Below are 62,274 nucleotides of genomic sequence, written 5' to 3' on the forward strand. Positions count from 1 at the left end.
TACTAAGATCACTTGGCTTTTTTTGTGTGTGCTTTTGTGGCGCGTCACAAAAAAAAAAAAAAAAAGAAGGAGAAGGCGAAGTGGTAGCAACTTGTCGTCTTCGACTGCTGTTTAAACGGCAAATAATGAAGACGAGGCGGTGGCTACTGACGGCTTCAGGCGACGACAGCTTTGTCATTGTGCAATTAACGCCGGGAAAAATTCAAATTAATTGCCACCAAAATGGCGCCAATACCGGTAAGGCTGGCGAAATAAAAAGCCATCGCTGATTGTTGATGGCTCACAGACACGCCCAAGAGTTGTGGCCATCAAACGAGTGGTAAATAAATGAGTGGGGCGTGTGTGTGTGTTAACCAAAGTGTTGCCAGGTGACATTATGGGTAAGGGGGTTTTCTCAATTAATTTCGATGGTTACAAATATGCAGAGAATTTACAACTGAGCTAGCAGAAAGGAGAAAACTTTAAAAATATATATAAATACATTTAATCGGATATTCTTGTATATAATTAGCATTCAAAATAATGGTAGATGTCATTGATTAAATAGGAAATATATTAATAATAGATAACAGATCTCTTGACAAAATATAAATGGGAATATAGGAATTATAATAATTAAAATAGGATTATTAAACTACCTCATTTTAGTCATAGTTTGTTTTTTTGTTATTTTATTCATTTTTATACAAGATCTTCCATTTTTTAGTCAACTTTAAAAACTCAAATCGTGGATTATTGATTTTGTATATGCCAAGATCAATTGAAAATGATTGTAAATATTTTATAAAAAATTATTTAAGGACCTGACTTTATGGTTTCCTATTCTACAATCCTTTTTCTTCATTTATTTCCTCAGCAAAATTAATTAATAAACCCTATTTACTGGCATTAACAATTACCATTTTATTACAAATTTCCAGTTGCCCCACTACCGATCTTGTTACCAAAATGTCAGCACTAAAATGGCTTCTTCCACCACCGAAAAAAACAGCTATATCAGAAAGAAACCACCATAACTGGGCATGTTTTGCACATGCCACCACCATACGCTCCAGCAGTTCCCCTTTCCTCCGCCATATTTCCTCGATGGCTGCTCGTCGGATCGCACTTCCGGACTCCGGACACCCGGCTGCGACGATCTTGGACCGCCGGCGTGGACGGAGATGATAATGCATTATGCATTCCACCGGCTGGGTTTTTAATTGTTATTAACTCGCGATAAGCAGAACTTTAACACCTATGGTTAGACTGGGCCAAAAAAAAAAGGTACCCGACCATGCTAACGTATAATTTCAAAACATTTTTATAAGCACTTAAGAGCCAAAAAATAAAAACGGCTTGGTAATACACTGAAACAAGAGAATAAAGTAAACTGGGAATAAGGTAAAATTTTGTATATTAAAAATAGAAAAAATTAAAAAATTATATTAAATATTAATAAATAAATATAAATAATATTTAAATATAATTTTAAAAGCTAAAAAGACTTAATTGCTCTTAATTAATATTTAAAAAAAAAATTTCAAAAAGTTATTCTATGTTTATTTAAAGTTCATTTATTGTTGTTTTCAAAGAGATTTATTTTTATCGTATATTAAAAATTTATAGCATTTTTTTTACAACTTTAAACAAGCTCATTCTTTGTTTTCCCTCTCCAAAATCCTAAATCACACCTAACTTAGTTCAAGTTTAGTTTTTAATTTTTTTCTCGGTGCCCAAAAATTTTTTGTTGGTAATCCAAACTCACACTCAAAACCGCTGCCTTTTTCCTTTCTCGCTGGCAAAGGGGAAACGGGAAATATAAATTGTCGGAGCCCGAAATTCTACACTGTCATCAAAGCGTAACTAAACGCCCATTTTTCTCAACTTTTTCGAGTTTCTTTCGTGGCCCGACGACCATTTTCGGTAGTTATTAGTGGCATATTTTGGCCTAAAGTGCGTGAACCATGTCGAACAGCCAACACACAGGCAACAAAATTTATTGTTTAGTAGTGGAGTGAAGTTAACAACAAAATGGACCTCCCAGCGAAAGAGAAAGACACGCAACGAGCCGATGGAATGGAGGTGCCCATGGAGTGGGAACTTAAAGCGGACCCAGCCTGGCCAGAAAAAAAAAGTATATATATATATATATTAACGCCTCGAGCGGTAAGAGAACCAACAGTTGGTTAGTGGTAACTGTTGTTTTTGTTGCCAGGTGAGAGGAACTGAACCTCTTACCTTATTGGCTGACGTCCACAGACCGACCACCATCATCGATGGCTGGCTGCCCCCTCTCCTACTGCCAATGATGATGATGATGATGATGATGGCGTTGATTATGGCTTATTTTCAAATCTCACCCATACCCAAGATCTCTGGCCTTTACTTGCCACTTCTTGGAAGTGAAAAAAGTGGGCAAGAGCAAATTATGTGGAGTCATCAATGGCAGGCCAAGGCATCAGAATCGTAGCATCAGTAGAGTGGGAGTGGAAGGCACGCAAACTCTAGATCTGGAGCTGGCCATTGCTGGTTGTTGGGCAATTTCCAGACTGCAGCTGAGAAGCCTGAATTATCTGTGGTTTAGATGGAAGATCGTGTGATCTGGGGGCTGATCTTGAATTAGTTCAGAGGTTTTTCGCCATAATTTACATGTTGGAGAGAAAGAAGATTGAAATAGTGTAAACTACTTATTTTTTTAAAAAATAAACTCTTTAAAATATAGAGCAATCAAAATCTTCAACAATTTTAAACCTTAATTCCTGAAAAGAACACAATCCATCCCCTAATGGTGTTGATCCTCCCTCTCTTCTAATAATAGATTATTTTGATCCTTGCTAAATATAAAAAAGAGATCACTCCTCCTGAAATTGACCAAAGATCTTTGTGTTGATCCTCTATGAAAACACTTGCAACCTTTTGCGCCGGGTTAATCTTCTCGCGTCATGCTCATTATGTCTCGATCAGTATCGATCTCTGGCCGATCATCTGGCCTGATCTATGCAGAGGATTTAAGCGTAAAATCGAGTGCAATAAAACATGCAGAAGACACACACACACACACACACACACACAGCAAGTGCCCCGACTGTTTTCGATCAACAAAGACACGACACGCTCAGCTGAGGATCAGGAGAGGATGCGATCGCGAGCTGCCCATGATCGCTGCGATGATCACGGGACCTAGAGCCTGGTGCATGGAACCCCTCCTGTATTCCGTATCCCAAATTCCAAATCTAGAGTCCCTCGTCCCCGTTCGAAGCGTAGCATTTTTGCACGGCACATTAGCTGTTTGAAAAACAGGAGGCCCATAAACGGACAGTGTTGCAAATTTTTATTTGGAAGCAATTTTCACACCCTGCGAGGGACAAAAACGGTCACGGAAAAGTCATGCGGCGATCGCCGCTGACCTATGACCCCTGGCCAGTGGTCGTAGCTGCTGCTGCTGCTGATTCTACCAATTCTGCTGACAGGACACAGCGTGGCTAATTCGGAAACGCTTGACAACTACATAGCCAGAGAGAGAGAGGGCCTAGAGGAGTCCCGGCCCAGACGCAAAGTTGCAAATGATGCCAAATGATTGCCGACCATATAAATTCCGATTGTGAGCGATTAGCAGGGAAGTCGGGATCACGTCAGGATCCTGCCAGGTACTGGAACACGCCCTCCGCCTGCAGCGATTTAGACGCGCTTCATCGCCTGGCGATTATTTGCAATTATGAGCCGAGATTTTACACTTTTAGTGGCACAACTCCCCCTCCGACGCAAAAAAAAAAAAGGGTGCAAAGAACCCAGGAACCAGTGCCTCCTCCTTCTCCTCCTCCTCCCAACAAAAGTTTGACTTTTCGACTTGTTTTCTAATCACCTGAGTCTGGGAAACTCCTTGAAAACCCCGGCTCCTTGTTGGTTGACCAAGCCGTTGGCCTTGGTAGCTATTCCAAGGACACGCACAGTTTGGCTAGAAAATATGTTGGTATTTCTTCAAGGCCGAGTCTCTCGGGGGTTTTGGTGGACTTCGGTTCGGTTTTGGTTTGTTTAGAATTGTTGTGGCGTTGTTTTACGCATAGATACGAGTATTATTTTGATGGATTAGCCATATCGCATCGAAGGTCGGCCCTCGGTTAGCCTCGAATTTGTTACGACCTGTTTTGTGGTGGCTAACCCAAAATACGAACCTGGCACTAACAGCGAGAGCAACAATTGGTATGAAAAATAGAGAAAATGGTTAAATTTGAAATAATTAGATGCAGAAAAGGGTAATAAGGATGATTTATTTTAACTGAAGTGCTAACTATTTTAGAAAGACTACATAAGAACCATAAATTCTGCCTGCAAGTAGGTTATAATGAACTTTGTTTTAAGAATATTTATAAAAATTATGAAACAAACGTAGAATGGAATAAAAATTTAAACATACATCACAATTATCTTAATAAAGAGTTTTATAAAATTGTAATTGAACATAAATACATATATTTTATATATATTTATATACATTTTATATACATTTTCTATACATTTTACAAACAACAATGACTACATTTCGTTTAGGATTTCCTTCAATTAAACCCTGATCTACATTGATCTTCATAATGACGAACGATGATTACTAATCATAAAGAAATTACCACCACTCTCGCTATCAGCCATTAGTTAATGAATAGACCCATCAGACTTTAGTAGGTCTGCCGATATTTTGGGTTATTTTTACAGCCTCGGGACCGGAGGAGATGAGCGTTCTACCTACAGCAACGAGAGAGAGGTTTCGATTTTATGATTTATTTACACTCCCAGCCTTCTGTTCTTACTCACTCGCCATGAATGTCTGGGAGTGCGTGTGTGTGTCTCATCATTTGGATTTTCCGCGGCAATAAAATTAATAAGAACGCGCTAATTTTTCAGGCCCCGGGGCCTAAGCAAACAAACACACAGGCAGAGTAGTTTCCTGCAACTCCTCCTTCGCCACCACCCATCCTTCCTTAGCCCAACTCTTTTCCAGGGCCCAGACTGTGCTAATATTTGCCAAGGGATTTTTGGAACGGAAAGAGTTCCGCCGTTCGCCATTTTGTTGGCTTGCAAAGCGATCTTCCTGTTTTTTGTTTATTTAGACTTGGACAACTATACTATATATATTTTTAAATCCAAATTAAACAGGATCTTAAGTTTCCTGTTTTTATTTATAAAAATAAAACAAACACAAATCCAGAAATAATGAATTAATATAATTTAATATTACTAATATTTAAATAAAATAAAACTTTAGGTTTTTTTAATTTAAACAGCTTATAAATGTCTAATGTCATTGAAAATGGCTGAAAGTTGGGTCGGAAAAGAGGTGTCTTCTCCAAGCTGCGGATCCAGGAAGGCCGGAAAGGTGGGGGATAAATACCTGCTCTTTTCGAGGCGCACACACGATGTCCAATTAGTGGCAGAAAAGGTAAGACATAAAGTCAGCTCCCAGTGCCACAGTGTGTGTGCGCACATTCAAGGGAGTGTGAGTGAGCTGACTGCATTCGAGCCAAGTATATAGGCAGCAGACTACTCCGAAAAATCTACTCCGAAAAGGCAGCAGAAAACTTGTTCTCAATAGAGGCATATAGTGCAGCAATATAGGAATTCCAAAGGAATGAAATAGAAGGGAATCAAGAAATATATTCTTATTTTATTTAAAAAATTTAATAAAAACGAAATTGTTAAGTTGTAAAATTAGTATACCAATTAATTTAATGCATTTTATTATAAATTTAAGATTATAAACTAAACAAAATAAAATATATAAATATTATATATTCCTTTTTTATTATGAAATCATTGTATAAAATATCTAAAATTTCTGTAGAATCCCAAATTAATAATTTATAAAAATAGTAATATAAAACTTAAAATAAATTACTATATTTTGACTACTAAAGAAGCTTAAAAACTTGTGCTTTTTAAACCTATACAACAATCCCTTTTAAAATATATACTTACAAGCTATTAACCATTCCCAACAACCAAAATTAAAGCTTGTAAACCTTTGTAAAGCGCCAACAGTAAGCGTGTCAAAACCTCCATGAAAACCAAGCCCATAAGTACCCTCAAAAATAGCATAAAAATTACCACAAATAAATATAATTAAGTGAAGTCAACAGACCAGCTATTACGAAATTTCGACCGATTGCGCAAATAATCCGGCAATACAATCATCGATTATTGCACCGAAAATGCCGAGCAGAGTTTTTCCATTTCCGCCATTTCTTATTGGGCGACGCTGGCTATATACCACACTCACACACACATATAAAAATAGAAGTGGAATACATATACGAGCGAAAGAGAGCACAAAGTCTGAGAAGAGACACGATCGATCGCGGCGAGAGAAGCGAGGCCAGATAGCGGCACTCTTCTGGCACATGGCGGGGAAGACTAGCTCCGGCATAGCTCCGCCCCACTCTAGCACACACATGCACGCAGCAGCGGCGATCGTGTGTCAACCGAAGGCTGACGAGGCGATCGGATCGGGGAATCGGGGATCTCGGGTCGCTGCTGACAAACGCAGAGTCGGACGAAAGAACGCACCGTGTGTTTCAGTTAAGCGTTGGCTCTGAACCCGGCAACAATCTTTTACTCCGTCGCGATCTGCCAATCTATACCGATCTCCATCTATCCGCAACTAGAGCGAGCTGTTCGGTTCAGTAAAATTATATTGCAAAGCGGAAAACTCACAAGTTCTTGTGTCCCATGATTGCCGTGTGATCCGATCGAGCCATCGAAATAAATCGCACAAATATGAGCAGCTATATCGGCAAACGCATGCTAATGATGATTATGCCTCATTTATAGTGCGCTAATTGAACGCGAAATTGCTCGATCAAAATCAATAATTCCCTAACCATTTGCAAACAAACACAACTCAAAGAAAATCAAATACGAAAAAGCAGAAGCAATACCCCAGAGTGCCAGTGTGAGAGTGTGTGTCGAATTTTATAATGGATATCAGCTATATCTTCGTGATCTGCCTGATGGCCCTGTGCAGCGGCGGCAGCGGCTTCAGCCCCGTCGAGGGCAAACAGAAATCCGGCAGAGGCCGGGGCTCCATGTGGTGGTAAGTCTCCCCCAGCCAAATATTTTCCATTAAACGCTCAATTGCAGTGGCCAATTAGCGGGTGGGCGACAATAAAAACAGTAAACAGTAACAAGAAAAAAAATATATATTAAAGCCAGACAACATTTGGCCAGAAGCCAAAGAACAACAACAAGGCACGCGCCGAAAAGTTTTGGGGAAACATTTCCCACAGCCGCAAACACATCATAAAAGCAAACACAAAATAAGTTAAAGGTCTTGTGCGTCACGCACCAAATGCGGAAGCCACACAAAATGCACACACTAAAAAATAAAAAAGTCTGAAAATAAAATAAAGCCCGGTCTGCTCTCAAACTTCTTCGCATCTTCTTTCGCTTCGCCTGATGAAAGCAATTAAAAATTCTAAGCGCGCATTCAACTTTTACTTGGGATAAAAACTTTGTCGGTATGCGTGACACACTTTGAGATATGAATGGAGTTTTTGGGTGAATGGATATGAGGGGGGGTAATAAAGTCACTAGGAGAGGGGTTTGCCGGTGATAGGAAAGTCCAGTTTTTGGGATCTACCGCAGATTTGGGGGAGAAACACTTCTAGTAGCAGCTGCAGGCAATTCGAGTTCGTTGCCTAAGTCTTTTGTTTGAGCAAATGAAAGATTTTTTTTTTTTTTAATTATGGAAAAATATATAAAATCTTATTAAGGAATATGTATATTATATAAAACTATGAAATTGTCAGAAATACAACACTGAAATAAAGCGGAATAAGTAATTATAAAAAAATTAAAGGGAGTGTTTAAGTTGACTTTCCTGTTTGATCTTAATTCCAAGTTTATAAAAAAATTTCAAAATAATTTAAAAATTTAAAGTAGACCAGTTCAAACAAACTATTTTGTTAAAATAAAACCCTTACTGATGCTGAATTTAATTTCTCAAATTCCTATGCTATGAACTTTAATCAAATTTCAAACATAAACATAAAATTTTAAGGCCAAATATTTGACAACTAACTGGTATTTTTTGTTATTACTATTATTAACCCAGAGCTCCCAGTGGGATTCTGTGGCTTTGATGAGTTGTTTGTTTGACTTTTATCATGTGCAAAACTTCAGCCTAAGCCTTAATAACTTTTTATAACGGCATAAATTTCAGTCGCAACAATAAAAAATCAACACAAATACATAAAAACACAAAGGCAGGCACACACACGAACATACCTACCGATCGACACAAATTGCTGCCGCGACTCCGGATTGCCGTCGCATAAATCTCAGTTGGGGCATCGATTTAATCCGCCTGGGAATTAAAATCGATTGCCAATCGCCGCCCCGCGTAAACCCCCGGTTCTCTTGATTTTGGCAGATGTTACACATTCAATCAAGTTTTTGTTACTTATTTTTTATTAAAAATTTTTGTTGCATTGCGCAATTGTCTCGGGGGGAATGTGTTCTGTTCCCACCGCAATCAGCATTCAATTGAATTGGCAATTAATTTGCATTCTCCCAGAGGCCTGTCAATAAACATTTGTTTGTGTTTATTTATGGTTTTTGTTATATATATGCTTAAATAAATATATAGGCTAATGAAGCGTGGAAAAATTATTATAAATATCAACAGTTGAAACAAGAAAATAAATTATGACAGGTCAGAGCCGGGCAAAGCGTTAGCCGACAGGTGTCTGCAAATATTTGTCTATCTCCATGTGAGTGTACTTAATAAGTGTATGTGGTTTATGCCTGAGTAACGCCGGCAATTGACGTGTACCGCCCAACAACAACAACCACAGTAAATGTTGGAAAATATTATGGACAACACAGAAAAACCGCAAAATGGAAAACCTACAAAAAATAATACACACACACACACACCGAAAGCCGAAAGAAAAACAACTCGGTCTCAAGTCAAGTGGAAAGACACACAAAACCCTAGAAAATATCACAAAAAAAAAAAAACTAAGAAAACAAAGTATTGTAGATGTAATGAAAATGTTTCAGCTGGTGTCTCATAATTAGGCGCAAAAACCCAGTCAGGCATTAAATAGCTATGACATCCCATCCCGTCAAAGATTGCCCTATTAACTTTCGGTTTTTCTGGTTCGTTTTCTTTCAGGGGCATTGCCAAGGTCGGCGAACCCAACAATATAACGCCCATCATGTACATGGATCCGGCCATCCACTCCACGCTGAGGAGAAAACAGCGTCGCTTGGTCCGGGATAATCCTGGTGTATTGGGAGCCTTGGTCAAGGGCGCCAATCTGGCCATAAGCGAGTGCCAGCATCAGTTCCGGAATCGTCGCTGGAACTGCTCCACGAGAAACTTTTCGCGAGGCAAAAATCTATTTGGAAAAATTGTGGATCGAGGTGAGTTGAAGAAGCCCAAGAAAATATTTAGAAAAGGTTTTTAGTAGCTAAATAAATTAAATCCCAATAATTAGTTCTGGGAGCAATCCACTTAAAACTCCACTCTTTACGGTGGGAAATATGATCTGCCCATCAATGGTTGTCAACGCCTTCGTTTTTCCCATTTACTAACTACTAGAAACTACACAAATTGCTTGCATAACCAACCAACATGAATCCAGTTTCTTTTCCCTTCGGTTTCCACTTTATTTATGTTATGAAATGTCACTCCCCTGGACCTCTTTCGTACTGCACAATATGTGTGTGGCGCTTGTTTGTTATTGTAATACGATCTGAGCACTTGGTAATATGTATATATATTTTATACATGTAGGCTGGCTGGCCTACCCTTTCGAAGGGGCCACTTTCCCCGCTCCGGCGAACAAAGAGCTGGCTCTGTCCTCGGCTGCACTTGCTCCACTTGCGTTTCAGCGTGTTTATGCTAATGAGCACAAGTTGGCAGCACCAGGAGTGACTCTGTACAGGACAGGACCGACTGTTGTCACTCACTCACTCAGCCATTCAAATCAATCAAGCCCAGTTGTCTGTCTTCTGGGACCATTCGGTCGTTCGTTCGTTCGTTCGCCTGCTGAGCCAGCGAAAATCCCTGGAGAATGGGAATAGGAACCAGCAGTTTCTCTCTTATATAAATGTAAACAAAAGTCGCGCATGCGCAGTTTTTGTCCTGGCGCGTTTTTAGCTGGAAATCTATTCGGTGCATTCGACTCCCGCCCTCGCCTGCCGTTTTATTAGCTACCGTTTTTGTCCTGCATCCTGAGATCCTGCCAGGTAGTAGCTATATCTATACTCGTATATATATTTGAGGAGGCGTGGCTGGCGTCGCGTGGCTTCGAGGCCTTTGCCTCTCCTGCAACCGTCTGTCAACGGCAGCTGACTTTTATAGCCAGGCTCTTGACCTTATCAAGTTATTTTGACTCTGCTCCGCCAACATCCTTTTTATGAGCTCTTGACATTTTATGGATTACTTAAAAAGAAAAGGGAAATTATTGCCCCGGTGACAGCTTTTTATCGCAGCACTTTCATCGCTTTCCACAATCAAATTTTTTTAATGCTTTTTTTTCTCCCTTTTTCGCCCTTGGCCCTAATTAACACCTAGAGAGCGCACCATTAACACTTGGGGTTCGGGGTTCCAAGTGACTCTAAAACTGCCCAAGAACCCTGCCAGCGGGGCATAATTCATCGCCTGTCTGGGCTGCCTTTCATTTGTATTTCCTTGGGCCCGGGTTAGGCTTCCCTAACTTGTTTTCTAATTGGTGACACCTTGTCAATTTGCCACGCCACACGCTTTAACAGGCTGTCTCTATTAGTGAATTCTCGTTGGGTTTCTGGCAGGGATCTTCTTCTCCTTTACTTTTTTTTTGGCAATCATCGGTTCGTGACGAAGCCGCTCCGGGTGGCTGTCGTCCCTGTGGGTTTTATATCAAGAGGTCTAAACTATTCCGGGAACTGCTGCTTCTGCTGTGCTGTCACTAAGCAGCTTAGTCCCTTTTTCAGGATCCTGATCCTGCGCTGATCCTGCTTCTGATTCTCCTCCCCTGATCTCAATTTCAATCAGTTCGAGCCACGCCCACACACAACGGAAATCCGTTTTTGGGCAATTATAGCAAGCCATATAAAAAAAGGGAAGGTATCGCATTACATGCGGAAATTTTTATTTTACTTTCCTCGTTGCTCCATTTTGGCCACACCCCGCTCATTTGGCATTTCTTTGCTTAATTGCTCAGGGTGCACCAGCCCCGCTCGGTCTTGTTTATTGCCTTTGTTCGCTATTTACTTGAAGAAACCACAAGAGCAGAGTACGGTACGAAATGCAAACACCAAATTGCCCCCAAAAAGGTAACGCGAATTCTTGCTAAGCTAATCACCAGAAGAAAAAAATAACAGAGTCACCAATATATGATGACTGTGTCACGCCTCTGACGAAAAGTGGGAGAGAAAAAAAGTAAATTCCCAAAGCGTTTGCGCATGCGCCGCCGCCTTATCGCGGCCCAAACATCTTGCACATATTTACACACAATTTACCTGTGTGTGCGCCTTAAATTTCGTTACATACGTGAAATTATTTAAGGAAAAACGAAACCACCAACAGCAAACAAACAAACATTAACCGGGAATTGAAAAAAATAGAAAAGAGAAAAAAAATACGAAAGAAACAAATCATTTCTTGGTCGAATTCCAGGAAATCGAAATCAAAAGCGGCAAAATTTTTTAACACCAAGCGGAAGTTGTTGATTCGTTGATATTAGAGCAAGCGAGAATGTGTCAATCGTCAAGTGGGAGACTAGTCAATCATAGATACATCAATCAGCAGTTGTACAAAAATAAAAATAAGAGACAGATACAGAAGGCAGTTTTCTAACAATAGTTTTGGTTTTTTTAAGATTCTATAAATGAAATAATAATATTATAAGAATCCTTTTATTTATTAAGATATAATAAAGACACTGTTAAATCTTTATAAAAAATATAACTTCATCTCAAGTACTTTACACTTTACTTTGAAACTCAACCCAAAAATACCAAACAAGGTTGACAGTCCATCCCATTCCCAGTGAGTCGCTTACTCATACCAAATACCCCAGAATTTCTAGCTACCTGACCGGAGACATGACCATCCCTATATATATATATCATATCTTGTGAGCTATGAACTGAGGCGAAACCACTTGAAAAATTATCTGCAACATGTAAATTCAATTTTCATTGTTCTTTATCTGCGATGGTCTTGCTCTCCGAACAGAAACCGAAACAGAAACGGAGGCAGTTACTAAAAATATACAGAAAATAAAAATAATAATAAAAGGAGGAAACTGTCCACTCGAATGGACTCTCCGCCAAGATGGGCCCCCAAAGTGTTAAGTTGGAATTTATAGTTGAGCGTTTAATCTGTGTCAGGTTTTTGGTGCGCTCATCTCTTTTCCTTGGTGGCCCTGTGGCATTGATAACTTGAAGTGTCATAATTGACCAGACTTTGGAAGACAAGTGCCATTACTCATAACGAAAAAAAAAATAAATAATTTCAACTCTTGCCCACGTCTCTGGTCATCACTTGACTTGGCCGAGATTGAGATCTTGTCTTGGTAAGGCCGGCGGTGCCAAGTGGAACACCCAGAAGGCGAAAAAATAATGACTCCACAGTGAATAAAGTTTGTAATGATAAGGGATAAACCATTAAAAATGTATACATTTCTGATTTAAATGCTTAAATATTTTAAAAATATTTTTAAAGTTTAAGTTTTTATATTTTTAAAATTTAACTAAACCAAATTTATTGTTCTTTCCTTTCAGGCTGCCGCGAGACCAGCTTCATCTATGCCATCACCAGTGCAGCGGTGACCCACTCGATTGCCAGGGCCTGCAGCGAGGGTACCATTGAGTCCTGCACCTGCGACTATAGCCACCAGTCACGATCCCCGCAAGCCAACCATCAGGCGGGCAGTGTGGCTGGCGTACGGGACTGGGAATGGGGCGGCTGCTCCGACAACATTGGATTTGGATTCAAGTTCTCCCGGGAATTCGTTGATACTGGCGAGCGGGGTCGCAATCTGCGCGAAAAGATGAATCTGCACAACAATGAAGCGGGAAGAGCGGTAAGTTGAGCTTTAGAAAATAGAAAATAAATGGGATATATAGATTTTGTGAAAATTATTGTAAAAAAGATCATATTAACCCTTTTTTTTTGCTGTGTTTTTCGTAATAAGTAGTCCTAATGTTCGGTTTAAGCCTGGCTGGGCGATTTACGGCTGGAGCGCTAATAAAAACCAGCGACGACAATTTCCGTCCCAACAATTAATTGCCAACGAACGCCAATTGGCCCAGCTAGTTGGGAGATAAGCTCTCCTCCCCCCTGGTTGTCTCTTTCTCTTGAGAATGTGGGGGGGGGGACTTTTCTGCACTCGTTTGCGCTTGTGTCGCTCGTATATTAACCCGTTGACAGCTTCCAGTTCCCCTCCACATGCAAGAAAATAGTAGGATTTTAGTTTAGTTTTTGGGGGCAGCAAAACAGTGGTTGAAATATCGAAAAAAAAATCGAAGGGAAATCGATAAGTGAAAAAAATGATATTTAATTGGTTAGAAATTATAGATAATAAGTTTTTCAATTTTAACATGTTGTACATCAGTACAACCTCTTCTCCCTGTTTTTTTTCTATTCTATAAGAGAGTTAACTTTATCGATTTTATTATCGATTTCTCAAGCTAATTTATTTAAAGCTTAAAATTTTAATACCACTGTGCAGCTCCACTCCTGCTGTCCGTTTTAGTGGGGCGTAGAAAGTAGCACACTGCGCCAGCATCCACCTAGAGCCGATCCCACCGATCCGATCGATCGATCCCACCGGATCCGGGGGCCTAGTCCTCGCGGCCTCCTTCCACCACCTTCAGAGTGCAGGGCCCACCATCTGTGTTATTATTTTATTACTTGTTATGGGCCGCAGCTCCATAATCGTTGCGATCATTGCGGCCCGATGATGATGATCATCGGCTGCTGTGGCTGAAGGCCCCCCAACTGCGTTGATTTCTTACTTTTGGTCCGGCGCACAACAATTACAAGCGGCAAGCTCAAGGGTGAGGGGTGATGGGGGGACCTGCAACAAGCGCACAGCAAGTTGCAACAACATTTATTGATTTTTAATAACTGCAACAACGTGGCAGGCGGGCCGCCAATCTCCCAGCCAGCAAAAAAAACAACCGGGGAAAAAACAGCAAAATAATTAAGTGAAAAACATATTGCGAGGCGAGTCGATTCGCAAGGAGCCTAATAAAGTCATACTAATGAACAATCTCTTCTTTTTCTTCTTGCAGCACGTCCAGGCTGAGATGCGTCAGGAGTGCAAATGCCACGGCATGTCCGGCTCTTGTACGGTGAAAACCTGCTGGATGCGACTGGCCAACTTCCGGGTGATCGGTGACAATCTCAAGGCCCGCTTCGATGGGGCCACCCGCGTCCAAGTTAGCAACAGCCTGCGAGCCAGCAATGTCCTGCCTGGCCTCAGTCCGAATGCCGCCGGTTCCAGTTCCGTGGGCTCCAATGGCCTGATCTTACCCCAGTCGGTGGTCTATGGCGAGGAGGAGGAGCGCATGCTCAACGATCACATGCCGGACATGCTGCTGGAGAACAGTCATCCGAACAACAAGATTCATCATCCAAACATGCCATCGCCAAACAGTCTGCCGCAGGGCGGTCAGAGGGCCAGAAATGGACGACGACAGGGTCGCAAGCATAATAGGTAAGGATTCAAAAGATTTTAGATATTGGAAAGATATTATTGAACTTACAACGAACTAAAATATATATTTTTAAGAGCATTTAAATCATTTTACTTATAAATTTCCCTTTATTTCCTTTCTTCACCAGATATCACTTCCAACTGAATCCCCACAATCCCGAACACAAGCCACCTGGCTCCAAGGACCTGGTCTACCTGGAGCCCTCGCCCAGCTTCTGCGAGAAGAATCTGCGACACGGCATCCTGGGCACCCATGGCCGGCAGTGCAACGAGACCTCCTTGGGCGTCGATGGCTGCGGCCTCATGTGCTGCGGGCGTGGCTATCGGCGGGACGAGGTGGTGGTGGTGGAGCGTTGCGCCTGCACCTTCCACTGGTGCTGCGAGGTCAAGTGCAAGCTGTGTCGAACCAAGAAGGTCATCTACACGTGTCTATAAGGAGACCCTCCCTCAGCCTATGTATTGCCTTTCCCCGCCCCCCACACTTCCCTGTATGTGTTATGTATTTTGTCTACGCTTAGCCTTTGTTATTAGCACCTTAAGAGCCTAGACTATAGCCTAGTTAAAGAATACGACTACCAACCCGAGAACCCTTCTAAATCCTTTCTTAAGCTCCCTCACTTTTTTTTAGCAGTATTACAGAAGGAATATTAATGAATAGATTTCATGAAGAAGAATACAACTTGTGTTTGCCCAGTTTTTAGTCATGTAAGCCACGCGCCCTCCAACGATACAAAATATTTTGTAAATTACAAAGCCCCCGCCTCCGTTTTTTGTATCCCTAGACTAAGGTTTAGTTGTAGTTTAGCTTAGAGATTTCTTAGCGCGTCCCCTGCCTTCTGTCGTTCTAAAATATCCTCTTTTTTAATCATCGAAAAACAAGACTGAAAAAATTCAAATAGCGCGCAGCTTCTTCTCTGTCCTTTCCTTGAGCTGCTTCCATAAAGCTTTGGTCAGGACCAAAGCGTATGTGAAGGAGTATCCTTTGAGAATAGAAACTCCCAGGAAAACAATTGGAATGTGGTTGAGAAAATTCCATCAAATGTTTTCCAAGCTTAATAACTAAAACCCTACGCCTTTGTGTACATAAATAAGTTAAAATTTACTATTAGTTTTAGGCTAAAATCATTTTACTAACGCGAAACATAATTGTTGCTTGGAATTTATGAAATTTTTGCAGAAAAATCGTATGAAATATTATTTTTTTGAAAACGCATTTAATTTAAAACCCCACGGTTGTGCGTTCTCCCCCCGCCCCCTTGTAGGTATTACTAATTAATTAAATAAACTTAGCTGGCTAGTTAAACGATACGTCTAGGCCTAAGTTTATACATATAGTAAAGCTCGATATGAATATAATATTTAATTAATTTATACTAGCTCATAGACATTCAATTTTGTAAAGTATTAATGCGAAGGAGAACAACAAACGAAAAAAGCGGAGCAGAAAAATGCTAATGCTATCGAAAACAAATCAATAAAAAACAGAAAACGAGTAAAAAAATTACAAAAAAACAAATAAAAGCAAATGGAATTTATTTCGTGTGTATGGCGGAGGGGCAATTATTTGCTGCAATTAGCCGGGGGGGGAGGAGAAGGGTACCTGCAGGTCAGGGTCGATCCGACGACAATCTGCTCTGAGGCATTTCAATATTTGATTTAAGGCAGCGCTCAGTGGCAGTTTCCCAAGCGCATTTTTTGCTCTTACAGCCAACTGTCAACCTGGGAGAGAGAGAGCCAGCGAGCCAGCGAGCAGAAACAACTGCTGGAACAAGCGGCGACAGTTGCATCTTTTGTATATCGTCGGCACAAAAGTCAGTGGATAAACCCCACAAGATCCCTCTCGCCCCCCTGGAGCCCGTTCCAGCTGACAATGCGAACGACAATTCCGCGCTGTCAGCGGCAAGCCATCGAATGTGGCTTTCAAGTTTTAGCGACTCAGGATTGAGGATGTGGCCATGGCTGTGGCTGTGGCTGAGGCTGGACGATCGCGACATGCAATTGCCGGACCAACTATGCAACCTGACATCCGACAGATCTAGACGAGTGCCGGAGGGCAAGATAAACCAAAGCCAAAGCCTGGATGAGGCTTACATTGATCCTGATTTCAGCTACTGATCGCAGCAGATGAAGATGGAGAGCCGGAGACTAGGCTAAGCACAACAAAAAGTGATCGTGCTACATGTGTCCACAGTGCTTGACAGTTTTGTTTCGCCTTTTTTTAAGGTGCTGCTTTTTTTTTAATTACGGGTGGGAAAACAATTTTTCCGTTCAGGAAACAAAGTTTCAGAATTCCAGAGAGATGTTTGATTAACTGGTGAGTGTTCCCAGGACCTTGGACTGAGAGGAAGAGTCAAGGATATCTACAAGATACTAATTGAATATAGATAATAATAAAAAATATTATTAAGCCTTTATAGGAGTTCTAAATTCTCTTAAACTAAATTTATTCAGAATTAATTCATAACTATTATCACTTTAAACAAATTCTTAGAAACACTTTAACTTAGAAACTGGCCAAGTCATCTTATAAATTATTCAACTTAACACAGTTCAAAGCTATCTACAATTAAATATCACCTCAGAGAATTCTCTGTACATCCTCCTCTTTGGGTTTCATACCCCAACTCATCCTGATTTCCCCTATTATGTCACTTGTAATTAGAGAAAAGCTTCCAAATGCTTAGCAAATGATTCACAATCTATTGGCCTCAATGCCTCATAGGAGACTCATAACATAAATGACAGTAAGGTGGCACTGGAAAAAATAATAACTAATTATAAATATATATTATTTGAATTAAATGAACACCAAATATGTAAAGAATACCAGTGAATACACTTTATACATTAAATATAAATTCATTCTTTTTTTAAAAAATACGTTTGTATATTTACCATTTTTCCCCTCAGTGTCTGTGGACTTTGGCCAACCTATTGGGTCTATTGGCATTATTGGGCATCGCATCTCATAACCCCGAGGGGCACATAGTACGCCTAGTTGGAGTGTGACGTGCCATTGTTGTTATTTAGTTGGCACGCCGAGGCGACAATTGTCGTCTCCAATGAGTCGTTGTCTCTTGGTCTGATGTCGCTGTCTGGCCCAAAGAGACACTGCCTCCTAATCAATAAAACTAACGAGCGGATTAAGATTATGTTGGCATGGTAGTCTTGCCTCTTGCCTCTTGGCTTTTGCAGTTCGAGTTGCCTTTTTGCCGCTTCCACTGAGGCGAGAGACCAAAAGCGGCGCACGCTCATCCCAAAAATGGTCAGGCGGCCTAATGAATTGCAAGTCGCCAGCGTTGTCCACTATAAACAGCCTGTCCAGCATACGAAATCAAAAAAAAAAAAAGAAGAGGGAAGAAAGTTGAGGATTTAAAACCGATTATTAAAATACCCTGGAATATTAAAAATATTTAATATGTGCAAATATATGTGAAATTTCATGGGAAGGATGTGCGTTTTTTGAAAATGTATTACATATTTCAATGCTTGGTAAAATTTTAATGTAATATTACGTTTTAATTTTATATTCCATTAAAGTGGGAGTACTTTTAGACGCTTCTCCAATTGATTTTAAATCCTAAAAAAACTATATAAACTAATTAGAAATTTAGAAGAGCATTTCCTACCTTTAAAGCAAAAAGGTTATACCCCTCTGAAAGTTCACAGCAATAAGAAATAAAGAAAGAAAAAAAGAAAAATAATATATAAAAAAAAAACAGGGCACAAAAAGCGGATCGGGATCCCCATGTTGGTCGTCTTCCTCCGCTCGGTCGTCAATCGGTCGCTGGTTCGATCAGCGGATCGATGGGTTTGCTGCTCGCTGGCTCTCTGGTTCTCCGGTTCGATGGATCGATGGATGTGACAATGACAGTTGTTGTTCGTCATGTTTGGAGCATGTATTGCCTGCCTCCCTTACCCGCATCCTCCCATTCGCTGGCCGTGCTCCTCTTTTGTGTTGTAATTGCAGACGCCACACGTTTCGCGCGCTGTTTGATTTGGAAATTGCAACAGATCGGCTCGGAATGGGCAATATATCGCGCTGGGGGCACATCTCATTGACTTGGCATTCCCGGCACGCGTACTTCTTGGCATGACAAGACTTTCAAGCCTCCCCTTCGTTGCCCCTTTCCCAGCTTATACCCACGTTTTGGCCCTTTTGGCTCACAATGAAAATTTTCGACACAAGTCAGCGGCACAAGTGAGTGTAAGCGTTAATTAAGTGGCAATTGTTGGTGAGGCGTGAGAATTTGGCGGATTAGGTAAAGAAATGTAAGGTGACCCAAGGCAGACTCCAGGGGGGTTCCCACCTTTCTTGGGGTAAAGGTTTTTCAAAAAGGAGTTACAATGTTGCGGTTATTAAGACAAGAAAATAAGCCTTAAAGGACTTCTAATTTGAGAACGTAATGCGAGCTGTAAGTATTTTGTTGAAGCATAAATTAAGACTCTCGGGGAGAATAGAATAACACTTTTTGAAAATGTAAAGATATAATTGGTGTTTTGTTTATAAATTTAATCATTAAAGAAAGCGTTTACCGAGAGTATTGGCATCCAGAATTTACTATTAATCCCTCCCTTATCCAAACACTATTCCCTGATAATATTTTTGGCAACCCAAAGCCCTCACCTTATCATTACCTTTACCTTATAATTTCAATGCCCTAACCAGGACAAATGCATTGGCCTAGTGCCTATGGCTATCAATCATCGGGCCGTAGCCTGTTAACATGGGCGACTAGTTCTGCGATTGCCTCTACCAGGAAGCAATGACCAAGCATCGAGTGTCGAGATCAGACCACCAGAGGAGCAAACTGCTGGCAACTGGAAATGCCCTCAGAGACCGACTAGACCGGAGACGCTTTGGACCCGGACTCCCGACTCTCGACTCCCGACCATGTAATTAACAGCACGCAAAAAGTGTTTGCGAAGCGTTTATGGAATGGGTTCGCGTTGGGATGCAGCGCTGAATGCAGGCAGAGCTATTGGATATGGGATATGGGTGTCCCATTCGCTGGAGGCGACACGCATGTAAACATTGCCATTTTTGGCTAAAGACGCGACAGCTGCTCTGGACATTGGGACTGGGACTGGGACTTAAACTCTCAGCCATTCTGCGATGTTGTACACCGGGGGAAATATTTAGTTTTATGTTGAAGGATATAAACTCTTTCAAAATAAACTTTTCTAAGAAAAATATATATTTTATGCTTTGAAAGTTATTTAATATTCAAATAATATTGCAATATTTTCAATGTTTTAATTTCCTTTTTATAAAAGTATTTTTTATGATTATTATAAGTCTACAGTTTTTTATTTGTAAGAATTTCGCGTATAAATGTTATATACTTAATCTAAATCTTATATAGTATTTATTTTTTTCTGTGCACTCGCTTCCATTCCAAGTTGGGTGGCCAACTTTGCAAAGACGATCGAACGATCGTAATTGAGTTACAAAAAGGTCAATCGAACCACCAGAGCGATGTGGAGTGTCAGTGTTCGACTTTAATTTATTTTATAATTACACGCACTTTATGCCTAATTAGTTTGGTTTTTTTTGTTTTTGTTTTTTACTGCGTCTTTCCCCGTCTCCCCAAGAGGGATGCCTGTCTGCCGGATCGGGGCCACAAAAAAGTTTCCCATCATTTGGCTTCCATTATGCAGCGTTCGCGGCCACCGAATTCCAAAGGTGCGCGCGAATGGGCGTCAGGTTTGCACAAACACACACTCACATGCACACAAACACACACACACACACACATGTGTCCATAAGAAAATAAAGCCCGAACAAAGGGGGACGGCCAGGTTGGGGGGAGGTGAGTGGCGGGGTGCGCCTGGGTGCCCACTACAATTCCCAGTCAACGGATGCGAGCTTTCCGCCGACCTCGTCCCGGGCCGAGGCTCATTCAGTCTAAAGGTCTACACTGGGGAAAATAATTAGAAATAATTCAGGGGAAAAATATAAAATCTAGGGATTTTTTATACATTTTAAGCTCTGGATTTGAAAATACAATAGCATCATTTTTATTTAATATTTAGTTTAAATATTGTATTTTACCTTCATTTTTTGAAGGACATCCTCTGAAATTAAATGTGAATTTTATTACAATAATTTAATAATTTCTTACAGTGCACTCTTGGAGTAAGAAACGTGGCGAGAGGCAGCCTGAGGAAGAGAATCACCGACTGAAGCGGTGATCATCGCATCGGGGCGCTTTTGTGGCCGTCTTCATCGACATCAACGCACTCCTTTGTTTGCCCGGACCCTTTAGCCAAGACCCTTGTGCCCACCCGATCCCATCCGATCCGATCCGAGATCCGAAAAGAGAGTGAGTTGGTGCGCCAACTTTGTTTAACTTTGCCCCGGCTTATTGTTTGCTGTTCTTTTTCCTCATTGCCAGCCCTCAGTGGTTCCTGTTGGTTTTTGTGTGTGGATGCCCTTGCCGAAAATTAAAGAGGAAGCCCTCGGGCATGTGGATTTTGTAGAGGCTTTGGTGACGCCAGGACTTGGGTTTTCTCAAGATGGATGCGAAATAATACTTGAATTCAGATATAAGTTAGATTTTTTGCATACATTTTAGAGCTGTCGGATATATCTAAGTTAAGGCTTCACAAATATATTTCAATTAAAGTTCCTACCATAAATATTTAAGAGAATTATGCTAGATATTTTATTCGAAATTTATAAACTATGATTCCACTTTAAATTATATTTAAAACATTCATGAATACGTATGATATTCTTAAGCTTTAAAAAAATCTTGTAAAAAAGAGTATCCTATTATAGTTATTCCCCCTCAGAACGGAGCCCCATTTTCGGTGGGTGCGATTTGATAATACTTATAAAGCGCAAGGCTGGACATCCTTACCACCAATTATCCCAAGATGAAAGGAACTCTTTTACGCCGGAGACACACCCTCTCAACTCAACTCAACTCAACTGAACTCAACTCAACGTATCTCTCACAACAACTTGACTACAGGAAGTTTCACATATCTGCTGCCACAAAAGATCTTTGGCTTGACCAAAAACCCAGCCTTATCGAAATGTGTGCAGTATATATAAATACGATCCATCTCGCGACTTCCTTTTGGGCCCTGAGCACTTGAGACACTTTTTTTTTGTTTTTGCACTTGCTGTTTTCACGAAGACATTGAAACTTGGCGGCATCTTCTCAGTGCACCTTGATTGTGAGAAAGATAGCAGTGGGTATGGACAAAAAACCGAACACTGGAAGAAATATATATTAAAATAAAAGGAACTATATTTCAAAAAGTATATATAAGATTTTGATATATGTAAATAATATATACCAAAGAAAGTACCAAAAACAAGACAGCAAATTAGAATTTTATGACTTAAAATATTTTAAACAAATTCTCTTAAATAGACATCCACTTAATAATTTTATTCTTAAGTATTTATTTTATTGTTTTCGGTTTTTTTATATTTTAATAATATAATAAATTAATAATAATAATAAATTTTTTAATGTTTAAATATGAAAATAAGCAACGTCCTCAAAGTTAATTACAACCTCTTTGCTTTACTAAAAAGTTTTCCTATATCTTGAATTTTTTTGTATTTTAATTTTATTCTATCCTTTTTTCCCCCCAGTGTACAACACAAACAATGAGAAGGCCGCAGAAATTCCTCAGCAGAGATTAAGCTGAGGCTGAGCAGCGGCAGGGGAGTCCTCGAACAGGTGCTGAGCAAATGGCAAACTATGCCACAAGGTATTGGGGCAATTAGTGCTCAACTAATTGATTTAAGGCATTTCCTCTCTCTCTGTCTCCGTGGAAAACAGGGGGATATACAGGGGGAGATACATCCCAGCCAGCAAAGTTGGCGATTTCCGCATGAGACAAAAGTCGTCTCCTTGTCTCCGATGGAACGTCTTTGGCAGGAATCTTTGGCATTTGGACATCGCTTTATCGCTATCCTCGAGCTGCCCCCCTTTCCTTCCCCCCCCCTCCCCGGGGGAGGCAATTAAAAGCTGCTCCGCACTGATTGCAACAATTTCTGGTTAAATAAATGGAACGAACAGCGTTCGACAACAGCCATGTCTCTAAGCTAGAGGAGCTCCTGAAGAGCACCTGAAGCCAGGCTACGGGCCCTGGATCCGAATCTGGATCTCATCCTGCGGCCCCGATCTCCATTTCCATGGCCTCCTCGTACCGAAAGTATTTAGTTTCAATTTGTTGCTTTGTTAGTGCGTGTTCTGAGATTTTTCATCTCAATGGTAGAGTCGGGGATAAAGATGAGAGCGTGATGGATGATGATTTGAAGTCCTACTGGAAATTGAGAAAATATTTAAACATTTTAAAAAGCTTGAGATATCTTAAAGTTCTTCTTTAAAATAAAGTCTTAATGTTTGAATTTTATTAAATTTAATAAATTTTCATTTCGTGTCACGCTTTCTTCCTTGGATCCTCTGGAGAACCTGCTGCTATTCTTCATATCTCCCCACTTCTTGGGCAACCCCCAATGCTGATTAATTTTTTCGCTATTTACACGCTCGTTGGCCCGTTGTGCTCGAGTGCAGCAGTTGCTTTTTAGCTGCAGCTTTAATTTTGCAAAATTAGTCACGCGATTTTTATGTACTCGCCAAACTGGAGGAGCAGCAGAGTCATTGCAGGAGGAGGAGGAGGGGAGCAGCCACAGGAGGATATGCAGCTGAGGCAGGCTGGTTAACTAGTCGAGCTCCAGTCAGATGACAAATGATTTTATTAGCTTAGTTGAGTTAATCAATGTTGATGGTATTTATTAATTATGTTGTGGGCCTGTGTGTTTGCTGGCTCGGTTATTCGATCTCACATGTCGATCGTTGACGATGGGAGGAAGGAAGTGGCCCGGCGACATGCAGCAATGTTGCTCGATCTGGTTTTTTCTAGGGAAGCACACGAGGAGCAGGAAGGGCTGAGCCTGATCCCCGGGCCTCTGCAAATATTGGAGGCGCAGCGAATCCGTATGCCAAATTCAAGGCAAAGTCAAATTACACGCGCCGGCCAAATTGAGTTCAATAATAAGCATGAAGCCAGAGGTACAAGACTGGACCTCAGTCATCGTCACGAAACGTCTTCATTCGCCTTGGTCGGGGGAAAGGGATGGCAAGGAGTGCACTAAAGGAAAAATTAATAAAAGAAAATATTTTTAAAAATTAAATTTAGAAAAGAAAAATATTTTTGCCAAGATTAGGTTTAAAATCGTAAAACGTTCTTACACAATTCCTATTTATGGATGAATTTTCTTTTATAACAATTAATACCCAAAAAATAATCTTTCCTATTTCTTTCAGTATCCTGCTAGCATGGAGTTAAGACCTCCGGATGCGCCTGGCACTTTTCTTATAGCCTAAGCGACTGCACCCGATAGTAGTCATCAAAAATACACAGACAGACAGTCGAAGCAACAGATATCCAAAGTGCCCTGCGGCCAAAGGGATGGGATGGGTTTGGGAGATGGCTGTGGATCTGGATCTGAATCTTGAACTCGGACTTGGACTTGGACTTGGACTGGGACTGGACGGATTTAACTCCCAGGTAGTCACGGCCAGTCACGGGTGGGCGCATATGCAAAAGCTCAGCGCCTCGGCCTTTCAGATCCTCCGATCGAGGCTCCCTCGCCATGGCAATTTAACACACTTTGGCGCGTGAATTAAGGCCAATTTGGGAATTAAGTAATCTGGCTTTCGGTTGCGTGATGAGCTGGCCTCCTAAAGTTTATTAGTGACACTTTGCAGATTGCGGGTATATATAGTGCACTGAGAGAGGGATTTAATATACAAATTCAGTGACAAGAAAACACATACTAAATTAGGGTATTTTAAAAAGTTATTAAAAGGGTGTAGTTACCCAAGGTTGGTTATTTTTAGTATTGGTTATTTGTAGTAATTTATAAAGATTATATGGTCATTGAGATTAACCTTCTTGACATAATCTGAAGCCTTGAAGAGTCTATTAAAGCTGCATGTTCTTAATTATAAAAACTATTTGACAAAAGTGTATATAAAAATAGTAAATATATATAATACTACATTGTATTTGGTACAATAAATATTTAAATAAGATTTAAAATATCACCAATCTTTAAAGACTCACACGACAAAGACTCCTCTCGAAATGCCCGTAATTAAAAATGACAAGACAAATCACTTTAAACCAACATGGACACATTATCGCCCCGTCAACAACTTCCTGTTGCAAAAGCCATATCTCAGCGCGACTCTCATGTCAAGGTCGGTGCTCAGAATGACTTCATTCGAACCACCGATTGACAAAATGCAACAAGACCGCAGAGTCGATAGCCAAAAAAATAAAGAAGAGTTAAGATTCTGTTAATGAGAAATGTCGGTTGTCGGTTTTGGTTGGCTTTCGGCCTCCTCCTCCCTCTCCTCAGGCTCCAAATGGAGGCTCTGATGGCTGTCAGGCTAAAGCTCATTTCGCTAATCGCATCAATAAAGCTTATCAAGCTCACCAGAAGGAGAGCAGGAGCAGGAGGAGCCCTCGAAAATCTCAAGACGACGGCCCAGTCAAGAAATGCGAAATGCGCTTAAGCGTGTTGATCGATAAATTGGCACAGATTGGAGCCACGATCGCTGCGATCCTCGTCGAGACCAGACAAAACGCACACAAAACGCGAATGAAGTCATCTCGCCAAAGTCGCTTTGTCAACCGATTTCGCGTGTAGTTCGAGGCCTAAGCTGACAGTGGATCGCCCTAGCCGCAAAAGCCCAGTTTTAGGGTCTCTCGATTCAGATCTACCGATCTACCGATCCAGGTTCCAGGTCCAGGTCGAGGACCAGATCCAGACCCTTAATTTTCTGTCGCTCACACTGCCGCGGACAGCTGAGCGACATTAATACATCCTGGCAGTCGCCCTGAACAAATTAGCAAAAATGTCGAACTGCCGGTTTGGATTGAACTTTAGCTTTATACCCTTAAAAAAAGGTATTATTTGGGGGAGAAAGAGTTAGGTATCGCCTCTCAAAACATCACTCTAAACTTAACAAGGGAGATCTAGTCTTTGTTTCAATTTTGAATCTCTAAAGGATTCCCGAAGCAGTGATAGTTTTTATTCGAAATTAAATGAGTTAAATGTAACATATAAATTATATTTTTAAAAATATATACTCCCCTCTTTTGAAAAGAAAATAGAGTAGCAATCTTAACAACCCTGTCTTCTAGGGTATTTCCCACTTCGACTTGCAATTTATATACATTTCCTGCCTTCTTCTTTTTTCTCTGTTTATATTTTTTGGGAACTTTGATGGGCTATCTCTTGTGCGATCGCTTATGATCGCGCTTATGTTTCTATGATTCAGCAGCCAGATTGGTAGCCATCCGTCCATCCATCCAGGCAGCCATTCAAGCATTCAAATTGTGCTTTATTTTCGGCCATCCCCTTTTATCGCTGCGATTTCAGCTTTTTGTCTGGCATTTTATTTTTGTTTTGTTTGCGGTTTTGGTTTTGGTTTGGTTTGGCCGCATCATAATATTTTTGCGCATGGCAGATCTAATCTTTGTCCAAAAATTATATAAAAAAAATACAAACCGGAGGGTTCCGGCGCGCGCAACAGCTTTCGACATTTTTATGGGGAAATTATTGTAACCCAATCTGATCTGGACGCACCACAAAAACCTCGCATTGCATTTTGTCCTAACGTTGACATCTTGCGGTCGCTTCCATCAGACCAAATTGGCACTGACAAATGCATTGGGCATAGCGATTGGAGAGGAAGGTATTCGGACAGGACAGGAGTTTTTTGGGAGGGATGACGACGGCTTTCGATTGATACAAATGGGTTTAGTAGGGGAAAATGCTTTTTATTTTTAAAAATTTAAAGGAAATGGGTTTTATTTTGTTGAACAAAAAGAAAAGATCTGAAAGGAAATATAAGTTCATGACAATCTACTGCTAAAAATAAAGATTTCATAGCCCAAAAAGTAGTTTTTTTTTTTGTCATAAGAAATGTTACTAATTTCGATTCAAATTCAACAAGAATCTTATCTAGTTTCATGTCAACGACCTAGAGATGCTATCAGTACTGATGTTCTTTAATTGTTATCGAATTCACAGATAGCTCCATCTCTTCTCCAATGATTTTTCATCTGTTGAGTCACACTATCAGAGTGCCAGCTGAGTCATCTCGATTCCCTTGCAAGAATTCATGAAATTCGAATTTATAGTTTCTCCCTATAGGCTACCTCCCTCCAGGTGCCCTTGAATATCTCAGAGTCTGACTAATACTTCCTTCCGCCAGGGAGCTGAGCTCCAGCTGTAACTAATTGGTGACCTGAAGACGGAGGGTATCACCCAAATTGGGAATATTTCTCTCAGGTAATATAGAGCGGGGCAGCGCGCACGCTTCCAAAGCGGCATTCAAAAAGGCCGCAAACACATGTAAAACTCAAATGGCAACATGCCACACGCACCAAGCGATGAAGTTGGACTTGGAATGAGGATCTGGGGAACTCGACGACTCTGCCAAAAAAGGCAAAAGACCGACAAACGATGAACCGAACTCAGACCGCAAAGCCGCAACAGAAGCTCGAACAAATATATATATATATATTGTGTTTATATATATTTTTTTTTTGGTAATAGTTGCTTGGGGTTTCTGCTATTGTTGCCGGGTCCCTCTTGCTGGCTGACGTTTAGTCATAAAATATTCCATTTTATTTTGTATCTTGTATCTTGTTTTGTTGTTTTGCTTCTCCTTGTATGTGGAACAATTTTTCACACAACCTTCAATTTGCGGAGCGCTTGAGCATGGATATTTTGTTTCCGGAGCACACCTTGCGTGTGGTCTCTTAATTTGCCGCGATGCCCCGGCGATTGAGTCCCGAGAGCCGCCGAATCGGTGAATCAAATGAAACTCAATTAAGCCGCCTCCGTTAGACAAAACGCCGCGTGTCAAAACAAACGTTGTTTTCTTCTTTTTTTCTGAGAGCCAACCTTTTGCCTGAGATAACCCGGGAGATCGGTGCACTTTAAGAAATATTTTGAGGTAATAGAAATAGAGGAATGACCCGTGAAGAGCCAAGAAAAAAGTCATACTTTTTAGAGCATTTGATAATTATATTTCCATTATATTTTCAACTTGAAATAAATAATATCAAATGATAGTTTTATTTTTAGGGAATATGAATTTTGTATTTATAAGATATAAACCTTCACTTTCAAACACTTTTTATTCATTTAAAACCATTCCCAATGATAAACTCACTTAGTTATTCCTCTTAGTGTACGAGATCTTTGCCTATGAGGCGGCGTCCATTTTCATTTCCATTTCATTTTCGATTTCAGTCCCAAGAGACTGGCTAGAGAGCAACTTGGCCTGGCTGTGGGGCCTTTGATGTCATAATTCATGTATATTAACTCATAAATAAGCGAATGCAACTTCATGCCACAGTTCAAACCCGAACTGGGGGCCCAACCTCAAGCTCAGTCCAGTCCAGTCCAGTCCAGGCTGTCTGCAGCTTCGTCTGGTCTTTGCGTCTGGCGATCGGCGGGAGTCAAATCGTTTCTGGCTCTTCTAGCCCGGGTTTTGTGGTATTTAGTGCACTTAATCTACGCCAAAAGTACCAACTAAGCGAGATAAATAGCTGCAAAATAAACTAAGTCAGGGCGATGGAGCGCCATAGTGCAGAGCGTTTTGGGATGGGTTACGGGTTGGCTTCGGGTCTTGGGATTGCAATTGGGATTGGGATGGGATGGGATTGGGATTGGTATATATTCCTGTGTCCAGTGTACAGTGAAAATGGCTATAAAATCGGCACGACTTTTCAATAAATGTTGACAACACAGCGAGCCACAACGCAATGCGCCAAGTTTTATGATATCCTGAAGGAAGTGAAATATGATATTATGAATCGCCCGCTCAGACAGTTGGGACAGTTTTTTTTTTTTAGATTTTTTTTCTCCTTCTCTCTAGACGCGGCCAGTCGTCGTCCAGTTGAGGTTGAAGGAGTGGGAGATATACTTGGCATGGAGTCGGAGGTACTTGAACCCCCTTTTATCTTGTGGTTGTTGTGGAAACCTGTTGTCGCCGATGTTGTGTATTATGAGTTTGCGGTTTGTCATGTTAAAGTTAAATGCATGCAGCACATGCCCTGCATTCAGCACTGAGTGCCATTGACAGCCCACAAAAAACAACAACAACAACAACAATATAAGAGAAAATAAATAAATAAAAATAAAAACAAGAACGGCGACAAGTTAATGTCGCTGCCCCAAGACAGCCAGTTGTTTTTGCTTTCGTCCAGGTGAGGCATTTTCTGCTGCTTCTGCTTAATCAGGTTAAAAATTGTTGAGTAATTACCGATGTAACAAAATCTCTAAAACATAGTAAACGAAGGGTTGACATGTGGAAACGCGATCCTTGAAAACAATTTTTTTTAATAGGCAAGTAAGCTGAGATTAGGCCTTAAAGTTAAAGGAGGCTTCGAGAAGATTGCTGGGTTATCTATTTAAAAATAAATATATAGTATGTACAGGCCAATATAATTTATAAATCAATAAAAATATATTTTTTGGAATTAAATTTCTCCAATTATACCATAAAAGCCCCCGTCTTTACATTCCCAATTAGTCAGAAATAACAAAAAGTACAAATTTCACAAGCTCAATTAGTAAGAAGTAATCAAAAGAACTGTCAGTTGAAGTTTATCCAGAAAGAACAGAGATACAATATAACCCAAACAAAAAATTCCGTTAAATCATAAAAAAAAAGAAACCTTGTGTTAACCCTGACTTTCTCCTGGAATAAGCATATTTCTGGTGAATTCTCAATTAGTGTATGCCTGAATCACTTCAGGCCTTCATTTCATGCGTTCAACGCGGCGTATGAGCAATATTTGCGTATGTATTTCACTTGGCAAAACGAAACACACGCGTCCGCCATAAACTCACATGGCGCATACGCAATATCATTGGAAAATTTGAAAAATATACATACAAAGGCACTCAATTATATGCAGATACAGTAGATTTGTTAACAATTGCCAAGCGCCAAAGTTGCTATAAATTTCTACAAGTTTTTTCCGCTTGCTTGTGTTTGTGTGTATTTCAATTGAAATCCAATTGGCCAATTGGCCAAGAAGGCTGAGACCACGAGGGCAAATAAATTTGCATTTTAATGAACTACAATGCATAATTATTAAAATAAATTTCGGCATTGGCCTAACCAAAAACTAACTAAACAGCCAAACTAATGCTGCCTAAACAAACCGTTAACAATAATTATAATTGCCCATTTTGTCGATCATAATTTGTGGGCGCGTCGGGGGCAGGAAGAGCTCTGGTCGAGACCAAAGAAAATTAATGGGCTGGCAAAACACAAACCGAACTGCAACAACAATTGGCGCCGAAAAAAAAAACAATCAGGAAACAGATTTGATCGGAAAACCCTGTAGAAGAAATTATATCGTTTATTGTGGGATTAATTAAATTTAAAATAATTTAAAGGGGCCTAGAATATTTGAAAAGAATTTATAAATTAAGAAAGACTATAAGGATTCAATGGAAGTTTATATTTTATGTCAAAAATGATATAGTAATTAATCTATTAACTTCCCAAGTTTCTTTTTCAGTATTTTTAAGCAAAATATAAAATGTTATTATAGTATAATGTCTTTCCCATTTAAGTAACACCCTGTAAGTGCCTCCTATAAAAATACCCCTTAAAACTTCCACACGATCTGAGACATTTTTAAAGCCTGCCGCTTTCCGTGACAGGTAAATTTTTATTAATTTTATGCTCATCGTCGCTGTGGTGGGTGCAAAAACGTAATTTGTTTTAATTTGTTTAATCGCTTAATCCGCATCGGAGTCCGGCGCGCAAGAGGAGCCGGAAACCTGTTTTTCGGCAAATTATGCAGGGCCCAGATCCCAGAGATCTCCCTGAGATCTCCGGTGGTCCTTTGGCAAGGCTGCTCTTTGTTTTTGATCGGACCGCTCGGCATCAGCCCGGCCACACTAAGACCAATTTATGATGAACCCGAACCGCGAACCGCGAACCCCTTCGTGTTGGAACCTCGGGGATGGTGGCTTAATTAAGCCCTGGCACTTATTTTTCGGTAGGTGACCAGGAATGGCCGCGAATGGAAATGGCCAAAAAATACATAGGGGGGGCTTATTTATGTTGGCCAGTAAAAGATCATGTTGAAATCCATTTTCATAGAGTTTGAACTTGGGAGCGGAATGTCTACAGTGAGTGAGCAGCTGACAAAATGGGCATAAATCTCTTTTAGTACTCGGCCGCTTCTGATGCTGACTGTCCATTTCAACACGCCCGTCTCGCACAGATACTCAAGTATCTCACAGATACTCGGATGCGTGGATCCGTGGATACTTGGATACTTCTTCGGGGGCTGGCTAGTAAATCAACTGAATCGCTCGTAAAAAAGCCAAGCAGTTGACTCGAAATATATATTATTTTTTTGTGGCTCTTTTCGGGCTTTTTGTGTGTGTATTTTTTAATTGTTTAAGCAACAATGGGTGGTAAAAGTGGTAAATAAATAATAATAAAAGCTTGAAATAATTTATAAACTAAATTTGTTTTTTGTTGCGGTTTTTGATTGTTTTTTTTTTTTTAATTTTAAAATTTTTTTTGGAAGAGGAAAGAAACATTTCCTGTGGCCGCTCGCTCTCAGCACTTTCTACGTTAATTACGACCAAGGTAGAAGCAAAAAAAAAATCCAATTAAATTAATAAAATTTTATGGCCGCCGTGTGTGTGTCGGCGCACACAATAAAAACAATTGAATTATGAAGAGAACATTGCGTAAAAATGAATGCCAGCCAGAGTATTAACATTTTCAGTGTTTGTGCTTGTTGTGGGGCTACTTTGTTGTTTCGATTTTATGCGTTTTTAATTACAAGCTAAAAAAAAAGTCCGAGGCAGACACAGATACCTCAAAATGAGCGGAATTGTGAGGAAAAACAGATCAATAAAATTAGGGAGAGAGAGAGAGAGTGGTTTTGGATTAATTTTTGTAAATATTAGGTAATTTAGTATGATCTTCTAAACTTGATTAGATTTCTTAAGAATTTAGCAAAATGTGTTGCATATTTATAGGTTGTAAAGTAGAGTATATAATTAATTTAATTTAAGAATAAATATTAAGTAATTGTATGTCTAATCTCTTTTGAATTCTTGCATATTCATATATCTACGTTATCTTTACCCCCAATATTCTTTATTCAAAGTATGAGTCAGTTTCCCCCTCCCTTTCGGCTAAGCTTAATTAGTGATTTTTCCATAAAATTCAATTTTTGGTTTCTGTTTATTTTTCTTAATCCAAAGTAGCCCCACTTTTTCATTGTAGTGCATCAAAGAGCGCTCTAATTCCCCCCAATGCCATTTTCCAATTACGTTAATAGCTCATAACACGACGTTTTTGTTTGTTGTTCTTCGCTTCGGAGTCTTTAAAGCCGTTTTGAGTGAGCTTTTTTTCATCTTTTTTTGTGGCAGAATCGGTTCCCCGAATCGGTCATTCGGTTGAACAATACCACAAACAGTCCGTGTAGCGCCCTCCCCCACAAAAGTGTTTGGTTATCGGCAAAGAACTATATATACAAAACCCGATGTTTGTGGATCTGTAGTGGCATATTTTTCAGCTGACTTTGGGCTTGAGAGTAATTACTATGGAGGGCACTTAAAAGAATTGTGGCTGCTGCTGAGGCAGCTTTTCTTTTTTTTTCTGGGAGGCCATAAAGTTTTTATTACCGCCCCATTGATAGTGCGAGAGAAGCGCCTTTCCCTCACTCACTCTCTTTTCCAAGGCAGAGATCTCTGATCTCAGGTGAACATCACAGAGATTTGACAGTTGATTCGGAAAGGTGATCGAAGCCAAATGCACTTTTACTCCCTCCTTGCTAAAGCCTTTGTCTCTGACTCGAATTTGTTTATAGAATTTCACAATCGTTTGGCATCCATTAATCATTGCTTGTCTGACTTTTCTTCTCATTGGGTTTTCTATTTTTTTATTGTTTTTTCAGCAAAAGTATGGGTGTATTGTGTGGGGTGGCTTTTCAGCAGCTTCGTCAGTGTCTATTTTTATTTTTAAGCCTCATGTATTTCTACATTTTAATATTTAATCTCAGTTTAATTTTATGCTTCAACAAACATTTATTATTTTTTAAATCAAATTCAAACTCATCACTTTAAAATCTATAGATTCCCTATGGTATAAAGACTTTTCTCATTGTGTGGTAAACACCTTTTGTTTATTTGTTGAATCAGCCTCCATCAAACTCGAAAAGAAAATAGATCTCGAACTGGTCCATCAGTGTTGGTTATGTGTTAACACAGTCAGATAAGTCCGAGTCTGAGACTTCAGCGCAAACATTTTGACAACTTGTGAACTTTAGACTGACAACCCGCCACGGCCCCCAGTCTCCTGCACAGTGGGTACAGGCGCAGTTGTATCATAAACCATAAAACCACAAGATTCGAGCAGCAATTAAGTGGAGGAACACAATCACAAAATGCTGCCGAAATCTTTGAGTTGCCCAAAAGAGAAAAATAACTTTCAGATGTATAAACAAACAAAAAAGCGCCAAGCAGCCAGAAGAAGCATCATCAAGAGGGGCATCTACAGCGATTAGCCCATATTTGAGCAGAGTTGTACAGCTGTCCAGACAAATCGAGATCATCGAGCTGAATGTTGACGACTTTACTTGGAGGGTGGATTGAGGAGTTTTAGGGGGAAAAAGGAGAAATATTTTGGAATATATTTTAAATTAAACATATTAATATTAAAGAAATTAGCAACATATAAAATGGGTTAAAATATAAGTGATATAATGTGTGGTATTAATAAAATATAATATATATTTTTAAATTATTTAAAATATATTTATAAGCAGTGTGAGATTATTATAATTCACTACATAACTTCAGGTTTTTACAAAATTTCTGAAAATAATTAACAAACATTTATCTTAGAAATTATAGATTAACAGGAACAAACCAACTGACATACAAAAATAAAAAGAGGAAGTGAAATATGTGGAAAGTTTCAGAGCAAACTAAGTGGATTTAATCGGACAGACTAACAAACATTTAACAAAATGATTAATCTCATAAGTAAGCAAGCTAAAAAAGTAATTTGTTGCTAATGAACCTTTTTAAGTAAAACAAATATGTGAAGAAGAAATTAACTAAGCTTAAATAAATGATTATTAGTTTAGATATAAAGTAAAGCTTTTATATTACTTGTTATATTTTTTTTAAATTGCATAAATGTTCCGTAAAAATATATTAAAACTAATTCTATTCCTAGTACAGTTTATAAAATTTAAAATTACTGAAAAGTAAAACCTCAGATTAGCTTTTTAGAAACGGCAGCACGAGATTAGCACGCCATTAGCCAAGATTTCTGCTGACTGTTGACTAAGCTTTTGGTAGCTGCTCCCGTTTTGGTTTTAGCTGCCTTTCCTTAGCCTCTTGGCCATCAGCTGAGAGCTCTGCGAGTTGTGTTGTTTATGGTATTTGAGAATGATTAGCCGCCCAGATACGAACCCAAAGCGTTATTACGTGTCTGGAGACGGAGCCGGAGCCGGAGATGATATGCAAACTCTGACGCCTGGACAGTGGAACCAAAAGTGTCACAATTTCTATGATCATGCGACTTGACTTGGCTCTTTCCCTCTTTTGACCATCAGCCTGCCTAAATCTTTCATATATGTTATATATATTTCCTATATTTGCTGTTACCTGAGCTCGTGGCCTAGCCCAACAAGGGGCCACAACATGCCAAAGACAAAGTCGCTAACCTTTTTTTTTATCATCCGAAATGTACACGAAAAAAAACGATGACAAGTTTGTCGCGTGTAAACAATTCGCGGCGGCCAAAACAGAAAGCGGGGGCGGAGGAGTAAAATTTCAGGGCGGGATGTGGAGCAGGGGAGATCGGTGATCCAGAGGTGCGACGGAGTGGGATAGGAGAGCAATGTCACCGAAACGGAAACCCGGAGGAGTGATGTCGAGCGGAGTAGGTAACCGTAACCGAGTGGTGGAGTCAACAGTGAGGGTGAAAAGTGAGTGGCAATGTGGGAAAATATTTAATAAAATATGGTTAAAAGAGGGGAAAGTAAGAAATAAATAAAAAAAATATTTAAATCGATAAAAAATATATTAAATATTTATAATTAAATGAAATACTTAGTTAAATAAAAAAATTAAATATTAAAAAATTAAATTTTAAATGCACTTTAGATCTCTGAGGTTTTTAAAAAACATAACAAAAACCAAAGATCGATGAATTCGAAACCTTTAAAATTGCATTGCATACTTTGGGGCACTGATTAAAGGGTTTTGAAAATCCTATTTATTTTTAGATTTCACCAAATTATTTTTCATATTTAAAGTTTTGTTTTTTAAAGTATGTTTGTAGATTATTAAGCCAATCTAAGGGTGAAATATATCAATGTAAAATGGTTTTAAGGACATTTTTTGTATTTAAATACTCAAATTTAAATATTATGATCTTTCCCCAAAATCACAATATTTTACCACTTCTCCCCCAAGTTCCCATACAAATGGCGGGCACTATGCCAGCCCATAACCCCCCCAGGCCGTCGAAAAGTAAGGCAGCACAGGCACATCCAACACAATCTTACAGATACATTAGAAAATATCTCAAAAATCAACACGTAAACTACCAGCTGAGACGTCAACGGCGACGGCGACTGTGGCTGCGACTGCGACTGCGACGGAGGCGTTAGAAGAAGATCAGAACCCGGCAGAGCAGAGCAGGGCAGAGCAGAACAGAACCGACCCGAACCTCACAGATTTTTTTCATTTTTTTGAGCGGTCGGAACGCGCATGAGTGAAATAAATTTTCACGCTTCCAAACAGAGCGTCAGCGGAGGAAGAGACTTTTCGACGGCGACGTATCACAATCAGAAACGATCCGACAACCGACCGACAACCGACGTCCATTCATAGTGTTTTTATACATTGCGTTGGGGTCGGCGGCGAGATCTCTCCCCGATCCAAACCGATCCGATCCGATCCGTTCCGTTCCCGATCCACGGCGATCCGCAGAATCAGTCAAGAGCCAGAGCCCGCCCGATCGGCGTTCGTTATACTTTTTTCGCGAGTGAGTTTTTCGCGAGAGAGCGCGGAGGAGGTGGAAAATCCCACGGTTGTTATAGCCACCGCTATATACTCGTAGCACTCACCGAGTTTACGTTCTCGTGGCGATCGGCTGGCGATCCCTCAGATCCGTACGAACGGTCAGTCAGCGCGAGTGTTTCGATCGCGAGAAGAATTCGCTGGTGGATAATGTTGGGAACATGGGAAAAACGGGCGCAAAGGATGCGCCACAACCTCAAGAAAGAACAAAATTAAAAAACGTATAAAAAATCAGAGTAAAAAACAAAATAAAACCGAAAAAAACCAGGAGATCCAGCCAGAAGGCAACACCAAGCCACGAATATAAAAAAAAAAGCTAAATAAAAAGTGCGGACAAAAAGCAGAGTCGCGCGCTTCTCGGGTCTTCGGTCTGGGATTCTGATTAAAGCGCGCGTTTAATTTCGTTTTTTTACGCTACTCCCTGGATATCCTCCAATATATATATATATATTTATATATACCCCCTATATCCTCCCCTCTTTAACGCAAAAAGAAAACCAAAAAAAAACAATTCCCAAGTTGGACTCCACCCTTGGCCGGGCTTTTGATTCGCTGTTCAACTTTTTGGCCTGGAACTTTTTTGTTTGCTTCGCGAGACCTGGCCGAGACGACGACGACGTTGGCGACTACTCCTGGGCCACATTCCCTTTAAACGCCGCTCAGTACGCCGGCAGCTTTCTCCGCGTGCGTACGAGCACCACGCAGCCTCTGAAGCAGCATCCTACTCTGTACGTAAAAAAAGTGAAAGAAACAGGACAGAAAGATCACCTCAGGATCGGCAGGCAGGCAGGTGATCATGTCGCCGGGGATTCTGCCAACTTCCCCGCTGACCAAATATATATATATCACAAAAAAAAATCCACTCAACTCGAGCCGCTTGATTAATTTCGCACACACGTCAACGATATTCAAATAAGCATCTCGTGTACTCATCGTGGCCGCAATAAAAAAGGCTTTAACTTTAACTACCTGCCAAAAGAAATAAAGCAAAACAAAACAAAACAAAACAAAAACAAAAAACAATATATAAATACAACACTCTCTCTCCGGGAAATATATTAAAAAAAAAAACGCCACGCACATCTCATTATCGAGCAGCTCAACGGGCCAGAATTTGGTTTGTTGCCGCTGCATTTGGCGGCTTCAATCGATATGCGTTTGCTCATGGTAATTGCAATTTTAATATTCGCAATGCCAATGACTGGATTCGGCTGGTAAGTGGTATTGAGATAATTGTTATATGATTAATTAATTAGAGATTCAAGAAAATATATTTGTAATTGTTATTGATCATTTACTATGCCTGATTGGGGAAATCTAAACAATACTGCAAAGTTAATTTATCAGATAAATAATATAATGATTAATGTTTAAATAATCAACTACTAATTATCTTCAAGAATAGAGTTTTAAATAGACTATATATACTAATTGGATTAAGTTTTTGTTTATTTTTAATGCAATTTTAATGTATTGCTTACATATGTATGTGTTATTGCTCCTACAGATTTTATTTTGGGCTTTGCTATTTAGATTTTTATTTTTTTATACTTTTATAAAATCATTAAAACTAGCAATTTGGTTCAATTTTGGGATTCCTCTATTTCTGTTCATACAACGCAGGCACAAGAAACACTGAAATATATATTAAAAAGTACTTTATTTTATTTTTAATAATGTTTTAACTAGGAAGATATATTTAGTAATATTTTTACTATATTTTATAAAGCGTAAGGCAACAGAAAATATTTTTAAATATTTTTTTTTAGGATAAACACAAGATCTCTTAGTCTAAAGAGTTTACTGCTACTATTTATTTAAGCGTTAACTAGGAAGAGGTATTTATAAATGTTTTTGCTATATTTTATTCAGCAAAAAGTAGCTCTAAAATTATTATTATTATTTTTTAATTATATTTTACAAAGCATAAAGTAGCTTTAAAAATATTTATAAATTTTTTTCTTTAAAGATAATCACATTATCTATTTACCAAAAAGGTTTTACTGCTGCTAAACACAAGCAAATAAATTAGATTTCCCTATTTTAAATGCTCTTCTTTTATCTAGTGCAACTTGGCCAACAAAGTTGCTTCAACTTGGTCCCCTCTCAACATGCAATTTATGTTCTGTTTCAATGCCAAAAAACCCATTACCACCCGCTTTGAGGTCTTTGTCGCTTTGGCCCAGGCCAGACCAGACCAGACCAGACCAGGCTAGACCATCTGTGCCCATGTCAAAACGCATCAATTTACGAGATAGAGATTGGCGTAACAGCTTCCGGTAGAAAATAAAAAAGTGCAGGTCCCAAAATAAATGCAAAAACGGCTGCTGAACGCTGCTGGTGATCTAAATGGTCAAAATGCAAATGCAAATCCAAATCGAAGCCAATCGAGCGTGGCGACCGAATCGGCGGATGGACCTTCAAAATGTGACGTTTGGCTTAGATTTAATTACATGGCAACTTTGCCTCCGTTTTTTTTTTTCTTTTTTGTGGCCAAAATAAATAACGTGGCTGTGCGGGATAAAGCCGAAAAGCCAAATGACACTTGGAGCAATTTATGCGCGAAATTACAGGCGAAAAGGCGTCCAACGAGATGAATAAATAAATAAACAAACCGAGGAGGACAAACATCAAATAGAAAGAAAAATAGTGAGAGGGAACACACAAGCCATGCACTTTGCCAAAATATTTGCCAGCAAAGTGGCATCAATGAATTCTGTGCTTTGGCATTTATTTTATTTTAATTCTATTTGCCAAAAGGTAGAAATATTGTCGCTGTCAACGGCAACGAAAGGTGAAATTTTGCAGGGCGGCAGCTGAGGAGGGGGCGGCGTGGGAGTCGCGTGGCGTAGACTGCATGACGATGTTTTTGGCTAACATTTTCGATATTATATATACATATATATTTATTTTCTGCCCCCACATTAATTTAATCTGAGCTGTGTGCAACTGGGCGCGTCAGCAAACGAAGGTGGACACCTGCAAAAAATATAAAAAGGGGCAGAGTGGCTGGGTGTTTCCATGCTGCATCCAATTCAATTGCCACTTTTTGCACAATAAATTAATTAAATAATTAAAGCTCAAGTTCAGAGCTGTCAGTTCTTTTCCGCCGCCTTTTGATGTCGAACGCTGAACGAGATGTGGCCATGCACCGGACGACGATGTCGCCACCACCACCACCCAAAAGATGCACCGAAAAAAATCAAATAAAACAAGCGAAACAACTGCCTTTGGCTGTGCCACTTTCTGCGCTTCATCTGTGCCGACCAAGGGCGATGGGACTGCCAGAGAGAGATGTAACCAAAAATTATGAAACAAACAAGAAAGGAAAGAAAACCAAACTGATGACAACCAGCAGGCCATGAAGAATGACACACCAACTGACTGACGAACAAGGTGTTTGGGGAAAGGTGTTAAGATTTTGAGGGATAACTTAAGATCTAATGAAGAAAGGCTATATTAGGGGGTTAAGGTTTTTCTAATATATTATAAGAAATATTTTGAAATATTTTTCGTTGTATTAGCAGGTTTATAATGTGAGGTCTAGCAACTTGAATCTCAATATATAATGCAATTAAAGTTCAAATTTATTATAAAAAATTTGTTTGAATAATGCGAAAATAAATATAGTAAACGTATAATAGTATTCTTCTAACTTTTCTTAAATAATTCTCAACCCTATCTCATCACTAAATTTACAAATTAGTCTCCATGATATTATAAAGTATTAATTAAAATCCCATAAATCTCTCAGCTGCCTAAAACCACAAAACCCATCGATGGTCTAACAATGCGGTAGAATGCGGATCTGCGCAATTTGCATTTTGCAATGGTTCCGGAATTAGATAGATTTGCCTGAGATTTAGGGGGTTCACAGCCCCCTGGAATTGCATCTCATTTTGTTTATGTGTAGTTTTGCAAAATTTGCTGGCGAATTGCACTAAATCAAATGCTCATTGTGTGAGCGATTGAGATCATAATCGATGGGGGCCAGAGGAGGAGCTGGGTAGATGTTCCGTTAAATGAATGGAAATACCAGACGCCCGAGCAGGGGGTGGTGCGGGTGGTGCATTAGCCAATTACAGAGAAACTTACAATCGATCGGGGCAAAAAATTTAGCGCTGATGTGTCTGGAATTTAATTAAAAACCAGCGAGCCCGCCAGGCAATGATGATGAAGATCTCTCTCTCTCTTTCGCATCGCAATTAATGCGATCATCTGCAGTTTGATTTTGTGGCCCCCTTAAAGCCCTTAATGAGCTCATTTCCGTTGGAAAATCATTTGACATTTGCTGGCGACTTCCTGCTTTTCATTCGATTTGCGTTTGCACACATTTTCATTCATTGAAAATCGTTTTCATTCAGCTTGCCCACAGATCTCCTGATCTCTTTCGACGTTTTTTTTTTGGCACTCACAGCATGTGAAATGGTAATTAATGCCATGCGGGGCATTTATGGGTTAAGGCGAAAAAGGGGGTGTGAGTTGGGGTGTGAGGTGGTGTGGGGTGGCTGCCTGGCTGGGTTGCCCACTTAGTCTCAAGCTGTGCTGGCTCCACAGTCGGTGGTTGCATCAACAGCATTGCTCATACGCCCCGTGCAACCACGAGATCTCAACTTTGCCAACGAATTTGGCACACTTTATGAGCCAGCAGCAACAAACACCCCCAACAAATGGCAAGCAAAACAACCCAATAATTATGTTCAACTAACGAGCAGACAAAACTCGGCCAATTGCCAAAAAGCCAATGCAGATGAGTTGATTATGAGCAGCGCCAAATGAGCAACACTAAATAAATAAAATAACAGTCTCTGACACAATTCGCTCTCGTCCCGATCTCTGTCTCTAGAGAAAGTTTCACGTTCAAGTTTCTTTGCCTCAACCTCAACCCCGAAAAGTAGCTACTAGTTACCAAATCCCCCACTACATACACAGATGCTGCAAATCTTTTAATTAAATGCCATGCCATTTGTTTATTCTGTTAATTTGTGGCTTTCCCCCTCGCTCTCTTGACACATTGACGAATGTGTCTGTCTTCGCACTGTCTGTCGACTGCATCATAATTAAATTGGATGACGAAACATAAGAACCAGACCAGACATGGGTCAAGTTGGAGGGCAGTGAACAGGTAGAGGAGGAGCAGGGCCAGGGCCAGGGACAGGCCATGATGTCTGTCAAACAAATTGTGACGAGAGTGGCCAGAGAATATGTTCTTGTCATCATCATTTTGTAAGGCAGAGAAGACTAGAGGATTTTTGGGAAAGTACGGAAGCTGATTAATAGGAGCTAAAGTTTTTATAGATATTTTAGCCATTTATTATGTCCTATCAAAATATTTACCCCATTCTAATGTCATTAGTACTCAAAACTCCAAACTAAACTGAAATCCTTAACCAATTCCTCTTTCTCACAACCTCAATCACTGTGATTAAGTACAGTTTAGGCATCCTTGACATGAACATGACCATGTCCACGATCATTCCCTTTAAGCCCAAGCTACGCCTATTTGAGCCATAATTAAGTTAAACGTTGTCGCAATTTGCGCACCTCAAAGTCACCAAGCCCCGAGATTGATGTCGCCTTTGTTGCCCAAAGGGAGTTAACAGCCAAGAGCCAAGAGTTAAGCTCAAGTAAAGGCACTTAAGGCTAAAGTTGAAGTCGTGCCCTGCCCACTGGCAAAGGAGGTAAGGAAGGAGGCTTGTTAAAGGAATGACAAAGCCAGGGCTCAGACAAATACTTATAGTAAATATGCCTGAATTATAAGCCAGCGTTTTTGTTGCGCCAATTGGACATGGACATGCCTGGGAAACAACAAACAGGAAAGCTAATATTTTAAATTCCAGTTATAAGAGGGGAAAATGGGTTTCTAAATAAAGTTTTATATATAATTAAATTGGGAACAAAAAGGGTTATAGAAAGACAATCCCTTTTAGCACTATTCAATCTAGTAGGAAACTAAAAAAGCCCAATAATAAGTGTCTCTTTTTGCTTAGAATTTCAGGACATATATTATAGATTCCACAGTGGCGGCGCTTAATATGCTAATTGGCCAAATCACAAAAATTTCTGAAAAATAAGGTGCCAAAAAGCAGCGTGCGACGCCCACACACGAAGCCGCACCCACCAGGTTCCCAACTTCCCAGTCATGTCAACACCTTTTCGGTGTTTCTTATTTATTTATTTATATTTTTCTCAGTTTTTTTTTTTGCCAGTAGCCAGTGGCGGGGAAACCTAATCGATTGTCAATGCTGCCGCCCACATCAAACGCTTCTCTACCCCCGGAACTCTCGTATGCACAAGAGATCAGCACTTGCGCCGAGGCATTCCGTAGACAAATATTTGAGCGCGTAAATGAAACTGACCAGCCGCAACAGCACTCGACTTGACCAAACGGACCAGCTCAGCTCAGGCTCAGACCCAGGCAGTCAGAGGAGTTGGAATAAAAAAATAAAAAAAAAAATAAATAAAAAGGCAGCCGGTCGACCAATCCAATGGCCATTCATTCACTTGTCAACGCTTTGTTTAAATACTTTGCCACTCGCATGTTGACAAGTGGTTTAAGTCGTTGATTTGTTTACACCGGCCACACCGGCGGTATTCAGGGGGAGAGCCGAGAAGAGGGAGTTGCAACGTGGACAAGGAACTCACCAAAATGAGTCAATCAAACGATTCTACATATTTGCTTTCAGGGAAACTGAGATAAAGTCTGAATAGCAACGAAGAGGGAATGCTCTGGGAGGAGGCTAAAAAAGAAGGAGATTTATTAAAAATATTTATTAAAAATATATTTTAAAAATATTTATTAAAAATATAAATAATAATATATCATATACATCTATTTCCTACTCAAGAACTTCTTAAATTTAGATTGCAAATGAAGTTTATATATGTTTTTTCGCATCACTTGATCGTGCTCCAAAAATTTGCTCAATTTTCCATATTTACAAGCTATTAAGTTCGGCGTTGTGTGGGAAATTTTAACCACTTGTCTGTTTAGGAGGCTTCCAAAACCAAACCGGGCACTTTGATCAATGTCAAAGAGTCTGGGAAAAGGCAAAGAGAGAGGGAAAGGAGTCACTGAAAGTCCATTGAGGCCTATAACGACACCCATACCAGGACAAGTGAGGCGAACACACACAGATACCGAAGGCAAAATAAAGATACGTTGCCAAGTGTTGTTTTAGACTGGTCCGGTATATGGTGTGGTATATAGTGCACAGAAAAAAATTATATGGAATATATAGAGATCAAAGAAATTATAGAAAATATAAATATAATTTAATACTCTTTATGATTGTACTAAAGTAAGTATTAAGATAAGATTATATAAGATTAGTTACAATAGGAAAAGATTCTTTCTCGTTCCGCTAGCCATCAAAACCCTTACAACTTTTTCAATTTCAAAATTTTTCCTAAAAATATTTCTTTAACAAATTTCTCCCTGTGCCTGGCATGGGATGCGAGGGACTGGGATTGGGTATGGGGATGGGTAGAGGGACCTGAGAGACCTGAAGTTGTGCTGGCTCCTTTTCATGTTTGCCGACAACTTCGCCGCTGCTGCCGAGTTCGCTGCCAAGTAAACTTCAGTTCAACTTCAAAAACCAAAAAGTGTCGAACGATCGGTTGCTCCACTCTCTGTGCGGCTATTTTCCGCTTAACAAAAATCTTCTCAATGTTTTTTTTTTCCTTTTTCGTGTTGTGTGTTGTGTGTGTGTTTGGTGGTGGTGGCAACTTGTGCGGTTGAAAGGTGTTTGAGTTCTTTAGATCTCTCCAGTCATCAACGCAACGCAACACAGCCGAGACGTCATCATCATCAAAGCAGCAACAACATTGCAGAGTAGCAGCATCCCAGATGAAGATCGCCGATCGATGAAGATGATCATTGTGATTTGAACTTCAATTGTTTTACTTTGTTTACCATCGCTGTCTATCATTTGAAGTTTGTAGTTTGTGTTTGGCGATGGCTTTTGTTGCCTTTTGGAGTTAATATTTTCGTTAAGTACTTGTGCGTGTGTTTGCTCTATTTGTTATTTGGATTTTTTTCTTTCTTTCATTTTTTTTTTCATTGTCCGGCTATTAAGTTGTCATAATCTCCACGAGTGTCTGTGTGTGTGTATCAGAGGGAACTGCTGCAACAGGCCAGGTGGCAAGTGGAGCAACCCAGGTGGGCATCGATAATGGGATTCTGAAGCGTTTCAAGTGGTTTATCTACTTGCAACTGTGCGCCAGTGTGTTCTCTGGGAAAATTTGGAGCACCACAATTGGGTTATCAGATGATACTTATGTGGGGGGGCGGGAATGATGGGAATATACGAAAATATAGTTGTAGGTTTTTGGTTTAAATAAAAAATAAATAATATAAAGGAGATCAAGATTATAATTATATTTTAGAACGATATTTTTAATAAGAATCCTGTACTATTTAATAAACAAAAAATATTCCAAAATATTTTTAAAGGTTAAGAAAATTCCAAAAAAAATCACTTCCTCCCTAAGAATATTTCTTAAATTTACCGCTTTCATCTTTAAAAATTCAGTAAATTTCTTAATTTATACCTGAGACAACAAGAACCAACCCACATATCATCTAGTTATTAGCATATTTGTTGGTTTGGCTTGCACTTAATTATAAGTGTGGCGCCAGCCAAGGCATTCATAAAATATAGATTTATTTATTTATGCTGCTTAGCCGAAACTTTTCCACGTTTTTTTCCTGAATGCCAAAATAAAAACAACAACAATTTTAAAAGATGAACTCAATTTTTGGTTGCTGCTGTCATAAGCGGCGTATACTTAATATCGACGATGAAAATGTCCCCCTTAACCATTTGTTTATTATTCTAAAAGACCAAAGCTTTGGCAAAAGTCAATCAATAAAGTATCAATCTCAAAACCCGCATCCAGTTTTCTAAGTTTTTTTTAGAATTTTTCCCAATCGATGCAATTTTTGTTTTCATTTTGAATGCCATTTGCCGGCTGCTGGCGGCAGCGTAAAAATTTAATTTAGGTGGAAAATTAATAATTACCCAACAATGTGGGTGCAGTTGAGCATATATACGAGTATGTGTACATGTGTATACCTTATATATATTCCTATATGGAGATTGACTTCTCAGCACTCGGAAGCTGCGGCCACTGGAAAAACTGTTTCTCGCTCGCTCGCTGACTTTGCCGCTGATTTATGTTTTTCCATTTCAGATTTATGACTTTTTAATAGCTCAATCGCTCGGCTTTTCGCTTTTTTTCACATTGCACATTCGCGTGAAATTTACTTTGGCTGTGTTGTTGTTCGTGAACTTTGCACCGATTTTCAGTTGTGTGGAAAGTTTGTGTTTCTGCCTGGCTAAAGATCCCGATTCCCGAGTAAATAAAGCATTTAATAGGGCCTGCTGCTGCTTTAGCCTCCAGCACTGATTGATCGATTTGTCCATCATTGCGAATTCCAATTGGATACTTGGCACACGGAGCCATAAAAGTGAGAGGGGGGCTCACCACCACAGCTCTGAGTCAGTCTAAAAATACTAGAAACCTATGGCCAAAGTTTCGGCAAACTTCAAAATGTGAGAAATACTCGAGGATTATTCATCGATGACAAAGTGTTTGGGCCAGAAACCAACCCTTCAGGGAATATAATAAGTCATAGATAGACGAAATCGTGATTGCTTATCGGGTATTGTGACGACATTATAGATCATTCATGTGGGTTAAGGTGTGTCTCAGTTGGGGAACTGATTTGCAATGCATTTCTAAAGGGAATTAGTCAGTAAAATTATTATTTTATGAATTATTTGGAGATACTTTGCTTGAAGGAAATTAATACCCCTAAAATTCCTAGTATTCATAGACCTCTTTCTTCATTTTTTCCAGGGCTGAGGGCACCAACATCCTTCTCGATCCCAATCTAATGTGCAAAAAGACACGTCGCCTGCGCGGCAAGCTGGCCGAAATCTGCCGGCACGACTCGGCCCTGCTCAAAGAGATCATCATCAATGGCATCAACCTGGGCTTCCGCGAATGCGAGTTTCAATTCCGCAATCGCCGCTGGAACTGCACTGTTTTGCGCAAAAGCATGAGGAAAATCTTAATGCGCGGTAAGTAGTAGTTTTTTCAGAAGGACTAACTAGACTTAAGACCAACCCAGGCAGCCCTGTCAACACTTTCAGTGAGTCACAGGGGAAAGCCAGGTGAAGGAGATGCTATCGCGGGGCTAAGCCGCCTAATTACAACTCATCGTTGCACGCCCCGTTTACTTTTATTTTATTTTTATTTTACGTTTTTTTGGGTTGTCATGGGCAGAAGACACCGCAGGCATCATCCATCAAGTTGCATAATAAAAATGCAGCGTCCAAGCGCTGATGAATAGCGCCTGAAATGAGCCTACAAAGCTGTCAATTTTAATAAATTATTGCACAGGAAAAGTGGCAGGCAGAAGGAGGTTGTTGGATACTCCTCAATCTCTGAACTTAATGACAACAATGCGCAAACAAAACACATACCAAACGATGGTGTTGTGTGTGCCATAAATTCCGTAAGAGTAACCACCAAAATTTCCCCCTTTTTGCTCGGATTAAAGCCTTGGCCCTATCAACCTGTCAGCGAAAAATAAATATAAAAAATAAAATCCCTCATGTAACACTCTGTTTGGGTATGGCTCAAGATGTATCACCTGTCGTGTGGTAAAAAGAACCTCCACTTCACCTTCCAGAGTGCATTACAAGCTCGTATGCAAATTAAAATTGCGATTCGGATTTCGAGTTCGTTTTCGCTTTCATTAAAACGTGACACTGTCAACACACAGGTCCACGGCGAGTCCCTGTGCGATTTGTGATTTGCATAGAGAGCAGTGTTCGCTGCCTCGATCGGTGATCGGTGATTGGTGATCGCTAATCGAACAAGCAATAAATCATTTTGTCGCCCTGCCTGACAAATTAAAATCCATCAGGCGACACGTGCTGACAACACTAATGATTGAGGATTGATTGAACGTGGGGCTAATTTATAATTTATGGAATGTGATGGACAGAGTTATGCTTTTAGGCAGGAGAATTATGTTGTAAACATTTTGAGGAGGAGCAAAAGCGATTAATTTAGGAGGAAAAATAATAATAATTAATAAATGAAGTCAAGAAATATTATAACAAAATATTGAAATTCAATTTAAGATTTTTATTTGTAAAAATTAATAAAAACATGGTAGTTTTTAGATATTTATTCAGCACTCTTAGCTTTTTTATTAATTCTATGTAACTTTATAACAATGTTTAGGTTTTTTAGATATATTTTAAAGCTTTTCTTGACTAAATCTTAGCCTTTAGAGGATAGAATAGGTCATTAAAAATACATAAAAAATATAAAATATACATTTCCCAACTATTAACTTTATTTTACATTTATCCATTTCATTTTTCCTCTCCAGATTCCCGGGAGACGGGTTTCGTGAACGCCATCACTGCCGCCGGCGTGACCTATGCAGTGACCAAGGCCTGTACGATGGGCACGCTGGTGGAGTGTTCCTGCGACAAGGCCCACATGCGACGTAATGGCGGCCAGCCGGTAATGGTCACTGCTGCCACTGCAGAGGCCACCTTGGAGCGACAGCAACAGGCAGCTTTGCTGCGCCAACAGTTGCCCCTGCAGGATCAGCCGCATGCCCAGCACCAGCGACTGAATCGCCTTAACAACATCACAGATATATCTCCCCTGGAGCACAGAAACGGAAGAAATCGAAGGCCTGGCGGGGGTAGAAGAGGACGTCGCAAATTCTGGGACAACATCAAGTTCCCAGAAGGACAGTGGGAGTGGGGTGGTTGCAGTGACAATGTGAACTTTGGTCTACGCCATTCGAGGGTTTTCCTAGATGCCAAGCAGCGGCAGAGGAGGAGTGATCTAGGGACACTGGTCAAGTTGCACAACAATAATGCGGGGAGATTGGTGAGTTTTAGAAGATATTTATAATATAATTTTAATATAAGCCTAGCCAAGATAACCCTAGAATCTTCACCTCCTAAACTTGTTTCCAGGCCATTCGTGATGCCATGAGGCTAGAGTGCAAATGCCACGGCCTCTCGGGCTCCTGCACGGTGAAAACCTGCTGGCTAAAGATGCCTCCCTTCCGGGAGGTGGCCGGACGCCTGCGGGATCGCTATGACAGTGCTCGTAAGGTGGCGTTGCGCAACGATGGCAACAGCTTCATGCCGGAAAATCCTCGAGCGAGACCGGCGAATAAGTACCAGCTAGTATTTGCGGATGAATCGCCCGATTTTTGTGCGGCAAATCCAAAAACGGGAGCTCTGGGCACCCAGGGCAGGGAGTGCAATGTGACCAGTCCGGGATCCGATCGATGCGATCGATTGTGCTGCAATCGAGGACACACCCGGCGTATTGTCGAGGAGCAGACCAACTGCAGGTGCGTCTTCAAGTGGTGCTGCGAGGTGACCTGCGAAAAGTGCCTGGAGCATCGAGCGGTCAATACGTGCCTTTGATTGATCAAATCAAAAATTATTATATTTGTATTATTTTCTTTCGGTTTAGTCAGGAAAATAGAATTTTGAAAGCTTTCCATTTCGCGTGATAGAAAAACAAACACACACACACTTACACAGAAAAAACGTTTTAAGTATTAACTAACAAGTAAACACACGAGTATCTCTAATCTTTTAGCTAGTTGTAAATACAAATTAAAAAAACACACACAAAAAAGCACATAAAAATGCCTACGTTATATCATATTCATATGCAATTCATGTAAGCTTTGTAAATAGTTGTAATAAAAACAGATAAAAAAAAACTGAAAACTAAGAGTTTATAATTATTTTTCACATATTTAAAGGGTAAGTTGTATGGATATTATTGATACTTTATAAAAATAAATATGACTAATTTCCAGTCAAGAATTTTCCCCTCTTTTTACTTACAACAACGTTCGCCTCGTCATCCAATTAATTGCAAACAAATTGAATTTCAAATAACCAGATTGTGTGTCTACAAACAAAATTATATGCTAAACGGAAATGTATTTCAAATCGATTCGCCCATTGATTGAAATCTGCATAAATGATTAAACGTAAATTAATGAAGACAAACCACAACAACACACAAATCGATTGAAACAAGTTCCCAGTTTCATTCAAGTGTATCTATATCTATCTTTGGACATAGTCATTCCGTTGACTTTCCCATAAATTAACACAATTTTATTGTTGTCGACACGAGATAAAAATCTATAGAAATTTGCCTAAACAGCAAACAAAAGCCACAAAATAGTATAAAAAAGCAAGAAATGCAAAACGCATTTTGAACAGAATGAAAATTGATTTGCCCATTGTGCATAAATTACGATTCACAGACGACAGACAGATAGATCGATCGAACGAGCGCCATCGATCTTTGGCTGAATAAATTAAGAAATCAAATCGATGTCGCTAAATGCATGTAATTAAATGAATATCATATGTATATTGTGATGTGAGTTTGTGAGCAACAGAAGCAGAAGCATTATAGAGGTTAGGCTTATCAAGGGAATTTTTAATTTTGTGCAGCCAAAGCTGGCCAGAAGAAGATGGTGATTAATGGGTTAAAAGGTTTTGTGTGTTTTTTATTTATATTTTTTAAAAGAGTCGGTGGGATTTGAGAGACATTTTTCAGGGAGAAAAGGGTTTAAAATTTCTACAAAAATTAAATACTAAATTATAAAAGCAAACGAATATCGAATTCAAAGATTATGTATGTACAAATTTTTAAATTCTATGAGTTTCATCAGAATTTTATTTATAATATATACAAAATTTATAGTAGACGTAAAACTTAATTTTATATATTTTTTAGAGCTATGAAAACATCAAATAAGTTTAATTTCAAAAATTTCAAAAAATTCTCTTGGACATTCTCATTTAAGTCTAATGGTAAGCTTAAACCTATCCATCTCACCAAAGCATTCTCCCCCAGAATTATCCCACTCAAAGACCAATCCATTTGCCTACTTGGACAACTGATTGTCCGCCTGCCTGTGTGTGTCTGTCTTCTGTGGTTTATTATTTTGGGGCAGCATTCAGAGGAGAGACAAGCCCATGCCGTCGCGATAAGATACCTCCAGGAAGATCGGCGGCAACAGCAACAACTAATTAACAATCGCATTCATTTTATTTATCGTACAAATGCAAACCGCTTGACTTCCAAAAAAAACAACAACATCAACAACAAAATAAAAAACAAAAGACAAAAAACTGTATCTGCGTGCATTTATAAAGCCCCCGACGTTGTGGGATACGAGAATTGGGCCCGAGATTGGGATTGGGATTGGAATTGGAAGTGGAATCTTCTTGGCCCGCTCTGGCCTGGCTTTGGTTCACTTGACTGAACAAAATGTACGTTGAGATATATATATGGGGAGTATGTATCGCATCGCTTCTTCTCCTCCGCCGGCGCGTTGTTTTTCCAGATTCCAGTGGCTTTATCTTGGGCGCGTTAATGAGATTTGCTTGTATCTGAAGCCATTCGGTAGATGCGTATCAGTGGATTTCAATTAATTGTGGCGACGCTTATTAGTCATCCATCTAACAAACTAAACACGAGACTGGCGCTACCTTCAGCCACCATTATTTCACTTCTAGAGAGTGCCATTGACCTCGGTCTGACCTTGGCCCTTGTGGCTATCAAAGGGGTCTTTTGCCTCATTTCCCTCTAAATTGTGGTAAGTTTTTTAAAGAAAAATGCATATTTATGCAGATTTTTTTACTTGTGGGAAAATTATTAACAAAAAGGAATAATTTTAAGGTAATTTAAATGACTTTTGTAGGAAAATTTTTAGGGTTTTTTATTTTAAATTAATAAATTTTAATTTATATTAATTTATTTTATTTTATAAAGATTTCGAAACCATTCTTCGAAAACAAATTCCTTTAAAAATTCTTATAAAACTAAATAAACATTTATTTACCTCTTAACTTTTCAATTTTTAATAAAATTATATTTTAAAATTATTTCTTAAATCATATACAAGTAAAGCGGCTAATTTGCTTTCAACTGGCGCCTAAAATGGCGCCCCATCATATCAATCTGATATATAGGGAATATATAAATGTACATACATATATAGACACCCAGCTAATGGCTTAATTTGGAGGTGTACATATCGAAAGAGGATCGGACGATCCTCGAAGATCAAACTGCAGGAACACCATTTTAGCCAAATTGCAGTTCTTGGCCAGTTTCTTCAAAGGAGAAGAAGCAACAACAAACAAACGGCAGACGGGGCGCTACAACAATAAAGGAGAACAACTATTAAGACCGCTTGAACGCCTGTCCGGGATCCAAACAACAACAACAACAACAAGAACAACAGCAAACGGCAACGAAAAACTACAGAAACAAAACCTGAAACATGAAATTCCTGCGTAATTTGTAAGGAAAGGCGTGAAGAACACCAACGAAGGCAACACCTTAATTAATGTTATTAAAATGGAACGAACGAACGACCGACCAGCCTGAAACCGGGAACAGGGAGCCCGGAGAACCTGCAAACCTGGACCTCAACCTGGGTCCAGTGAGACCTACATATGTATGTCTGTATATAGCTATGTATATCCACAAAAAAAAAAAGACAACCCAAAGAAGTGGAAGAAAAGAAGGCAAGCGTAAAAGAATGTGGCAAATGGGGGAAGGGAGTAAAGGAAAGAGCAAAAAGGGACGATCGTTCATGGAGAATCCCTGGGTTAGGTTTTGGGTTCGGGGTTTAGACTGAATTAGGATTTTTAAGGGTTTTAAAAGACTTGAAAAATATAATTTTTAACCTTTTAAAATATATTAAAATTGGTTAAAATTTTCTTTAAAATTAACAGATATTTTTAAACACATTCAACACCATTTGAGTCCCTCTTAAGCAACTGACCACAAAGTTACAACCCACTAAAAATAAACCCCGTAGTTCTTTCTGTAAGTTCCCAGGCGCAAAAAGACAAAATGTTTGCCATCTGGTGATCAGACACGCTCCATAAGCCAAAAGCGACTCCTCCTTGTGGAAAAATCCACGGTCCATGGTCCATGGTCCATGTCGGCCGCGTTCCCATCGTTCTAAGACGTTAAGGCAGATTTATCACTGGACACTCTGGAGCGCTGACTACTTGACATATTCATTAAATTTGCCACATTGTTGCCGGCAAAAGGAAGGCCCAGACAAAGCAGATGATGCTCATCATTTTGACACCTTAATGCGGTAATTAGGGTTTTTTTTCCCCTGCACTCCCTTTTCGTTGCTGCCGCTTGGAGGAGATCCTTAAAAGCCGATGATCGTGAGCAAATATTAACACAGATCGGTTCGAGGAGATCGGATCGGTTCGCAGATGGATGGGCGACGCCCTGGTCTCGACTCCAAGCCCGACCTTTAACGGTTTACGGCGAATTGGCTTAAATTATTTAAAGATTACAACCTCCAACCTTTGGGATCTGTCTGCGATGGCGAATCCTTTTTTCGGGTGTGAAGATTATGACACAGCAGAAATGGAAACGAAACGAAAGTCGCAGGCAGCAATTAATTTCAAATTTTTTGTTAATTTTTTTTTCAAGCCAGCGGAACAGCTGGGATCCCAAGGTGATCCCAAGGAAATTGCGGACAAATTAAGATAAATGAATTGTTTAATTGTTCCATGTGGCGCAGGATTTTTGTGTGTGGTTCCTGGGCCTTTTGCTAATTTGACTTGTAATCTGAAAAATGAGTTTAACCCTTCAGTCAGGGTGGGAAAGGGTGTTATATAAGGTTTTAAAAGGAAATTAAACGATAAAAAAGTTTTTTGTTTTATGTAACTTTAATGGGGAGGAATGAACTTGGGTGTATGTTATTTATTTAAATTTTTTAAAGAATTATTTAAGCCATAAAGAATGGTACTTAATAAAATATTTATAATTTTTACAAATAGTATTTATTTATTATTAAAAACTAAAATCTATGAAGTAATATGTTTTTACCCATTCGTTAAAGTTCTTAATTACTGCTTCTTATATTTTTTTATAATTTCTATAATTATTATATTCTTAGAATATTTGTTCTCACTCAAATACTATTTATTTTAATTTTTTTAACTTATAAGCTAAGGTCTTAGGAAGTATAATGAATTTATTATAATTTTTTATTATTCTTAATTCCAGCTCCTTATATTTTTTTTTAATATTTCTTCTGCCCCTTTTAAATGCTATTAGTTAGCCATTAAGACCCGGGGTCATGCAACTCCAAAGGCAAAAGTATCATCAATCAAAGTCCTGATGTCTAAATAATACAACACCAAAGTTGAGCCTTTTGTCCAGCCCTTTGTTGCGGTTTATGGTGCCTGGGTTCACAAAGGACCAATCGCACTAATTAATACCAAGCCCCAAAGCCACAGCCGATCCTCTTGCCCAGCTTAAGCCACACACGGCTCACCCAACGCCATCTTCATCTTCATCTCGAAGTCCGACTCCGACTCCATCTAAGCTAAATAAAGTTATTAAGCCAAGAGGGAAATGTTGCAGTGCCAAAAAAAAAAAAAGAAAACAAAGAAAAAGAAAGAAGATGGGAAAAGCGAAAAGCAGGCAGAAGAAAGACCAAGAAACGAAAGGCCCAAAACGCAGCATGTGTTAAAATTATATAGAGAGTGCGTGTGTGGGACCCCCCTAATGGCGAGTGGAGGAGCTCAACTGAACACACTGAACGAACTCTTCTTCTCCCGAAGGCATGGATCTCAGGAGTTAATAAAAAACACATAATTGCGTATGTTTTTGGGTAGAGATCCCGCCGCCATCCGCCATATCCCCAGCCATATCCCAACGGCCGATCAAGTGCGAAGTTCTGCGCAAACGCCAAGCGCCTGTGAAAATATGATTTTTGTTGCCATTTCGTGTTTTGCCACTTTGGAGGTCTTCATCATTTTTTCATCGTTGCTCTCGGTTATTGTTATTGTTGCTGCCGCTGCTGCATGTTGGATGTTGCTGGTTGCTGGTTGCTGGTTGCTTGGGATGCCCAGGTTGCCCAGTTGCCGTGTTTGTGTTGATCTTGGTTTTTGTGTTTCCATAAAAACTGACCCCATGGGCAGTGAAATTAAGTTGATTTTTAATGCAGTCATGGTGGGTAGCCAAGCCAGGTGGGTCCTCTGACCGTCTGTCTCTCTTTTTTTCCAGTTTCTATCTCTTGCTTTTTTTTTGGAGTTGCAGCGATGCAGGGTAAAAATATTGGAGACTTGTGTAGTTTTTCGGAATATAAATATAAAATATGATAAATAAATATAATAATTTTAGCAAATATATTTATAAATAAATTTTACTAAGATATAAACATTAAAATAGTCATTAATATATAGATTTGAAATGCTTTCTTGATCCTTAAGTCCTTGTTTCCACACTATTTTGTTACTTTCATAATATTCTTTATAGTTTCTGAGATCTGTGTTTTAATTTATGCTCAAAAATTCTTTAGAATCCTTAAAAATTAAATTATATTAAAATTAAAAATTAAATTAAAATTAAAATTACCCCTAAACTTAGTATTATTTGGAGCAAATACATTTAAAAAATATTCCTTCAATTAAAGGCAAGTTTATGTAGAATAAATTGTAGTAATTTTAAACTAAAGATTTAAACTAGCACTTCACAAAAAAATCAATTTAACTTAATTATTTCAAAAACCAATTCATTTAATTATATATTTCTTGTAAACCTTATCTTTGTGTAAACCCAAATTAATTTAAAACCTATAATAAACCCAAAAAATACTTCCGTCCGCTCCCCATTCCCAACACTCTTCACCTCTCTCTCTCTGACCACCGCTTCAACGTCGCCATAATAAATTTCAACTTGTCTACACCTATTTTTACAAACATTTAAAAATTATTACACAGTCTTTTTCATTATGCCCGGGATGTGGCGGGACCCCATGATGCGGCCTGCCCATTGCCCGGGCCTGATGACCTTAAATTAAATGTGCAGCACATGAATTATGTAAGCTGTTTAATAAAGTGATTCCATTTGCATGCAAGAGCCCCGCACGCATGCGCAGCGGGTTGTCCCCCCAGTCCAGAGTCCAGAGATCTGGAACTCCAGGTCGAACTGGACCCCGGCTTCGACAACTTACTCAGTGCAGAGGAAAAAGTTTTCTAAAACTAAACTAGATCTAAGAAAAATGAAAACTATTTAAAGAAAAATATAGTTTTGGAAATTTAAGTAACTAAAAAAATTATTACTTCTAGAAAGTATTTAAAATTAAATATTTAAAAATGCATTTCTGCTTTATAACTTCTTTTCAAATGCAAATAAATATATTTTCATAAATTCCCCCCATTTCTCTGCGTGTATAGTCCAGCCTGAAGCTTGGACTTGGACTTGGTGAGTTGGAGTTGCTGGCTGGGAAACTTGGGGATCTGGACTTCAGCTGGAGTTGGGGATTCACTGAGCTGGACTTCGCGCAGCGCGCTCTGATTGTCGCTTAATAAAAATGGTTATTGTGTTTTATTTTTTTTTTTCTTCCTCTCTTCTCTCCATCCTTCTCTGGAGGAATGCCAATGAGGAAAGAGGGTAAGAGGAGGCTCTCTGCAGATTGCCCAGTCGGCTATTTATGTGTGGCTTTTGTAAGAATTATTAATGTAAATCTTTCATAATTTTCATAAGCTGTGCGCGTGCGCGATGCCTGGAACAAAAAGAGGAAGAAGAAATACCCAGGATGAAGTGGGGTACTACGAACGAGAGATACCTGGTATAGGAATTTAATTTCAAATTAAAGTGTTCTTAAAAATAGATCGAATAAGGTTTTTTAAAATTTGTTCTATATATTTTTCATATTTTTTAATCAGTGCCTAACATGTTTTCTTTTGTCTAAGTTGTTGCAGATTTTGTTTTGCTTAAAATTCTCAAGTACGATTTCAGTGACATGCAAGGATTGCACTTTAAAAATTCCAAATAGGAAGTCAACGACAAGCTGCTTGGCTTTAAAACAAATCTTTGCTACATGATTTAAGTTATTTAATATAAAAATATTAAGATTTTATTTTATTCTTAAAGAAAATGTAGATATTGAAAGGTCATATTTAGTACTTTTAACCTTTTAAAATCTCTTTAAATAAATACACTCTTCTTTACCCTACGATAAGCCCAGAAATCCTTGGAATCCCTCCTGCACTTACCATGATTTACGATGCCATCTGGCAACGCTGTGTGGGCATCCTTCGTCCAAAGCTCACCAAGTTCTGTGCGGTAAATCCCCGAAACTTAAAGCTCGCAAAGCTCCCGGCCCCAAAGTTCATTCCGCTCTTTTGGCTCCACCCACACACAGGGCGTTCATTTTGTCGGCGGTAAAATCGCAGACATGCGCAGTGGCGTCCAGGGGGTTGGATGTGCCGCGGATGCACTCCGTTCGCCAGCCGGCAAACAAAATGAAGTTGCCAGGATGGATGGTGCAGTGCAGCAAACAAACAAAAAAAAAGATCAGGAGATGGGAGCAAATGACAGCAGCAAATCAAAGTCACAGGCTCGATTTGGGTTTCCGTCTCCAATGAGAATGCATCTGCGAATTCCATTTATTTTCCCCTTAGCAGGTTTTTCCTTCTTCTTTTTTGCTGTTGTTTTTGGCCAACTGTTGCTGCAACTTGTTGGATGACGAATGCAGTCAACGGTCAGCGCCACATCAACGTCATAAACCCGCAGCAACAATGGTGCCCGGCTGCTGCTGCTGCTGTCCATTCCGATTCCTCGTCTTCAGCTGCTCGTGTAGGTGCCCCTATATCATCTCCATCCATCTTCATCTTCATTCCGTTGGGCCCAGGCACTTCTTCTGGTTGGTTACCAGTCACTAAAAAGCCAAGATGGCCGCTTGGGCCAACGAGTGGAGTGCTATGCACTTGAACTTTCATTTTGATGATGATGATGATGATGACCACAGCGCCGACGATGATGTGAATGAGTCGAAGTCGAAGTCCAGCAGGCAGCAGGGTTGCAGTAAAAATTGTCACAGAGATTTTGAAGGGTTTACAGAGTTAAAGATGGTTTATTTATTAAAATATTAAGTAAAACTTTAATTTAAGAGAGAAATTTATATTTTAAAAACATATTTAGAAACCTATTTAATACATTTTATATACATATTTATTTCGGCTTTCAAACCTAAAAGATTTTACTTCATTTCCTCTTTTTTAAATTAACCAAAAATGAAATTTAAAATCTTATACCTTTAAAACTACACACTTATATATCTTAAAAAACCACATTGTTATAGTTAATATATATTTTTATATCTGAAATCCAACCCTGATCATTGGAGGACTGCTTCTACCAGCTCGTTGCGGAGTTGTGTGCGTGCTGCGGTTTGTAAACCACTTGAAACAATTTTTAATTGTAATTTGCGCAAAGCAACGCCTTCCTTCCAACCCTTCATGGTTTCTTGGTTGCTAAACTTGCCATGACCACTAAAGCAGGGGGGGATTCCCCCGGGAAGTTTGGGGGGCCGGAGGACAGACTTCGGAAGCTCCGCTTGCATAGTTGAGAGCCAAAACATTGCTGGGATGCCAGTCGCGGCTGCGACGAGATGCTGCCAGGAATTTTCATAGAAAGGCGCTCCCGGTATGCAGACGCGAGCTATACGAACTTTGTGCGTTCCAGCCACCACCACCCCCTTACACCCTTACAGCCGGGGCGGGATTTGTAGGTGGGCCCTCCTCGGATATCGACTGTTTCAATTTTGGGACGACAACGCAGCGCAACGTGCAATTAAAATTGAAAAATTTTCCCACACAGCTCGGCAACCGAAAATTGTGTATAAAAAAAATACAAAAATAAAAAATACAAGAGAAGAGAAAAACAGGAAAGGAGGCAGAGGCCGAGGCCCTGCACTGATTTCTTTTTCATGTCAGGGCAATGCAAACTGTGTGTGCACTGATTGGAGGCCAGCGGAATTTTTCCCATACGAGCAAGAGACCCAAAACCCAACAACCCGGACCCCAAACCCTTTTTACCTTGTGCCACTTTGGCCCCAAGAATTCCACAAGTTATGTTCGCTATGTCGCCCGATTTTGAGGGCCAGGAGAAGCTGCACTGCGGCTGCCTCTCGAAATTACTTCGATTAATTTTCGCTTAATTTTTATTTTTATTTCTTACTTCGAACGAGGCAAAAATTTGCTTCATTTTGTCAGATTTTTGTCAGGATTTATGAACGCGTCATCATTTTGAGTTAATTAAAAGAAAAAATCGGCCACAAAATGGCAACCAAAAGCGTAAAACAACCAAAAATTAACAAAATTATGGTAGCTTTTTTGGTAACCCTGGGCTACGGTCATTATGATGAATTTTTCATGAATTTTTCCTTTTTAATGAGCACAAATTGTTTTGAACTTTGGGCGAGGGCACACCTGCACGCTGAAGAAAACCAATCAATGGAAAATCTGGGTATTGTTTATGGGGGATTGGTGGGTTTTATTACTTTGTCGTGATGGCTAAGAGTTATTTGTAAATATTTTCCTTTAATTAATAAATAAATCATTTAAGTAAAGAATAAAAAACTAATAAATTCCTTGAAAATCTGTAATTAGAAAGCATTATAGAGTATTTTTCTTTCTTCCCAAACTCATTAAATAAATTTCCTCTTTAGAAAATTCATTATGAAAGCCACCCCTCGCTGCCTGACATTTTGGTATCCCATCAACACTTGCCCCTTGGCCCAAATACTCATTTTGATATCTGTGAAATTGATCTAATTGTAATTTTAACATAATGCTCCGCTTCCCTGGGTATCTGAACCCCCCCGACTCCTGTTCCGCTGGAATCCCTTACAGTTCACTGAACATGAGCAAAAACAATGATTCCTACCTACCCTCTGGTCTGTCCCTCAGCTGTCTGAGTCTGGTTGGTTAATCCTTTCGGTAATTTATGCGCCCCTCATCACCCCAAAAAAACGCTGCCACTTACCGAACTAATCATCAGGCTGATTCCAACTCCTGCTCCTGCTCCTGATTCCAAATCCCTTCCTGATCACGTCACGTGTCCTCCCTGTTTCCACCAAACATTGTTCTTGTTGTCGTCGTGGTTGTATTGTTTATTGTGACAATTCTTGTCAGCGGTCCAAGCAAATGTCAACGGCACATTGATGGATGTTCCTCCTCTTGGCTGCCGGAGGCGATGGCCCAGGCTGAAAGCGAGTGGAAGCCACCGCCAGGTGATGGTGATTCATGGCAATTGTATGCGGTAAATGTGATGGTCAAATGCCCGCTGTCGTTGTTTTTCTTTTTTTTCGTTTATTTTGTGGTTTTGTTGCGGTTTGGGTAAAAGGAAGGAAGGGAGCTGCATAAAAGATGCAATGCATGAAGCTGTTAACGGATAATTTTTAATGAGCTTTAACATTAACATTGTGTACGAGTAGTTGGCAGAGGAATTTCCATTGAAGAGGCGGAAAGAGTGAGTATAGAGGTCTTTTTTTGTTAGGAAAGGGTTTAGTTAAAGACTTTTAAGTTAGGGGTTCCTAAAAAAAAAATAAAGAGGTAGTAAATATGCCAAAATAGGTACAACACTTCAAGGTTTAAAACGACATTATTTTAATCCCTTAAATGATACAATATTTTTTAAAAATAATTCCTTATAGAAGCCCCAACAAAATAAGTAAGTAATTAAAGTTCTCAATATATAAGTTTATTTTTTTTAAGGTATAAACATTAGGACTACTTTATGATCGTTTTTTGATGATAGCTCAAGAAAAAGTTAGCAGGTTTTCCTTTTCCTTAAATACTAAAAATGATTAGATATCTTAAGATTAAAAAATAGATCAACTTGTATTACTTACCAAATTAACAAATAAATTGAAAAACAAAAAACATATTAATTGACAGAACTCAGTTAATTAATGACCTTATTTGATTCTGGCAATTGACATAATTACATTTAATTTGACAGACGATTTATGATCAATCAATTGTTTTATAATGACCTTCAATTAATCAATTTTTGCTGATTGATAGATAGAGAAAGCTTATAAATTCCATTAATAAAATGTCCATCAAATTTTCCTCATAAAACTCCAACCATATGAAGGACAGCTGGCAACAAGTGTTCCTTCAGCTCATGTGGGGAAATCCCTTTGAAGTGTAACAAGTAGCAAAGTGAAAAGTCAAAGAGGGTTAAGTTCACACACATACACAAATAAAAATAAAAGAAGAAAAGCCGCCCGCCTAAACGACCCATATTTTCCCATTGCTTCCTGCAAAAAAAAAAACCGACCCCACATTTAACCTCTTGAACTAACTAAGGAAGCAGACGTGAATCAATTGACGGGAGGCCTTTGTTTTTTGCCGCCTTGAGTATATAAATTAGCATATTTCAAAGGCAGCCAACAACAACAAAGGACTGGAAATTGCAATAATTGGAGTCCTTGACAGGACAACAATGCCAAGAGAATGAGGATGGCGACACTGCACCAGTTTCACTTTTGTTGTTAACCCTTTGATGTTCAGCAGAAGTGGCACTCGGTCGTGTGTCCTTGCCACATACAACAAAAACAACAACAACAGAAGCCGGCAGAGTCTAATCAGTCTTTAAAGACTGCCAGACAACAGGCAGTCAGGTGTCAAGAGAGGCCAGGCCGAAAGGGTTTAAGGTCTTAAATCAATTAAAATGCAATAAAAAGTATACTTAAAGCTGCAATGTAAACTATAATAATTATATAAATAAATTTTAAATTAATTATTATCGTAGCTTAACTTCAAATCCATTTAAATACCTTTATAATTACCCCTTAAAATGTGTTTATTTCATAATAAATCGAAAGGATAACAATGACATTCTCTCGCATGCGATAAAAACCAGAATGAGCAGCCCTGCCTCAATATACTCGCATGTCCTGTGTGTTTTTGTTGGTGTTTTGCATCCTTTGATGTATTTTTGTACTTTCGCCAGCCAGCCAGTCGCTGAGCCAGAAATCGGCTCTGGGATATTCACCCTCCAACGGGAAAGGCACGCGCACATTCCACATCCACCTCCTTGAAAGCGTAATTCCCAGGATAACACGCACAGGACAACGAGGATGATGACGACGGCTACGATGACGAGGACGAGGACGATGTGATGCGAGTACAACCGAGGACAACGACGATGATGATGGCGATAACAACGAAGCCCACACAGTCTCTGTTTCAAATATTTCAATTTTAATTTGCATTTAGAGGCTGGCGAGCTCGGCTCTCGTCTCATAGTCGCGCGGCTCGCTTCGCTGGCAGGACGTTCGTGTCCTGTGTCTTCCGTGCAATAGAAAAATAAATCTTAAATCAAATTCAAATTTATTGCCAATAAAAAATAAATAAATAAAATAAAAATATGTTTAAAATTTTTAATATAAGATGAAAATTAAAATAAATTAAACAAGAGTGTTGCAACAATAATTGAAACCAAGTAATTAATTAAAAAATTCAAATTAATGGACTTTACAGTTAGAGAGCTCCTCACATAAACCAAAATAATAAAACGTGGTTTAATTCAAAATGAAGTTTAAATAAAATTTAAAAAAAAACATTAAGCTTTATTAATTTTTTTAGAGATTTAGCCATTAATGTATATATTTTCACTAATAAAAAAACTTTCTACCTGAAATCTATTAACTAAAAGAAATGCATTTTATTCAAAAATACTAGGCTGCAAATTTGTAATTTAAAAGTTTCATAAAATTAAAAAATGTTAAAAACTATATAGTTTAATATGGACTCTTTTCTCCAAATTTTTCTTACATCTTCTGCTCTGTTTTAAAAATTTCGTAGACCAGCAGTTAACTAAAATGAAATACATATTTAAAATCTTATAATATAGTATCCCCTTTATAATTTTTTACATTTTTTATCGCCATTCTGAAACCGATTGCCACAGACCAATAACCTTCCCAACAAAAACCGCAAATCCAATCGATTTAAAGTATGAAAAGCCACCCAGAAACAGAAGCAAAGAGCGGAAAATGAGGAGAGTTCAGGCAAAAATCACAAGAATCCGAAACTTGTATTACAGACCAATCGGACAAGCCCAGTTTCCCTTCTTCCCCCCCTCAAAGCAGGGGTAAAAAGCGATTGTAAATGAGAAAAATAAAGGAAAATAAAAAAAAATCAAGAAAAATAACGAATATAACGACAAACATTACAAGAAAACGATTTTTGCTAGCCGGCCAGTAGCCAAGGAGTTGAGCTCCAAAGTTGAAAGCCAGAGCCATTGCAGATCGTTCAATGGTCAGTCAGCTCTTAGCCTTTTGTTGTATGAGAATACAATTATACGGTGGAATATTGTGTAACTGAAAATAGTAAACAAAGTGAAATTTAAAGAGCATAAATTTAAGATAAATAAATTATAGAAAATTTCAGAAATAATTCAATTTAAATCTCTAATTCAACACAATAAATAAATAGTGTGTGCAAATAACATAGTGCGTCGTATAATATATAATAAATTTAATAACAAAATTAAGTGAATAAAAAG

The 62,274-nt window shown here is 39.3% G+C and overlaps 2 protein-coding genes across 2 annotated transcripts; both read left to right on the forward strand.

The window, feature by feature from the left end:
• Positions 1-6,578: 6,578 nt before the first annotated feature.
• wg (Wnt family member 1 wingless) lies at positions 6,579-16,176 on the forward strand. The gene is made up of 5 exons (XM_017164159.2): positions 6,579-7,066; positions 9,152-9,402; positions 12,751-13,052; positions 14,266-14,690; positions 14,819-16,176. The coding sequence occupies exons 1-5, from the start codon at positions 6,951-6,953 to the stop codon at positions 15,123-15,125; spliced, it is 1,401 nt and encodes a 466-aa protein (XP_017019648.1). The 5' UTR covers positions 6,579-6,950; the 3' UTR covers positions 15,126-16,176.
• Positions 16,177-35,623: 19,447 nt separating this feature from the next.
• Positions 35,624-48,598, forward strand: Wnt6 (Wnt oncogene analog 6). The gene is made up of 4 exons (XM_017164179.3): positions 35,624-37,046; positions 45,697-45,920; positions 47,246-47,760; positions 47,850-48,598. Exons 1-4 carry the CDS (start codon positions 36,985-36,987, stop codon positions 48,309-48,311), a joined length of 1,263 nt encoding a protein of 420 aa, XP_017019668.1. The 5' UTR covers positions 35,624-36,984; the 3' UTR covers positions 48,312-48,598.
• Positions 48,599-62,274: the final 13,676 nt, after the last annotated feature.

This window comes from Drosophila kikkawai, chromosome 2L, assembly GCF_030179895.1.
Source record: "Drosophila kikkawai strain 14028-0561.14 chromosome 2L, DkikHiC1v2, whole genome shotgun sequence".
Classification (NCBI taxonomy): domain Eukaryota; kingdom Metazoa; phylum Arthropoda; class Insecta; order Diptera; family Drosophilidae; genus Drosophila; species Drosophila kikkawai.

Coding starts and splice junctions, on each gene's coding strand:
- wg (XM_017164159.2), top strand. CDS start 6,951: ATGGATATCAGCTATATCTTCGTGATCTGCCTGATGGCCCTGTGCAGC. Junction 9,403..12,750: donor TGGAAAAATTGTGGATCGAG/GTGAGTTGAAGA, acceptor CTTTCCTTTCAG/GCTGCCGCGAGACCAGCTTC. Junction 14,691..14,818: donor CAGGGTCGCAAGCATAATAG/GTAAGGATTCAA, acceptor TTTCTTCACCAG/ATATCACTTCCAACTGAATC.
- Wnt6 (XM_017164179.3), top strand. CDS start 36,985: ATGCGTTTGCTCATGGTAATTGCAATTTTAATATTCGCAATGCCAATG. Junction 37,047..45,696: donor CCAATGACTGGATTCGGCTG/GTAAGTGGTATT, acceptor CATTTTTTCCAG/GGCTGAGGGCACCAACATCC. Junction 45,921..47,245: donor GAGGAAAATCTTAATGCGCG/GTAAGTAGTAGT, acceptor TTTCCTCTCCAG/ATTCCCGGGAGACGGGTTTC.